Source organism: Brachypodium distachyon, chromosome 2, assembly GCF_000005505.3.
Source record: "Brachypodium distachyon strain Bd21 chromosome 2, Brachypodium_distachyon_v3.0, whole genome shotgun sequence".
Taxonomy (NCBI): Eukaryota; Viridiplantae; Streptophyta; class Magnoliopsida; order Poales; family Poaceae; genus Brachypodium; species Brachypodium distachyon.
In genome coordinates this window covers 45,079,597-45,149,204 of record NC_016132.3, presented here as the reverse complement: position 1 = coordinate 45,149,204, position 69,608 = coordinate 45,079,597, and the positions used below count along the sequence as shown (strand labels likewise).

The following is a 69,608-nucleotide window of genomic DNA, read 5'->3' as shown; positions in this document are numbered from 1 at the left end:
TGATAAGTGTCAGAAGAGTCACAGACCTCCTGTGACGGTAGTTCTTCGACACATGTTTCTACTGCAAGCGTCAGAAGAGGCAAAGACCTCCTGTGACCGTAGTTCTTTGACACATGTTTCTACTGCAAGGGACAGAAGGTTATTGCTCATCAAAAGCTTGCACCGCTAACTCTTGTCGGATGAAAATGCGTAAGCTGTTTAGGAACCTATATATATCCCCGGTCCTCTACATACGGAAATAAAATTGCCAGAGCGACTGAAAAGGAAAAAAACCCTCTCGCGATCTCTTCCTTGAATCCTTCCTTCATGGGTCGTAGTGAATACACCAACGATGGTGCTGAATCAAAGATGTCGTGGCCTAGGGACTCTGTTTCCTGCACCTCCACCATCCAGGACATAGATCATCTCCTTGAAGATGATCCTGAGTACCTCCTGTGCATTGAGAAAGGTAGGATGGTGGAGGTGACTCATGTGTCGAAGCTGCAAACCATGCTAGAGGAAGAAAAGAAGGTGAACAACAGATTGTCCGAGGAGAAGCTCCGACTAGAGTTCGATCTTGCTGCCCAGGACAAGGTGATAGAAGATCTCAAAACGGAGATACAAGAAGGGAAGAAACTGATTGAAAATCTCATAGTCCAGCTAAAAGAGCAGACCAGCTTCTGTTTGGCATGTGTTAGCATTGCATCGGTATTAGCTGCTGTTTTGATTTGTGTTTTTTCTTAGATGTAGCGTCACGTTAATTTGAATAAATTAGCAACTACGCGTCGTGCATGTAAAAAAAAAGTGAGTTCCAACAAATCTCTAATGTGCGCTAGAACAATAAGTCAGTGCGTTACGACACAAGCACGAGTCAGAGAATTCCTCATGAACAAAGTTGACGCTTTCGCAAAGCAAAGTGTCACAACAGTTAGAGTTTCTTCTAACGTTTACTAAACAAGGAAGTGTTAGCAGAAAGGAAGTGTCAGACGTGTGAAAGTTCTCTGACGCTTCTATTTGGCAAGTGTTAGAAATATCTTCTCGCCGCGGCCTCTGGATCATACATGTGACAGTCCTTATAAGGAGCGTCGGAGATAAGAATCTGCGCTGACGCATTTTAGTTTTACGTCAGTGGGGAGCTTCCAAGAGTAACGGATTTCTTAGTATTGATAGCAAAACCGTTAACTTAAAAGCTCATCTTGTGGGTTTCACGGTCTTTGTCGCACCAGTAGCACCCGGGGTACCACCGCTGCCTAACGCGTGGGTCGTTCCACGTGCTTCCCGCAAAGACAACACCCTGGGCAGCACTGCTCAAGCTGCCCGGGAAGTCACCAGCCCGGCGGGACTAGCCGGGCTGCGGGGGTTACCCTGGAAGGCGACAAGGGAATCTTGGTCAGGACGCCCCCCGGGAAGGTCACTTGCCAGCAGGCAGATCATCTGCGCCACATGGCCGCCCCGGCAGGCTACCTGTGCGCGGGACTCGTCAGGGCAAGGAGTGTGGCACAAGCAAGCATTAAATGCTTCGACAGAAGGGTGGTTCCTTATCAAGTTAGCCCACAATGAGTGGCTCTCAGTGAATCCAAAGCATGTACCACCCTAGGTATAGTGCTTTGGACCGTGCATGCATGTCTAAGGTCTAAGCTCGACACTTGTCACTCATGCATCAAGGCACCTGTGGTATCCCCTTGAGTATAAAAGGAGGAGCATCGCCAAAGGTCAAAGGGTTTGTTTCTTACTAGTTTTAGCCCAGAAATAGCAAGTAGCACTTAGCAGGAAAGGAGAGAGCGCCCGGGGACTTCCCCAGCAACTTGTAAACCCTAGTTCATTGGTTAATACAAGCGCAGAAGCAGGACGTAGGGTTTTACACCTCAGCGTGGCCCGAACCTGGGTAAAACGGTCTTCTGCATCTTTACGTTTGACATTGGCCTCGCCGGCGATCACCGGAGCGATCCCCAACGCCCACTGCCGAACCAAAAAGGGGGTGCCTCGCATCCCCGGTGTCTAAGCCCCAGGCTACGACAGTCTCACACTCACATTTTCTTAGTATAGTAACAACTTGCTGAAGGGATTGTTGCTATGGATAAATTAAAATATCCTATTTCAATTCATCTTAGTAATGACTATAGCGACTACTTGTATTGCTGTAGAATTGTGTGCCAATAACCAACGGTTGGGTAAATCGAGGTGGTGGCCTTCTAGGCACACACGAGATAGGGTTTATGAGGCGAGAGCGGATGGACCTCATCGGGATTTGTATTTGTTTTTTTCTTAAGTAAAAAAAAATAAAGTCGAACCAACTTTGTAGAAAATAATAGCAACATATATGATATCGAAGTTGTATATTATGAAACTATATTTGAAGACGGATCTAGTGATACTTCTTAGAAAGTTGGTCAAATTTTAAAAGCTTTGACTTAGGACAAAAGCAAATGTACACTTATTCGCGGACAGAGGGAGTAGTTCTTAGTCATGATTAGTTAAGGCATATTTATTTATATATTTTACCAAAATTTGAAGTTTTTGAAAAAGTGGAACTTTCCTAGATTAGATATATTTAACTATTTCTTATTCTCCGTCATTTTTTCTTCAAATTTCAGTCAATTTGGTTGAAAACTTTAGAACTTAAAGTCTCACAAACTCTAATCTGATTTTTCCCCAAATAACATATTTTAACTATTTATGAATTTCCCTTTTTTTGGAACTTCAAAATTGTGGCCATATAATTTAACCGTACATGCCATAGAGTTATCTAGTTCCCAACTTGATTTCAGGTCGGTGCATCATGAAATTATGGACTCTAATTTAATATTCAAAAAAATGTATTAGTTAATCTAATCTGGAGAGGAGATGAAATGCTGGCCTGGTCCTAACATTTTTTAGGTCGGGCCAGAAACTAATATGAGGCCCTTGACACGCAAGAAGTTTTTTTTTTTCTATTTCAATAGCAAAACCAAGACCCCGTAAATATATAACAAATAGGTTGTCTTTCAACACTGAATAGCTACCACATCACAAAATTCAAAATACTTACCATCCTGATCTTTGGCACGTCTCGCCGCCACCCCATGATCTTTCGGAGGAGTTCTGGGCCTCTATTCTCGAGGAAGTTACACCGCTGGTCCATGAACTTGGTAGCGACGTTCAGTTTCATCCATTAACTTGAAAACTCCTCAAATGACTCACTAAACTTGACGGTTTTGCTCATTTTAGTCCAAATGGCCAGATTCGGGCGAAATTCGGTCATGATGGCATGTGACGTGGATCTGGTCGTTCGAGTAGCCGCCGCCAAACCCATCGATGGAGCCATTCGTGTGGACGCCGCGTATGCCGTCCCGAAGTGAGTTCACCGGTGAGGGCAGCGTCTCCCCATTCTGGAGATTCGAGGGGCTTAAACAAAAAAGGTACATAACCAGAAAATTGTGAAAAGCCCCCCTCACACGCCGGCCAGGTCCACGACACATGCCAGCTTGGCCGAATTTCACCTGATTTTGGCCATTTGGACTAAAATGAACAAAGCTGCCAAGTTCAGTGAGTCATTTGAACAGTTTTCAAGTTAATGGATGAAACTGAACATTGCTACCAAGTTCATGGACCTGCAGTGTAATTTGCTCTCTATTCTCCTTACCATCCTAATTGGAGGATTTGGGAAGATAGGAACACCGATGTCTTCTCAAACGAAGATATCCCCCCTCATGGTTCGCTGGAATTGTTAAACCATGCCTCAAAAAAAGTTTTCAAAATACTTGTAGCCATGACAAGTATTGCAAAAAAACAATTCTGCATAATATTGCTTGAGAGGGTACACTAAGACTATGAAAGCTCATCATCTATCTACGGGCATAACCCTTGTAGTGTTACAATATTTAAAAATTGGTTAAGAAGAGGAAGAAAGCACCAGGTGTGGGCGTGTGTGTCGATCTGGAATTTTGGATGTTGATTGCTCATGGGTCAAGACTGCACTATTCCCCTTTTCTCTTGCATCGCCATCTGGCGAGGCCTCCCCCAAATTGACGAAGAAGAAAGGCTAGGTACAAAACAATAAGCAAGCCAATGCTCGTGATTCTCGTTTTCTATTAGTAATTCTTCTACTGGATCTAGCTCCAGCAGAATCTATTGTATCCACCGTTTATCACATCTAGGGATATGTTTGTTTCTGTATATGCGTTCTTTATGTAAACAAGGTTAGACAAATCTTTACAATACTAGTACTACAATGGCAACACATATGGGACGCTGGAATGAGTACAATCGATGGGGAACTGAAGAGCCGCTCAAAATTAATCCCGGCTATGACCCAAAGAATTGCAACATGGGTGTTATGCGAACACAGCCGATTGGTGAGTCCAGTCTAGTCATCCTCGTGCACCTTTTGAGTCTCCTGGTGTTGCAGTGGACGTTTTTTATAGAGAAAAGCTTCAGGTTTTGTTACTACGTTTATTCGGTTTTTTTCTGCTGCTGGTTTGGCGGGCTTTGGTCTAGCTAGTAAAAAAAATAACTCGCCCATATGTAGGGCCTTCTCCAGTCAAATGTCCTGGGCCGTTGCCCTATTATTGCCCGTGTCCGGACCGGCCCAAACGCTTTCGGCTTTGCCGGATCGAACGGACGTACGTCCATGCAAGCACGCAAGTAATTAGGCAGCCAACATATGCACGCACACATGATCGATGTATCGTGGTGCATCTGTATGTACATATCTATCTTAGGGTAGGGGTGCAACCACATTGCCTGTTCTTCCAGCAACAATGACGTTACTCCTTCCGTTTCATAATTTTTTTCTCAAATTTAACCAAAAGTGGATGTATATATTCCTAAAAAATATATACATGTAATCAGGCCCAGCCTGAGATTTCAGGGGCCCGGTGCGAAAATATGACTCTGGGCCCTTAATATAATATGATAGCAATAACTAATATATATTAATATATATATACTATGAAATTTCACCAACAAATACTAAAAATGAATCAAAAGATACATATATATTTAAAACTTTATACATATTACTTAAATTAATTTTATAAAACATTCCTTGATGCAAAGGCTATGAGTATCAATCTCATCTAACAATTTCTTACATTCTTTAAAACTTAGTGAGACTAGAAAAATTTACAAACTGAGAACTACTAATACAAAGAATAAGAGATAAAGGACGCAAGCATTGAGAGAGCACTAGGTCTAGGTAAGTTCGCTCACCTAGTCGCGTTCGCTTCGTTGTCCGGATACACCGATCAGGCGATGTAGTTGGAGTCTCCAAGACAACAATCGATCAGGTGTCCCTGTTCACGATTGGTCTTGGTCAGAGGCCCGCGCCAGCGCCCAGCTGCAGGACAAGAATCGATCAGCAGCTGCGTAGCGGCAGAGCGCGGGTGCAGCCGCACAGCGCAGGGAATTGGCGACCAATCTGGCGACGATTCACGTACGCGGTGCATCACGACGATCGATCTGGCGATGCAATACAGGAGAGGAACGAGAGAACGCTCGGGAGTATATTGTGCCTAGAACTAGGAGGCGCTCTGGATTTTGTGGCCCGGTGCGGTCGCACGGCCGGCACCCCGGACCGGGCCTGCATGTAATATTTCGATAAGAACTATGAAATAGAGGGATTACATGATGTAAAGGGGTTAGGGATAAAAAGTGTACCGGCAGGAGAGGCGGATGCGCGCGGCCATGTGCCGGTGCTGTCATATAAGCAAGAGACGTACCACCGCAATTGCGTATGACAGAACCGGAGGCTGAGGATGCGAGTAGGTCAGTTGTTGACGGCGGCTAGGTGGCAACGTGGTTGTGAGACCCCATAGGGTTTGGGAGATAGAGCAAGCCTGATCGATCTCTAGCGTCCATCATTCTGCGGTCAAAAAAATTCGATGGTAATTGTTGGATATGATTCCAAAAATCTAGTGATGGTAATTATATGGGTTCGATCACTCATTAACGGCCAGAGATGTTTTGTTTTTTGTTGTACAAAAGAGGAGCTCCCGGTAGCTCCGTCATATATATACATACAAGAGCACACGCTCATTTTTAGACAATTTGATATGTACATTGTATTACCAGAATTGCTATTTCTAAGACGACTGCAAAATGACTATTTCAAAATCGATAGTAACAACCGTGTGGTCCAATCATTGAGATTTGTGCAAGATTGATGTGAGTGCAAAAGATAAGAAAATCTTTATCAGATGTCACTCCCTCGTACTTTCTTCGTTCCTAAATACTTGTCCCACAACAAATAACAAGTATTTAGAAATGGAGAGAGTACCGTACTTTTTTCTGCAGAATATTTGGAGTATCTACATCCAGATTTCAGATTTGACCACACGGCTCTAGCTCTAGTGTAGGTGTCACATTCTGATGCTATGATTATACTAGTTACTTACTGTACTAACTAGCCCAGTGCAGTAGTGCGTGATTGTGAGTCTGAGATCGGCGTCTAACAATCCGGTATCATTGCTAGAAGCTACCTACGGCGCCAGCCAACGAACAGTAGTTCTAGTGCCGTCGCGTCAGTCTGTATATCTTGTTCTCAACCTCGAGACCCAGCAACTCGCAAGATCGGTAGCTTTTTTTTTTCTTTTCCTTTTTCCATTCCAATCTTGTCGGTTCTCACTAACATTTGATTTTACTGATGCGTCTCGATCGTGAGATGAATCGCTGGAGCTGGAGTTCTCACGACCAACCTTAGGGCCTCTTTAATTCACAGAATTGGAAAAGTAAAAGAATAAGGAAAAATAGGATTGCAATGTCATGTTCACTTGGGCCTTATATAATTTTGTTTGCATCAAAGTTTGTTTAAAATTTCTTCCAAGAGATTGGAGTGGATGTAAATTTTCCTATGTAATGTAATACTCCTTCCGTTGAAGATGTCTCAAGTTTGTCAAAATTTAAATGTATTTAGACATGATTTAATGTATAAATGCATTCAAAAGTGGAGACATCGGACGAAGAAAGTACAAATGAATCGTTAGGAAAAATTTCTATACTATTTAATCCTACGAATTAAACGACCAACATAGAAAAAAAAAGATTCTAGACCTTTAAAATTCTTATGAAAATTCTTTAAATCAAAGGAGGCCTTAACTCCTTAATTGTCTCTTTTACATACTTGGTTGATCATGCGTGTCGACGGATCTCAGGGCTGAAACTTGATGATATGAAATGTCAGCTCAAAGGACAAAATGTCGCAGGCCTATAATTGAAGGTGGCGATCGAGGTGGGTAGAGTCGGAATTCCGGCAGAGTTCCTCAAGAACGCACGTACTAGCACGAAGTAGCTAGGCGCACTGGAAGTAGCAGCCGTACATGGACGGGACCGAATCCACACGGGCCGTGTGCTATGCATATGCTGCACGACGTGGTCCGGCGAGGAGGGGCGTGGTGTCGCGAAGGAAACACGCAGAAAAAGCTGCGGGCGATTTTGTCGTCGCTCAGCATCGATCTCACGTCACATGGCTTGTGCATTCGTCTCCCGTCCGGGTCCGGCCGTCCGATTGTAAAATAGGCCGCAGCTACAGGCCCACGCTCGGTTTGACATCGTGTGGTCTCTCTCTTCTGGCCTACGATCGATCTTTCTAGCTAGCGAGGACCATGCCATGGCGTCCCACATGACCCATGTACCCTTAGCGCGCGCCCGGCCTAGCTAATCGCAAAGCGTGCAGAAGAGAGAAACCGTTCTTAAAAAAAAGAAGCTTTTTATGTGTGTTCAAGCTTCAGGGACCATTGCATGCGTGATGTCACCTTGGAGCAACCGCGGATATGACTGAATCCGCGTGAAACTATGAAAAGTACCGCATCTGCCACACGTTCACAACCGCTGAGCCGCTGATCGTGTCTGGTGTCGACACATATATATTGTGCGATCCTCTGAAAGATCGACTATGTCTTCAAGAGGGCGGTGCGAAGATTATCAAATTTTATTTCAAGTTAAAACAGATTGAAACTGGTGAAGACAAAAAGCAGTTCTTAGATTTAGCAGAGTTACGGCAAAACAGCAACTAAAAACAATTCAGAACAGATTAAACTGAAGCAAACAGTTAATGAAGACCGAAGATAAATAGGTGAGGAAAGGTATCACCCGGACACAAAGACACGATGATTTGTTTCCCGAATTTTAGATTGTTGGCACAATCCTACGTCTCTGTTAAGGGGGTTGAATCACACAAGATTCGCGGACACACAAGTCTACCCAATTCTCCTGAGTTAAGACCAAAGTCTCGTCCAGTTACTCGTGATACATTTTTCTTCGCAAAGGCGATCTTCAGGCCTTCACAGACTGGTTGAGGCAAATCACATCTTGATTGCTCTTCAACGACGCCTAGCCGTCTAGGTGCTGCCAAACACCAAGAGTAACAAGTTTTTCAACGTTCGGCTAGGAGGGAGATATCATTTTCTTCAGCTCAGCTTAACTCTAAGATTTTTCTTCACAAAATCGTTTTCGAGATCTACACCGAATGGTAGAGGGGGTCGGCCGCTTATATAGCCGGGCCGGAAAAACTAGCCGTTACCGACCGTTGGACCCCACTGAAAAATTGAGACACCACCGGTCTCCGTCTTCCACCGAAGACATTTTTCTTCAAGTGCCAACGATCATCGTAACAAATAGTTTGACTGGTTAGACCAAAAAGCAACACCACGTTTTTTCAAACATTTTTGAATTCAAACTCTTTTTGAAAACAAAGCAAGTCTTCAGTCTGAAGAAACTAATCCAGGAACATTCGAGCTCTTCTTCACACATGAAGACAACGAATCTCGAAGCATCCTAGACTCAACTTTCTTCGGAACAAAGACACACAATTTTATCCTAAGTTGAGCATGAGGAAAATGAATTCTTCCCAACCAGCTTACCGCTTGGAACCCCTCTCGATAGTACGGCTTGTCCTATACTCAAAGTGAAGACAATTCTTCACAGAAATTCTAGCAAACATTCTTAGCCTACCCGTAAGCCTTGATGCTTCAAGCCTTCTTCCTATCTTCAATTGTGAGGGATCACCAATGCCGGTTGGAACTCTTCATCCATGTGATTAAGCATCTGAAACACTCAATTTGCACATTAGTCCCTTAACCAATTTGTCATGAATCATCAAAACCCATACGGTCATGATTCGCTTTCATCCTCCATGAGACAATGTCACATGAGAGGTAGCTGCAAACATGTCCTTGTCGCCGAAGGGCATCCACAGTCTTTAGATGCAATTATGCCTCTAAGCTGGGTCCCACGGTGTGCCTCCATGCTTATCGCTTTGGGCCGCAACGCACGCCTCTATTCCGACCGATTCAGTCCACCCAAGTCATTTTTCCGCGCGACCGGAAAATTCCCCAACATCAAATCCCTAGCTTCTCCCAATTTCTTGATGAGCACACACAAATCTCACCGCGCTGCATCCTCCTCTGCCCCGATTCTCAATCCCGATTCTGAATCGAGACCAGCGAGTCTAGTCAACAGCCGTCCGATGAGATCCGCAAGTTTTGCTTGTGGAGTCGACGCCTAGCGCCGCCGGACCACAATTCTCTACGCCGGGCGGCCATGCCTTCGCGCCGACGACCAGGTCCAAACGGCGGCTCCGTCCGGCCGCCGTGGGCCGGGCGGCCATGCCTTCGCGCCGACGACTAGTTCTCTATGCCGAGCCGCACACCCCTGGTAGTGTAACTTTGCTCGATTTGATTTTGGGATCCCTTTGGTTTTTGGCAAAGATATTTGGGTCGATTTGATACTTCTGCCGGCAGTGCCTTTGTTGATTTTATAATTTTGCTCGAATTGGTTTTTGGCTTAGATAATTTGGGTCGATTTGATACTCCAGTCGGCAGTGCTGTTGATACTCCGGCCGGTAGTGCTCTTTTTTTTGCCGAGGAAGCCGCTGTACTAATCCATGTAGTTTCCTCTAGTACAGTTTTTTTGTTCATTCGATATGCGGAGCTCGATGTCAATCAGTATGGTAAATCGAACTTGTGTGCTGGGTATGCATGCCATGTTTCAGAATTATAATAGAAAGGCTGATCAAATTCAGTGACCTTTTATTACAACATCTGCTGATTAAACACATTACATGACAACTAATTCTAACATCTTAGACTAAGAACAAATACAAATGCTTTTATTAAAATTCTAATACATGCTAAAGCTGACCATGTCCAGATCTTTGCCATATATGCTCAACCAAATCAGCCTTGAGACGTCAATGTGTACCTCTATCACGAATAGCTATGTCTGTCTCCAGCACCTGTGTGAATCCATGAATTGGTCCATGGCTCAAACTATCAATTGTGTTGTCGAAGTCGCCCTGGTCATAGTCGTAGTCAAGGCGAACTTGATATGAATCTCGTTCATCCTCAACGGTCATGTTATGCAGTATAATACATGCATACATGATATCATCGATTTTTTGCCTGCCCCGAAGTTTAACAGGGCCAAGTATGATGGCGAATCGAGACTGCAGAACACCGAATGCACGTTCAACATCTTTCCTGCATGCTTCTTGTGCTCTTGCGAATAATTTGTTCTTGTCGGTCTGGGGTAAAGGAATTGTCTTCACAAACGTTGCCCACTCTGGATAAATCCCATCCGCTAGATAGTATCCTATATCATACTCCATTACCATTCACTGTAAATTGAACTGCTGGAGCCCTTCCCTGTAGTACTTGTGTGAATAAAGGAGATTGGTTGAGCACATTGATGTCGTTGTTTGAACCAGCTATACCAAAAAAAGCATGCCATATCCAAAGGTCATGAGAGGCAACAGCTTCCAACATAAGTGTTGGTACTCCAATATCACCACGAGTATACTGCCCCTTCCAAGCCACAGGACAATTTTTCCACTCCCAATGCATACAGTCAACACTCCCCAACATACCAGGGAATCCACGAGATTTATTTTCTGGAAGTAGACGTCGAGTGTCATCTTCAGTAGGTCTTCGCAGATACTCAGCACCAAAATTCACCCTAATACCTAAGAAATTTTTTGCCAGGCACTTAAGGGTTGTTGTCTCGCCAATTCTTAAACACTCATCAATCTGATCAGCAGCAACACCATATGCCAGCATCCGCATAGCTGCTGTGCATTTTTGCAATGTTGAAAAACCAATCTTCCCACATGCATCATACCGCCGACAAAAATAGGGATCCCATTCACCAAGAGTGTGCATAATATGTTCAAATAGAGGCTTTCTCATTCTGTACCTTCGGCGGAATTGCTTGGAGTTGTAGACTGGATCTTCACCGAAATAGTCAGCATACAAGCGCTCATGGCCGCTTGCTCTATCTCTATCTATGTATCTTCGGTGATTCCTTTGTGGCTGGCTTAAACTAGCTAGTAGACTCCTTTCAATATGAGCTTCAATTGCAGCTTCAATTTTGGCTTCAAATGGATCATCTTCACTACTTGAGCTCATTGAAATAGAGGACTGAGACTCTGAATCTGTAGACATATTGGCGGTTGGAGTTGTTCTTGTGTGAAACCTGATGTGGGGTGGGGGTATCCTCTATTTATAGAATTCCAACTGCTAGTTTCCGACGGCTAGTTTTCTAACAGCTAGTTTTCTAACGGCTAGTTTCTAAACTGCTAGTTCATATATTATCTTTGTATGTAGGATAAGTCTGTGTATTCCACTGATATTGAAATAAGATATATTAATTCAGAAACAAGATACATTTGTACGATACGATGCGAGATACAGAAATTTCGAAATTAAATGATACATTCCAAAAAATACTAAATGCCAAGTCCTAGTCTTTAATACTAAACAACTCCAATCCTAGTTGATCTACTATATTCTCATGTCGTAGTAATTTTGCTTCATTGAAGGATGAAGTGTCGGTCTGGAGCTTTTTCATATATGTGTCCAATTTTTTGGCCCGTGCCTTCTCCATTGTGGCAGCAGCATAATCTTTCATGGCAGATGCCTTCTCCTTTTTTGCTTCTGACTTCAGTGCCATAGCATCGTGATATAGTCGCATGGTTGGATCTGGTTGCAGGTTGCTGGAGGAGGACTTTCCCTTTGATGTTGCTTTTAGCTTTCATTTGGCTTGCTTTTGACCTTCAGGTTGAGGTTCCATTGTCTCTTCTGTTTCTTTGCTAGAACTTGTGTATGTCCCTGCCTCTGAAATCTTGGCTCTTTTGCTGCTGCAATCCTTCTCCATGTAAATTGATCTCCACTTTTGATGTTGTCTCACTGCTTCCCACCAATATTCCAAGTTGAAAGGTTTTTGCTTATTTTTGCTCTTGAAGACTGCTTTTGCTTGGTCCATGAGGCCTTTGTCATTTATACCACTAGCATATACACTCTTTTGTGTAGCATAGCACCCATTGAAGAGGGTCACCAGTTGGTTTGCCTTGCTCCAGTGGTCTCTCAATTGCTTGGATGATCTTTTCCTATCTTGTGGGGTGTTGCTTTTGTACTCTTCAGCCACCTGTTTCCAGTAGTGCTCTAATTTCTTTGAGTTGCCTTCGATTGGATCAAAAGAAGTGGCCAGCCAAGCACTAACAAGCCGAAGATTTTCTTGCTCTGTCCAGTTTCTTCTCTTGGTGACTTGTTCTTCCTGTTCTCCTGGACTGCTACCACTTGATTCTTGGACATTCACTTCTTCATGATTGTTTCCAGCAGGTGAAGCTTGCAAGTTGTTCACGCTGCGTGGATCAACTCCAGCAAATCCAGCAAATGAGGATGACGGCTGACTCATTGGAGCTCCTCCAATCACTCCATGTGAAAATGAAGGATAGCTTCCTGGACCAGAATATGGATAGTACATCTGTGGTTGAGGTGGCTGAAAATGCTGACCTTGTGGTTGGAGATGATGGAAGTATTGGCCTTGTGTGTGAGGAGGCTGAAAGTGTTGGTTGTATTGAGAGGATGAGAGTGGAACATTGCTTTGTCCTGGATCTTGTGTTGGCTAGGTAGAACTGTTCAACATGTTTGTAAAACCTGTTGAAGATGAGTTCTCCATGTATTTGGTTGGTGTAGAATATCTAGAATCAAGTTGTGTTTGTATTGTTGCTTCAGCCACCTTGGAGATGTAAAAATGAAGATCAAATGCATTTGTATATATGCAACGGCTGGTGGATGGCCTGGTATGGTAGGCTACCCAACGGTAAATTCCAACGGCCATAAAAATATTATATTTTAATGGGTGGAGGTTGCCTCTTCATTTGGAGACAGGTTTTAGATTTTTACCTTAGAGGCAGCTACTTGCAATGCTTAGAGTCAGTCTCTAAGGCTTAGAGGTGTTTATAGAGGCAGTTTTTTTAAGGACTGTGGATGCTCTAATATATCCACATGCATGCATGCATGTCACAACGCTCGGAGCTGTAATTGTCTCCAGATCACTCCCTTGACGTCTTGACCTGTGGCGCGTAACGAGGTGCAGAGAAGCAGAGAATAGGCGCAGCGTGATATGCGACGTAAATGTGTAATTGCTTGCTACGAAATTATCAGGGTTTTCTTTACTCAAAATCAGCAGTTTTCTTTTCTAGGAATCGAAAGTATCAGGTGATGAACAACGATCGTGAGGCCGGGTCTACTCCATGCGTAGCAAGAAGTTTGACGGTCACGTTGAAATTTGAATGAATAGTTATGATAAAGGAAAAAATATTGATTGTAATGAATTTTCATCTATATGGATTTTTTTTATAAAATTGACACGCGGCCACGAAAAATCGAAACACGTACACCGCTAGACCCAACGGAATATGGAATATCGTTCTAACTTCGACTAAAACAGCATTGCCTATTTGTCAGCAGCTCTCCACATGTCTTTTGTCCTTAGCAACTTTATTTACTAGCGCTTGATTAAACATTTGTGCCTTTCATAACTTCATTGCACTTCATAGACGCATAAATGAGCATCAGGGGCGGATCTGCAGCCAATGTGTCCCTGATGCATCACTTCAATATATAGAGAATTCCGTATTTATCACTCAAATTTATCTCATATGTGCAAATGTCATTTGGAATTTTCTTGTTTCAAATTTGCCACTCAAATTTTGCATGGGGTGCAAATAGGCACTACTGTTAGTTGACCGCTAGTTACCGTTAAGTAAGAGATGAAATTTTTTTTTGCCTCTACGTAGTATGTTGATTTTTGTTACAACAAAGTACTCGTTTTAGAGAACTTATATTTTCAAATTTTTAAGATGTCAGTAACAAATTATTTAGAATAAGTTTCAGCAAAAAATTGAAATGAGTAATAGTGATTTTGACATGAAAAATTGAAATACTAACTAGGGAAGCATACTACCTAGGGGCAAAATTGAAAATATAAGTTTTCTAAACTGAGTACTTTGTTTTAAAGGAAATCAACATACTACTTGGGGGCAAAAATGTCTTTTCATCTCTTACTTAACGGTCAACTAATGGTCGTGGCATATTTGTACCCCATGCAAAATTTGAGCGGCAAATTTGGAACAAGAAAATTCTGAGTGGTATTTGGGCATACGCGCAAAATTTGAGTGGCAAATACTCCCTCCGTTACTTAAAGAAGTGCATATTAGTTTTCATTAAGACAAGGCTTTGATCACAAATTACTATATTAAAGTGTGGTTTATATGTCATAAAACCACAAGTATCATGAAGTACTTTTGATAACGAATCTAACGATACTAATTTTATGTCATATATAAATACATCTTGATATAGTAACTTGTGATCAAAACTTTGTCTTAATGAAAGCTAATATGCCGTTCTTTAAAGAACGGAGGGAGTATGTAATTTTCAATGTACCATAAATTTTTCAGATTTGTAGCCACCCAAACTGAAATTACGGCCTGACCTGATGCCTTGGCCTTATTAGACTCATAATCACTATTAATTTTTTTTTCTTCCACACGGTGATGGCTGTGAATCAGGGATGCTGCACACAGCTTCGCCCCTGAATGAGTACAATCGATCGGTGCCATCGCGCACTAAGAGCCGCCCGTTGACCTCGACGAGCATGACACCTTATCTGATAAAAGAGCACCCGATTGCATAGTTAGTTATGTTCCGTAGCAACTCATCTGGGTTCAAGTTATAAACTTGACACGGGGGATTGCATTACCTATTAATCAATGAGCGTTAGTCGAGGTGTCCGCGGTGCTCAGTGGATAGGGTGTGCCGGCTCGATCTCTCAAAGGTGATTATAAGGATACGATGCGTGTGCAGGCCTTCATAAAGGTGACTTCTTCAACCTCATCTATCGAAGGTGATCATAGCGGTAGAGTGTGCCAGCTCAGTTTTTCGGAGATGCTCATACGAGATATGACGTATGTGCAGGCCTTCATAAACGAGTGTATGGACGTGTTTGCGAGTAGATGTGTTCGTAGTGTTTCTAAAAAACAACCAGATAAAACGTTTCTGATGCAAAAGTCCTCCAAAGAGGCTGTCAATCTCTTGCGACCCGAGAGTTCGTCTTTCCTCGTGCAGGGAGGCCCAAACTGCATCCTAACTTGCATCATCTTCCTCCGCCTGAGCGGCCCACCAAACCCATCAAAACTAGGGCTTTGCTGAGGGTTTAGCTGCGATCCCTCCTCTCAACGTGCATCCATGGCGGCCTGCACCTCCTCCTCCTCCCTCCTCGGCCGCCGCTTCCTCCTCCTCTCACGCCGCTTCGTGTCCTCTTCTCTCCGCCCCTTCTCCACCAATTCCTCCCCCTCTCTTGCGGGATCCGATGCAGAGCCCGACCCTGATCATGCCCCCGCGGATGAGGGTAATCAGCCCCCGAACCAGCACCGGGCCCCCAACACCACCCGCCCCCTCGAGAATGGCCTTGACCCCGGCATCTACAAGGTTGTATATATAGCACCCTTGGTTCTCTGCTCCGCTTGGGCTTGATTTGGTGGGAGCCGAAATGTGATGTGCGTTTTTTGTTTCTGGAATCGTGAAGGCTATAATGGTGGGGAAGGTGGGGCAGGAACCTATGCAGAAGCGGCTGCGGAGCGGGAAGACCGTTGTGCTGTTCTCGCTGGGCACCGGTGGCATCCGCAACAACCGCCGCCCGTTGGACAACGAGGAACCGCACCAGTACGCGGACCGCAGCTCCGTGCAGTGGCACCGCGTCTGCGTATACCCGGAAAGGCTGGGCAGCCTCACGCTGAAGAATGTCAAGATAGGGTGAGCGCCTATCTCCCATCCGTGCGACCCTAGATTTTTCTTCTGTGGGATATAACTTCGAGCTCGATGAGTCTCGAGGTAGTGAGAAGTGTCGGCTTTACTAAGATGGTTCATTTCGCCCAAAACCGTTCAGTGATTCAGCATTATAACATGGGATGGTCTGCTTGTGAAATTTGATGTAAACAGGCATCGTAAACCCACTAGTATCCATCTCAAACCGATGCATCAATTTTTCCTGTGAGAGTGTTTCAGGGATTGGTTTTAGTTGTAGCTGGAAACTAAATGTCTCTTGTCATTCCCAGATTTCAGTTTGCATATTAGTGCAGTGGCAACATGTTGAATTTAGTTTTAGCTCTATGCTGTCGCCCCTTTGTTATTCTATTTGCTTTGGTCGATTGATTTCACATACACCTCTAAATCTGCAAATTTCAGGACTGTTCTCTATTTGGAAGGTAATCTTGAGACAAAGGTGTTCTCTGATCCTATTACTGGGCTGGTTAGACGCATAAGGGAAATAGCTGTGCGTGCAAATGGTATGTTTCTGACGGTGTAGACATATCACACATTCAGCTTCTTTATTTCTTCTTGCTCTGTTAGTTTTTTTTTTCAGCCTTGTGCTTGAAGCCTTTGGTTGTTAAATATTACAGGCTAAACACCCATGGAAGTGAATACATTATTTTCCTTCAAATGTTTTATTGACAAGCGACCAGTGTTTGTCCGAAAACAGCTTGCTGCTCAATACCATGTTTTCACCTTTCTTTTCGTTTGAACCAACAGAGTTCTTGTTAGCTTTTGATAACAAAACAATGCATCGTCCAGTAGTGGGGAAAAGTTGCTACATCTTACAGGCTAAATGCGAAAATTTATTTCCCTGAAATGTTTCTTTTACAATTTTGCTTGAAGTGTAGCATATTGAATAATCATTGTTCAGTTATTCAAGAAAACAAGTAGCCCCTTCTTTTTTTCCTAAACCAGCAGACCCATCCTCTCAACTTATGTTACCTGTAAAGTTTTGGATCTATGAACTAACATGTACAAAAATCTTGGTTCACTAACTGTTTTGTAAAAGTATACTTATGAAATGTGAAAACACAATCGAACCATTTATATACTTATCTTATACATACCGTACACCATATTATCACCGCACTTGTATATGTGCACTCAAAATCATTTCCTGAGGAAATGAATAGGACACACTATTCTTTCTTGAGGCTACTTCTCCTACGTGAATACAAACAGCACATACACATAATGAAGTATGTCCCCGGAACCAGAGCTTTACTCTTATAAAAGAGGCAATTGGTGGCGGCGGTCCGTCACCTATTTGCCTCCTCTATCGTAAAAAAAAAAAGCTTACCACCTCCTAACACAACAATTAAATCTGTTAAATATTTGTTAAATAATTAAGATATGAATGGTGTTTTCCATCGAAGCTAAGATAAATCATAAAATTACTAGCACTTGTCATTAACACACAAAAGTTTTTTAATTCACAAGCAGTCTAATATGTTTTATCCGTAGCAACGCATGGGCATTTAGCTAGTTTATGTAGGAAACTGGAAACATAGATGCTTTAATTTAAATAAAGAAACAATGACCACATATAGACAATCTTTCTCTAGTACTACACAGATACATCATATGATAATATCCGGCCCTCCACAAATACCGAACTTCTATATGATCTTCTTATGTTCCTATCCCATCCTTCCAAATGAATGTTTACAATGTATACCGTTTCAGTAGACTCCATGTTGCTATTCGGAAGACATCAAGCTCAAAAAGACCTGAATCTGATGGTTATTTACTCATATCATTTTAATAAATAAAAAGGGAAATTACCGGTTGCCACAGCCTACAGAAATCACCTATTACCGTGGTACAAAACTACAAATAATTCACCAGGAATGTAAAGCCTTTGTTATCCATAGTATGATAAAAATGTAATTCTTGATAGAAAACCTAGCACTGCAGCTAGCTTACACAAAGTAGAGCCTGAAGCCACACTAAACCATGCAGCTTACTGACTATTTACTTACCTGAAGGAAAAATAATCTAGTTTCATATTGTGTGATAAAGTACTAGAAAGGGCCAAAAATATATTTTAAGAAGCACACCTTCAGTTTTAGCAATGAATTATGTTTTCCTCGAGTCTGAAGTAACAGAAATTGTGATTTTCAGCTTTGTCAGTATTTGACAACTTCTTAACATGCCTTCCCATTTCCTCCTAACATTTTTGAAAATTTTAGACCCAATGTGTACACCTGTATATGTGAGCTATATCCAAGAGTGTGCGCCTTTCCTCGATAAGAAATGAACCTGTTAAATATGTCTTAATGAAAACATGTCTCTTAATAAAAACATATCTTATAGTGTCCAATAGCATGCCACTATAATATTACACAACCTTCTCAAGACAATTTGTCACATCAAATTGGCAATTCTTCAAGCAAATGCAATCATAACCTTAGATGTTAACATATTTCTTAATCTGCAGTAAGAAACTGTTTGATCAAATGTAGAAAGGATCAAAGAGATAAATATGCAGCAAACAAGAAACATAAAAATCAGATTTCTCACCAAATGCAGCTGGTCTAGGGGTTATTGATAGGATTATCATCAGCAACTTAGGTATTGTCTAACGGAAACAGCCAACTCAATATGGATTTAGTCCCTCCTTTCCATATTATAAGGCATAGGGTTTTTGTCCTAAGTCAAACCTTTTGAAGGTTGACCAATTTCATAGGGAAAACTATCAACATCTACTATACCACAATACCAATAGATCAACCATCAAATAGACAAATATATTTATTTGATGTTATATATGTTGATACCTTTTCCTATAAATTTGGTCGAACTTTAGAAAGTTTGACACAAGACAAAAACCATATGTTAAAAGGAGGGAGTACTAGAGCTGCAAGTTTGTGACCCTCAGGGTACCCATTGACCCTCCTTAGTTCAACCAAATGAACTAAAGTTTCAAAATGACACAACTTTTTGAAAAACTAGTTCATTTGGTTGAACTAAGGAGGGTCAATGGGTACCCTGAGGGTCACAAACTTGCAGCTCTAGGCAGTACCAATTAGGGATCAGTTGGCCTGAATTTTTATGTTTTCATCTCAAGACCAAGTTTATAGGAAAAGCTATCAACATCTACAATACTAAACCAATATCAATAGATCAACCATAAAATATATTTTCATAATATATTTATTTGTATATATGTTGATACGTTTTCCTATAAATTTGGTCAAACTTTATAAAGTTGACTTAAGACAAAAACTATATACCTTATAATAAGGAGGGAGTACCAACTAGGGATCAGTTGGCATGAACTTTGATGTATCAAGTGGCATAAATCATTCCTCAGAAACGTTTTATTGAACACTGAATTTAGTTATATCCTTAGAAAAAAATGGATTGCATAACTGCTCAATGGAATCCCCAATACGGTGCGGCAGTGGCCATAAGTGAACCCCATTGTCTACAAAGAAAACAATAGCAGAAAAAAAGAGAGCAATCGAACCTGAAGAGGGACAGCTAGTGAATAGCATGGACGTACCATCTTTTCCCATTTCCTGCAGCCATCCTTGATCATGATTCCTGATAATATCAAGATAGTACTCAGCTATATGATCAACACTGTACACTGAAGCCCCCAAACCATCACATGGTATTTTCACTAATTTAATTAACACACTAAGGTACAGGGACAAACCTTTAGAGCTCCTACTGTTTTGGCAAAATGGCCACTTCCACCATCAGTGAGGACGTCTCATCAACAATTGTTAGTACAACATAGTCAACTTTGCAAAGTTCATCATTATGAGATAATATGTAGCAATGTCTTAGCATGCCAATAATTGTCACTGACTGCAGCATGCAGTGGACTAATGTTACAGGTTGCAAAGAGCGCATTCAAACCAATGTTATTTCCAAGCATTCAAACCAATTAGATTAGAGCAACACCATGCTAGTACCAGGGCAAACATCAATGGCCAGAGTCGTGGGTGCAGGGAGGGGCTTGTGTGTGACACACTATGCGCGAGGTTAGGAATCAGGGCAGCCCTTGAGAGATCGTGCGAGAAGGGCGTCCTGGCTGCAGTCCTGGGCCAGTGCTCGGCAGTGAGAGGAGTTTGAGGCACGGTGGCTCGAGGAGGGTGGTCCTGCAGCAGCGTCTTCAGGCACAGCACGGGCCTTGTTAGTGTGGATGGAGGTCCTTGCCTGCTCGAGGGCGTGCAGGAGCGGCAGTGTGGATGGAGGTCATTATCTGCGAATGTGTTGATTACGTGAGGATTGAGATCAAGGGGGTCATTATTTACAGGATTTTCTTCATTGTATACAGATCATTAAGGAGCGTTGTTTTTACGGGGTTTTTTTCGGGATTTGTTTGATCATCAATATACATATTTTATTTGGGAGCATCATTTGCGGGGGTTTTGTCGGGTTTTGTTTCATCGATGGTATACATCATTCAGCAGACATGGGATGTTAGATCGAGATGATTGATACAACATTCATCATTAAGAAACATGGGACAATAGATCAGATGGTTGAATGGTGGAGATGACATGGATCCGACATAACTTCTTTTATTATTACTGAAGATGAAGAAAAAACATTCCAAAGATACTTTAAAGCCCCATAAACTAATGCAATCAAGATTAATGGAAGATGAAGTTACTAACAAGAGCCTTCTGCATTCCACCATCGTCAACTTTGCAACCCACCATTGTCTAGTTTTAGCAGATCATCTTCAAGGTGATCACAGATTCACAGTAGCACAGTTTGGGCACTTCTTACATGCTCCGTGAGTAACCTGTATAGCAGCCATCTTCAGTTCATGAGATATCTGCTGCTTAGAATCATGTAGTGCTGCCCAATGTTTCGTATGGGCTGGCATAAAGGTGCTAGACTTACGAGGCTGTTGCAATTTGTACAGTACATGTAAGCTTTATTTCGTAAGTACTTGAAATTTATCAGTAATCTAGATGGCACACTTAAAAGACAACCTACATCAACAATTGTATGTTGTGTATGGGTTTGAACTACGTCTTCAACATTCTCACCTTAGACCACATCTCCTTCTGTGAATGCATTTATAGAAGTGGCTAACTGTAATTTGTTTTCTGGTTACCAAAACATCAAGTCCTTGCTCAAGGAGATAGGGATTTTAAGGACATCTTACAAACTGTATCTAACTATTTAGTTTTTTTGAAGCATTTTGAAAATAAAATAAAAAGGTCATGTATCCAACTAATTGCTCATTATGCCACTGTTGCATAGTCCAACGGCTCCTGGGCCCTCGGAATTTGATTCCAACCAACCGCTTTTTGGGTGAGTTATTTGTGTGGGTTTTCCACACCAAATTCACTCTCCATATATATATTTCCTTACAACTTGTGCTAGGCTCTCACCTACATGAGTTCTGCAGGGTTCTTCAGAATTCACGCATGCGATAGCTAGCTCATTTATTTGTTGGAGAACAACAATTGGTCTAGTCCACCCAAAAATCATGAAAACATAGTTAAGTACTTACAAACAAGCAGCGAGACCACATACAACTGTTCCATATCTGAACTAAGCATTGGCCCCTTCACTACCAATGGTATAATTAATGTAATGATGTCCTCATGTCCCTGTAGTCACCTTAACTGCATACACGAGCTATTGTTGTGAACTTGGTTTTCTTTATGCCCAACTTCACACACAAGAAGAAAAAAAAATGCAGGAATTATGTTCAATTGTGTTCATGATTAATTTGTTAGAAAATATGATAACTTGTTTCTTACAAACAGGTCGTCTCCTGTTTCTTGGTGAGGATGGTAACGCTCCCAAAATAGGTGAAGTCAAGGGCGTCGGGTACTTCTGAAAATGAGGTCAAACAAAATTGATTCAAGACTGAGGTATTGCAACTATTCTACACTTGATGTATTGTCAAAATCTCAGCAGTGGACCAATAATGGTATGTTGCCGCAGTTTGTTAGTTTGGACGTGCGTAATCACGTTATGTGCTAGTTAAGCTTTCAACGCCATTGTAGATGCCATGTAATTGTTGAGTAACTGAGGTAGTTTAGCTCTAGTTGATACAAGCCATGCTTTATGTAATTTATATGATTTCCTGCTTTGTTTTTTTGTCCGAGATGTTTATGATTGAATGGCTTTGATAAGCTGTACTTGTTTACCATGAAATTAAGCTAGTGCAATCCGCATCAAATTAGTTAGTACGATGCAGAATTGGAGATAAAAGCCTGTTAGTCCGGGTATCTAAAAGTTCAGTCAAGTTTTTCTTTACTTAATTCTTCCTTGTCATTAGAATAAAGAAAATCAGAAGCCTGTCTGCTCCCATGTTACATGCCAGTTTGAATGGAAGGAACGCTAACTAGTAGGTTGCGTTCCCCACATTCAAGTATGTAGCCATGTTTTTTAACCTGCACTTAATTGCTCGGCCAATTATATTGACACCCTGCTGCCTAAAGCATCCAGAGGTTCTCTTGATCACCCGACTGCATTCGTCTCCGGGGAGTCCATTGCCACCACCCGCACAGGAAAGACGTTTCAACTCTGCTGGCGGGGCCGCCCTACGTTCCAATCTCTTGATGTGATTTCGAAAAGCACAATGTCATAGCTAAAAACGTCAGCCTGCACGGTGATAGCCGCGCCGAGCAAGATAGCCCTACAGCTGATGTCTCGATCTATTCCCTCAGTCCCAATATATGAGTCATGCACGCATCTATCTAACTATTAAAATATAAATTATATGACGTAAAAAACATATCATTAGAAAATTCATTTGATTACGAATCTAATGATATTCTTTTTATGAAATATAATTTATACTTTGCTAGTTAAATTTGTAATCTTGAGATACGGACGTGCCTCGTACTAATGCATTTTTAGATCGACCTGCAACTCCTGCATCTCTGGTTTAGGTAAGCTTTCACAACTCTAAGGCAAGGACGATCTTGCAGCTCAAAGCCACTACAATTAGGCGCCGATGACGAAGTTCCACTTCAGCAAGAGCCAAACTCAAAGGTTTTCGACTAAGGAGAGCACGGGGTGCACCAGCAATCTCGTCAACTAACAAAGAGTAGGGGAATCACAAGGTTTACCTAGGTTCGGAGTCCTCGGAAGGTAATACTTCTACGTCCTGCTTGTGGTGTATTGTATTGATCGAGATTACAAGGAAGCTCTGAAGCTATGTTGCACAGATGAGATCTGACGTGTGTGTAGAGGATGCCATTCCCGATCCTCCCTCCTAGCCTTATATACCGGCGGATAGGTGTCGGGCGTGATAATCGGGAAGGTTACAATCAGATCAGTACATTCTGATATGGCAAGATTAGTTTCCTTGGATTGAGCCGCAATTTGAGGAATTCGACCTGCATATACTTGATGGGTCTTCGAGTGAACCCTGTTGGATTGTATTTGGGTACATGAAGACTGAGAACTCGAAGGTCGCCACCGACCAAAGTGCAGCAGTATTTTCGTTCACGGCCCCGAGCAATGGGCTTAGATTCACATGGTAAGCTAAGCACAGACAGCTCGTATTTGATTTCCCAGATTGGGGACACGAACCACACCGTGACACGGACCATCGCGTCTAGCTTGTCGATGGATGACGACGCAAGTTGTGCCGTACCGTCGTCCTACCTTCGACAGGGTGACAGGAACAGCTGCAAACGATGGGCTCTACTCCCAGCTACTGCAGCATTCATCAGCCATCAGGTCAGTGCTACACCCAGACACCTGCCCATTTTCTTTGCTTCTCTTTGAGTGGAAGTAGGAGGGGGTACTAGTACTACACCCACTGTAGCAGAGTGGGCGAGTGATAGCAGTGGCCAGACGCCAGAGTGGGCTTGTTGCGCTTCTGTACCCGGCCGAGCAGCATGGGATTGCTACCTTATTGGTACGGCTTGTTTGGGCCCAATCTAAACTCGGCTTTGCTTTGTTTACCCTCTCATCCGAATCAGGTGCTGTGCAGCTCTCTCTCTCAAAAAAAAAAAGAAAGATCCGATGCTGTGCAGCGTCCCTCTTGGCCTTCATGTCCATGGTCAAAACGGCAACTTTTGCTGCTTTGTTTACCGTGTGTCGTCCACCGATCCCGAGGGTTGAAAAAAACAGCGGTTTTTGTCGTCTCCTTTTCCTGGTTTCCTTCGCATATGTTCTTCTAATAGAGGCTTCAAGCAATCCCCGTCTGAGCTGCTGTCATGCTTTGTGCGCCATTGTGGGTGCAGATTAGGCTCGGCCGTACTGTGCGTATCCCTTCTCTCCGGAGGCATTTGGGCATTCAGCCACGGGGTGGCAAAATTTTCAACATCTGCGTCTGTCTGTCTTTGAAATTCCAACCCCGATTCTATTTCTTTTTGCACTCGCATTGTTTAGTCTGACCCCAGAAGGATTTTTTTTTTGGGTACATTCTCGATTAACTATTTACCTGACGAGAAATTTGCGTTCAGCCGCCCCACACGCTACTATTTCTATTTCCATCAGAAGTACCCGCCGACTAAAGTAGTTGGTGCCTTGCAGCGAAATGCAAGCAATGTATGTTAGTCAGCACTAAGGCACCAACTAAATGGATTTCGGTCGCTTAAATCTTCATGCCCAGCTGGAATTCACCTACATTGCTGGCCGGTTCATTACCCGGTTGCCATGTTTCGCGTATGGTGTCCAGAGATTTAATCCGGGGTCAAACTTAGTGACACCATTTGCAGCACTTGCTCGTAACTGACACAGCCGGGACAAAGACCTGCTTGGAGTAGGAAGAGTTGTCAGCTCTGAAAGAAGGAAGGCTCACAGCTGCAATGCAGGCAAACCAACCCAGTAGCACCGTATTCTAGTTCAAGGGGAAAAACTAGTCGGACCACACCTCCCAACCAAAACCATTGGCGACTGCACAAATTCATGTACGATTAGTTCGAGAAATCGCTATCGATGGAGACAAGAACGGATTTTTTTTTTAAGCGACGAGAATTAAGCCGTTTCGACTTTTCCCCCACTTGCATTGTATCCCCGCGATGCCGTACAGCCTGACAGTGTCTTCTTCAGAGGAGTTCGCCGCCGTTTTTACCGGAGCCTGCTTGCTGCCTTCATCTTGTCAGTTCTCTGGAACATTGTTGGTATAGTAAATCGGTAAATAAACATGTGTTGATAAAGGTAGTAGCAAGCCAGCCATTAGGCCGCAGGGCACGAGCACGCACGCCGTATCAATTTTCATTGATAAAATGCTACAGCGCTCGTTTTTCTCCTGCTGGCCGACCCTGGCCACAGTGCCATAACCTGCAGGCTTGTCTTCCATTTCCTCCTCGAGACACAACAAAACAGAAGAGAACAGAGCCAGGCTTAGAAACACGACAGAAACCAAGGAGTTTCTCAACACTCCTTCCTTCTCCTCACCCCTCTCCTGTCTGGTCGGTTCGGTGGGTTCTGCTCACCAGTTTCCCCTCACAGTACAAAACCCCGCATCCCTTCCACTCCATCATCCTCCATACATAGGCACACACAGGCAGCGCGCAGTAGGAATAAGCGAGCTTCTGCAAGAAAGAAAGAGAACATCATGAGAAACATCATGGAGAGAAGCCCCCATGAGTCCTCCTTCTCATTCTCCCGGAGGCACTTCAAGTGGCCGGTCCTCGGCAAGAGCAGCAGCCACGGCGCCACCAGCACAGCCACCGCGGAGGAAGGCTTCGTCAAGATGAGCTCGGACAAGAAGGCTGCGGAGGACGACGACGAGGAGGCGTCCATGGCTTTCTCCTCCACCTGCGCGTCCTCGTTCCACTCGGAGCACTTCGTGTCTCCCCCTCCCAGCAAGCCGCTCAAGCAGCCGCAGCAGCAGCGGGGCAAGAACAACAAGCTGGGTGGCGGCGGCCGCACGGCCGTGTCGCGCCTGCGCACGGCCCTGGCCGCGGCCATGGCCGGGCGGCGCCGGCAGGTGGGGCTCGGCGCGCGGCTGACCGGCACGCTGTACGGGCACCGGCGCGGGCACGTGCACCTGGCGTTCCAGGTGGACCCGCGCGCGTGCCCCGCGCTGCTGCTGGAGCTGACGGCTCCCACGGCGTCGCTGGTGCGGGAGATGGCCTCTGGCCTGGTCCGGATCGCGCTCGAGTGCGAGCGCTCCAAGGGCTTCCAAGCCGGCGCGGGTACTACTACGTGCGGCGGCAGGAAGCTGGTGGAGGAGACGGTGTGGCGCGCCTACTGCAACGGGAAAGGATGCGGGTACGCGGTGCGGCGGGAGTGTGGCGCCGCGGACTGGCGCGTGCTGCGGGCGCTGGAGCCCGTGTCCATGGGTGCCGGTGTCATACCGGCGTCGTGCGGCGGGGGCGAAGGGGACGTGATGTACATGCGCGCGCGGTTCGAGCGCGTCGTGGGGTCCCGCGACTCGGAGGCCTTCTACATGATGAACCCGGACAGCAGCAACAACGGCGGCGGCAGCAGCAGCAGCATCGGCCCGGAGCTCAGCGTCTACCTCCTTAGAGTTTGATCGACTATAATCCCACGTGGCACGAAAAATCTGCTGCTGTGCTATGCTAGCGTGCGTGCGTGCGTGTGTTTCCTGCATGCCTGAGACCATGAGCTAGCCGTGTTTCCTTGTGTTTCCTTGAGCAGTTGAGTAGTATGTTTATGTTATCGTTGATGTGGAATAATGTATGTGGTGTTTTAGTTTATGAAATGGAAGCGGGAAAGGATTTGGATCGTTTACTTCGGTTTGCTATTTTCTGGCGCGCGGGCATTTGTTGCTTACTACTAGCAGTTATGGTGGTTAGTGCTCCTGCAAGGTGGCAATCAATGAGATTGTGGGTACGAGAAGACAGAAGAGAGGAGCTCCACCAACTTGTGAGTGTCACGGAGTGTCCTAATGTCCGATCTGTTGATGTAGTAAATGAAATTAATGGCAAGTACTCCGTATATTGTTTTTCGCCCCTCGTTGATGTATTTGTGTGCGCCGCGTCACCGTGTGCCTATGCATTCGGGCCTTAATTTGCAACATCCGCAGATTATTTGGGGTCGTTTTACCGCTTCTGATCCATCCGAATTATTCAAAGTCTTTCCCAGTGAGCGCTTTGCAGTTGCATAGCTTACTCATGTCATGTGGCATACTCTCTTTTTCACATGTGGTACTTGCTACAAATACATACTCTCCAGTCTCCATTGAATGGCTACACAGTGCTTCTGCACGCTACCAGTACAGAAATGGCGTCGTAGCCGGGACCATTGGACGGACCATAATCCGGTATCTAGATTCTGAGCTTTTGCTCAGCAAGCACCACTAAATGGTCACCTCATTGCATGATGCTGTACTGTTTACAGCCGATGTACAGTTATTTTGCACGGGGCACAACCCTGCCTAGCTACACTCGAAACGACAGAAATGTGCACGCAACTCTGCTTCAACCCCCTCCGTTTCTAAATTCTCGTCCTGATTCTAGTACTCTATCCGTTCAACAAAGAATGTCCTCAATCTTAACTAAATTTGAATGAATGCATCTATACACTAAGTCATGTGTAGATACATGCAAATTTTAATAAACTTGAGACATTTTTTGTCGGACGAAGGAAGTACAAATCTGAACTAAAATCGTGACAAAAATATAGGAACTTGGTGAGTGCATTGTATCGTTTCTTGAGGCCAATTCAACAAGCTCACAAATGATACACGGAAAGCCTTAGGCATGAACAGTGTTGTTGTTCTAGAAAACAACAAGAGTAAAGGGTGCCAATGCTCGATGGCACAAGCGAGAGAATAGTATGTAGGGCGTGTACGCTGGCCTTATAGCGAAGGTCGTCGTACACTTAGACAAGTTGACATGTCGTTATTTTTTTAATACGTTCGGTCGATCCTGCAGGTACGACTTAGTCCGATGTTAGGAGAGACTTCGAGGGAGTCGTTAGCCAAGTGCTTGGACCGAACTCGTCTTCCCAAGTCACCTATAGCGAGAGATCTTTCGAGGCCGCCTCGGACTTGAGCCGAACTAGTCTTCTCAAGTAGCGAGGTTGGGATACTCGCGAGACTCTAACCCGATCCCTCTACTACGGTCAAGGCCGTACTAGACGACCCGGAACCTTGAAACTAGACTTCCTAAGGTGCGTCTCCGAGGTTGAGTCTAGACTAGGATCGACCCAAGCACTCGAGAACGGGTTTCTTAAGTTGCTCTAGCTCTCTCTCCTTTGATCTTATTCAAGTTGATCGTAAATGATACATGTCCTCATGGGAGTTATTTATAACTTAGGGGTCCATGACAAAAAACCATCACTACCTTTGAGGGAGAGAGAAAAGTGGGAGCAAAGTGTTAAAAGGTGCTTCTTGGTCCATAACTTTTGTATGCACTAAGTGAGAAAAGTAGATGTTTGTTCATGGTCCACCATGGATCAGAAGCCTCATCTCTACACCTTTCTTGACCCTACTCAACCTTCTCTTCACTTTTTGCCATGGCACGAGAGTGTTGAATTGTTGACTCTTTTGAACGGCGTCTAGTTGGCAAGACCATGCCTTGTCGACAAATTGACCGATGCTTGAAGTTTGTTGACTTGGTCGCTGCCACGTAGAATTATGCCCCGTCCATATAATTTTTTTATTTTATTACAACAAACAAACAGTATATGTATTTCCTTCCTTTTCTTTACGAGCCTTTGCATTCGTTTCACGAGGATTCATTCGAAAAGCGAGAGAAATAACTTTGCGTTCTAGACAGGACTACTTTTCAGCATTGGCACATGGCCTTGAAAGTCAATGCAACAAGAAGTTCTGGATTCTGATGCAACGCCAGTACTGCGTAGACAGCGTAGTGCACAGCAGTGCATCAGTACACTACATTGAAACGGACAGACGGCGAGGTGACTAGAGGTCGTCGCCTCCAAAGAGTCAAAATTTTCGCTCCACCCTAAAACCCGATGGGCCAAATCATGGCGCATGGAAGAGCTGCCCGCTTTAAGACCTGATCGTTAGTCTGGTGTGACGTGCTTGGAGGGAAGTTACTACGACACCGTACCACTCAACTCTGCTTTTCTCATGTGAGCGATTGATGTCTTCATGATGTCAGATGCGAGTAGTAAGTCCCATGCAGGATTTTGCCACAGGGGGATTCCTTTCTTCGTTTCTTGCGCCTGTGCTGCTGCCTCTATGGGGCTACGGCTCCTCCAGGCCTCACCTAGCCGTGTTTCGAACACTAAATTTTTTTTGGAAAGCGATACGCAAAAACGTACTACCTCCTGAATACACGAGAGACGCAACGCATCTCAAGATTTTAAATTTAATTAGTAAAATATAAATTATATTTCATAAAAAAAATATCATTAGATTCGTAATTAAATGAACTTTCTAATGATATATTTTTTACATATAGTTTATATTTTGATAGTTAGATTGGCGATCTTCGAACGCGTGCGTGCCTCATATATTGAGACGGAGGAAGTACATGAACAAGAGAAAGACAGAGAAAATAAATGTAAATGTTATGGAAAACACACAAAAAATGTCAGAGAGGTTAGCCAGCCGTACAGGAATGAAAGAAAGACAGAGGAATAGTGAAAACATGAAATAAATATAAATACTGATTCAATTAGGTATGAAAAATAAAATAAAAATGTAGGAGCGGTTATTTAGCAAAAAATTAAATAGCGAAACTAGCAAAAGCATAATTGCTAGCTCCTCAGAAAAATAAACGATTTTGCGCATAATGTATGGGATTCATGTGGAGAGGCAACGTGACAGTAATTTGTGCGTCCAACCCTCTTTCCAAGCAAAAAAAAACGGTCTCTTAAAAAAAATGTCTCCACATCATCGCACCCGTCGGTGCCGCCATGGGGCCCCTTCTCTGCCCTCCGCTCCAGCGGTGGGAAGCGAGTGAGACCCTAATCTGCGTTGTAGTGCGATAATTAGGTTTCTTACAATTTCGGTTAGGTTCGTAGGGCCACTATGGTGGATTTGGCGGTAGTTTAAGAAAAAGGTTTTTTCGATTAATGATTCACCTCGTTGGCAACGATCTCGTCAGCAGCACAAAAAAGGGTGGGGATTGTCTAGTCTACGCTTCTTCTGGAGTAGGGCATATGGTTATGTCTTCATGTTTAGAAGCTGATCTTCGTGTCTTGATGCTTTTTCTCTGATCGGCAAGGTTTGACCAATGTCGGCTTTGTCACGGAGCTAGAGAGGTTACGTCCAGCCTTCGACCTGTTTTTCATAACATCTTCAAATATTCTAGAATCACAGACGAGGGTGGGCTCGAAATTTTAGCTGAATTAACTTTAAGAAGGGCAACTTCAGTATATTGTAATTCAGATTCATACATCAATGCTGCAAGTTAATCAGTACAGTGTGTTAAACAAGAAGATCTTGTAGTTGTTGAGGTTTAGTTGTAACCGAGTTGTAATCAAGGATCATTTGTAGATAAGGACGAATCTCTTAACCTAGCTGTTGTAACTAACCAGATGTAAATCCCTCGGCCAGGGTTTTCAGCCTGAGATCAATAAATACCACGCGGCCTCCTACGGGAGGAGATACGCTTTCTAATTTTACATGGTATCAGAGCCATCCTCTTCCCACAATCCCGATGGCATCTAGCTCTTCTTCCTCTTCGAGTCTCAATCAGCAGGTCTCTGAGAAATTGACGCGTCAGAACTATGTGCTATGGAAAGCACAAGCTCTTCCTCCAGTCTGCGGGGCAATGCTGTTTGGCTACCTCAACGGCACCACTCCCACGCCACCAGAAAAGCTCGAGATTCAGAAGGGAGACCTGACCGAGAAGGTCCCCAATCCTGCCTACGCGCTATGGATGGCACAAGATCAGCAGGTTTTGGGATATCTCTGAATTCCATCTCAAAGGAGGTGCCCCCGCAAGTCGCTTCCATGACCACTTCTCGTCAGGTCTGGAAAGCTCTCGAGGACATGTTCTCCTCGCAGTCCAAGGCACGGGTAGTCAATATCCGCATGACGATGGCGAACCTGAAGAAAGGTTCGATGACTGTTGCTGAGTACTTCAGCAAGATGAAGGCTTATGGAGATGAACTGGCCTCCGCTGGCAAGAACCTTGACGATGACGACATGGTGTCATACCTGCTTGCAGGACTTGACATCGAGTACACCCCTTTGGTTACCTCTGTTACTACTGACCTTAGTCGTAATGGTAAGGTTTCCGTGAGTGATCTTTACTCACAAATGGTGAGCTTCGACGCAAGGATGGAGATGCTCCAAGGCGTCAACGACATCAACAACTTTCACTCCTCCGCCAATGCTGCAACGCGAGGTGGACACGGTGGCGGCGGCGGCTACAATCAGCGTGGCCGTGGCGGGCGAGATGGCCGTGGGAACGGCAATGGAGGCCGCGACCGCGGCCAACCTGGCGGAAATTAATGCCAAGGAGGAGGAGGTCGTGGATCACGAGATCGTCCTCAGTGCCAGCTGTGCGAGAAGTACGGCCACACGGTGCTAGATTGCTGGCACCGTTTTGAACAAAACTTCGTCCCCTACAGCAAGACGGCTGGCTCGACAACAACCAATTATGGTGTTGACTCGAACTGGTACATGGACAGCGGAGCAACAGACCACATCACCGGTGAGCTCGACAAGCTGACCGTGAGGGACAAGTATCACGGCAACGACAAAGTGCACACAGCATGCGGGGCAGGCATGACCATTAGCCATGTTGGTAGCACTGTTATTCCTACTCCCCATAGAGATGTCCACTTGAAAAACATTCTTCATGTTCCCAATGCCTCCAAAAGTTTGATTTCACTAAATCGTTTTATCTATGACAATGATGCTTTTGCTGAACTTCACCCCACTTTTTTCTTGGTTAAGGATCAGGCCACGAAGACAATAATTCATCGCGGTAGAAGCCGAGGAGGTCTCTATCCGTTCCTGCCACCGCCACGACATTGCCTTTCCCAAACCAAGCTAGCTTTTGGAGTTTCCAAGCCATCTCCCACAAGATGGCATCATCGATTAGGTCATCCCTCCTATGATATAGTTCAACGAGTGCTTAAAAATAATGAGTTGGCTTACTCCAGTGAGTCTTCAGTTGAGTCTGTTTGTGATTCATGCCAGAGAGCTAAGAGTCACCAGTTACCCTATCCCATATCTACTAGTGTGTCTACGTTTCCTTTAGAACTAGTTTTCTCTGATGTCTGGGGACCAGCACCATGTCTGTTGGAAACTTTACATACTATGTAAGCTTCATTGATGGTTTCAGCAAATTTTCGTGGATCTATCTTCTTAAGAGAAAATCAGATGTGTTCTCTATTTTCATGAACTTCCAAGCACTTGTTGAACGTCAATTTGATCAAAAAATTGTTTGCATGCAAATCGATTGGGGAGGCGAATATCACAAGTTGAATGAATTCTTTCAGAAAATTGGCATTGAGCATCATGTTTCCTGCCCACACACGCATCAGCAGAACGGCTCTGCTGAACGTAAACACCGACATATTGTCGAGACGGGATTAGCATTGCTAGCCCAAGCCTCCATGCCTCTAAAATACTGGGATGAAGCCTTCCTAGCAGCCACTTTTCTAATAAACCGCATGCCTACTAGAACACTTGGTTTTGATACTCCACTAAACAAATTGTTTCATCGCACTCCTGAATACAACTCCTTCAGGGTGTTCAGATGTGCGTGTTGGCCACACCTACGTCCCTACAACTCTAGAAAATTGGAGTTCAGATCCAAGCAATGTGTCTTTTTGGGCTATAGTGCACGGCACAAAGGATTTAAATGTCTTGATATATCTTCCGGAAGAGTATAGATCTCTCGTGATGTCATATTCGATGAGGCTGTGTTTCCCTTTGCCTCTCTCCGTGAAAATGCCGGCACCAAACTTCGATAGGAAATCTTCCTTTTGCCTCCACATTTAGGAAATCTGTGGACTAATGGTGCTAACCAACATGCTAATGATCATTTTAATTATCCTGATTCTCCTCATATTTTTTCGGAAGAACATGGTGCAGCAGATAACACACAGGAGGATTCCCCAAGCAATTCTGGTGCGGGCACAGCTCCCGAGCACGATTCTCCCGCCAACAACCCGCCAGCATCTACCTCGGATCGGGAGCCGCAATCTCCCTCGGATCGCGCATCCTCGGGTGACTCCTCTGCTGGCTCCACCGACTCGCCCCTCCGCACCAATGACGAACAGTCACGTGCCGAGCTTCCCGCCGCAGCCGACGCCAACGCGGGCGGCAGTCCTTCGCCTGAGCCGACAGGATCGACCTCGGCTCCCGCATCACCACCCGAACCTTCTGTGCTCCACCAACCTGAAGTCCCTGCTACACCTACTCATCGCCGAACAAGACCTCAACATGGTATTATCCAGCCTAAGAAATTATTTTCGGGTCTAATTCGGTATGGATTATCTTGCACGACCAAAGAGCCAGGAGATCTGGCCTCTGCCCTGGCAGATCCACACTGGAAAAATGCCATGGATGAAGAATATTCTGCTCTCATGCGCAATCAAACATGGCACCTTGTGTCCCCTCCACAAGGTATGAATATTATTGACTGCAAATGGGTCTATCGTGTCAAGAAATATTCAGATGGCTCCATTGATCGCTATAAAGCTAGACTTGTTGCCAAAGGTTTTAAACAACGCTACGGCATTGATTACGAGGACACATTCAGTCATGTGGTCAAGGCTGCTACTATTCGCATTGTACTTTCCATTGCTGTATCTAGAGGATGATGCCTTCGTCAATGGGATGTCAAGAACGCGTTTCTTCATGGTGTTCTGGTTGAGGAGGTCTATCTCAAGCAACCACCTGGTTATGAAGACAAGAGCAAGCCTGGGTATGTTTGCAAACTTGACAAAGCTCTCTATGGTTTGAAACAAGCCCCTCACGCCTGGTATTCTCGGCTCAGCACCCAACTCATTCGGCTTGGTTTTACTCCCTCCAAGTCAGATACCTCCCTCTTTATTTTTCAGCGGGCTAGTGTCACCATATTCTTACTCATATATATTGATGATATAATTGTCACTAGCTCATCTGAGGATGCTGTTGCCACTTTGCTTAAGGATCTCCGCAGTGAATTTCCTCTTAAAGATCTTGGCGCCCTGCATTATTTCTTGGGTATCAAAGTAAGGGGGAATCATGGTGATCTACTACTCACCCAAGAAAAATATGCGGCAGATTTATTGGCTCGGACAAACATGATGATATGCAAGCCCTGTCCAACTCCTCTATCATCCACGGAGAAGCTGTCAGCATTTAATGGTGAACCTCTCAGTAATGATGATGCCACGAGGTATCGAAGCATAGTAGGTGCCCTACAGTACCTAACTCTCACCCGGCCCGACATTGCCTTCTCTGTTAACAAGGTATGTCAATATCTTCATGCGCCAACCACTGATCACTGGACAACGGTAAAACGAATTTTGCGTTATGTCAAGGGAACAATGAGTCTCGGACTGACTTTCAAGAGATCATCCTCTATGCTGGTGAGCGGCTTCTCTGATGCAGATTGGGCCGGATGCACCGATGACAGAAAATCTACAGGTGGGTTTGCAGTATTCCTAGGAGGAAACCTGGTTTCATGGAGTGCCAGAAAGCAAGCTACCGTCTCTAGATCAAGTACAGAAGCAGAATACAAAGCTCTTGCAAATGTGACTGCAGAAATTATCTGGGTGCAGTCCATATTAAAGGAGTTGGGCATTCCTCGGTTGAGAGTTCCATGTTTATGCTGTGATAACTTGGGAGCCACATACTTATCAGCAAACCCAGTGTTTCATGCCAGAACAAAACACATAGAAATCGATTTCCACTTCGTGCGAGAAAGGGTTGCACAGAAGGCTTTGGAAATTCGTTTTATCCCTTCAGGAGATCAGCTTGCAGATGGATTCACCAAGGCGCTGCCGGTAGGATTGATGAAAAAGTTTATACACAATCTCAACCTATCTGGCTATGTTGAGATTGAGGGGGAATGTTAAACAAGAAGATCTTGTAGTTGTTGAGGTTTAGTTGTAACCGAGTTGTAATCAAGGATCTGTAGATAAGGACGAATCTCTTAACCTAGCTGTTGTAACTACCCAGATGTAAATCCCCCGGCCAGGGTTTTCAGCCTGAGATCAATAAATACCACGCGGCTTCCTACGGGAGGAGATATGCTCGTTCTCTTCTTCCCTGCTCAACTAGTGAGCACAAAACACCCAGATACATTGATGACTCATCCTGCATATATACTTGACAAAAGGTTTTGCAAAAGTGAAGGATAGGCTAGAGCCTGATGCAACCTACTCACTCCGTTCCATAATTCTTGTCGAAATTTTACGTGTATCTAGACACCTTTTAGAAATAGATAGATCTATTTTGGAACAAATTTGAGAACAATTATGCAACGGAAGGAGTAGTCGGTAAAATCGCCCATGTCTTCAGCGACGTTCCGACTGGTGGCCCAGCTGTTCTTACTTTCGATGTGGTTCGGCGGTCAAGAGACAACTAGCGAATTGGGAACCAATTTGCTGAATTAGCTATCAAGTGAGGTTTGCAGTACGGTAGCAGTTTGGCTACCAGCGACAGGGCGACGGATCCTTGGCTACTGCTGGTTTCCTTGCTTCGGTTTTCTTGTGACCTGCTTTTCGTCTGTTTAGTTAGTTTACACGTCTGTGGTCAGGAGGCCGGAGGGCGTTGCGATCTCTGTCTGTTCTCGGTGACGAGGCTCCACCGACCACCAACATTAGCTCCCCACAGGCCCACATGATTTGGAATCTTACCAGAGCTACTGCTAAACTCAATTAACAAAGAAAAACTAAAGAAACAGACACTAGCTCCCCCGACAGTAGCAGCAGTTTTCAATTCTTCCGCCAGTTCTGTCTGGCTGCGGTGCTTGGAACTTCTTACTCGCAGGCTTTCCATTGACTCGTGCCAAAGGCGCGGCGTGCCACCCCCACGCTTAACTTAAGCCCAGCTGGTAGTGAAACCTCTGTTAACTAAGCACGCAAGCAAGCGATCATGATGGCCTGCTGAGATGCGCCAAACCTGGCTCGCGCGGGTGATCATTGGATGGGGTTGCCCCCAGGACAGCGTGCGCCGTCGCCCATGAAGCCTTGCCCTGCCTGGCTCGACAGCATCTCAATCCATTCGCATCGTTGTGAGTTGCAAAGCGGCTCAAAGCTAGTACAAAATAATAATACAGACAGGACAAGGCTAATTACCCTTTTGTATGGAAAAGTTGGGCGGTTCGTTGACGCAAAACAGCGGCCGTAAGCCCGTAATCATGCAAGGAGCATCACGCTGGCTCTAGTAAGTCGTTGTTAAAGTACACTAGTAGTACAAGGTTCAGATGAGGTGGATGTCCGGACTAAACAAACCTCACGCCCAACTACAGCCTAAACACTGAGCAGGGAGTTCTGAACAATGTTCAGTTTACCTCGTCCTGTCTAAATATCTAAGCTAATATCAGGGGCCTGAACCGGCTTGTCAATGACATGATGGTGCAGGTTCAGAGGCAAAAGAAAGTTATATGATCGAGCACAAGATCTGTCCAAAACTTCATTTACCTACTTTCTCCATCCAGTATTAAATATCGCAGAAGCCTGAAAATAAACCAGTCGCCGGTCGTCCGTGGACCCTGCGTAGTCAGTTGTCACGCTTCACTTGGCGTGCCAAGGTGACCAACGGACAACGGAGGCAAACCGGCTGCTCCCCAGCCAGACTAGCAGACCGGCCGTGCAGTCGGTACACATCCATGGCCAATGAGCATAAGAAACCTCTCCGAGCGCACGGCACAGGAGGAGAAGAAAAGCACAAGACCAAGGACCGCGCACTGCGTCCTGCCCATGCCCATGCCTGTTCACCGCCCTGTCGACCAAGTCTCCAGCTACTGAGCTACTAGTACTACTACGCCTGGAAAAGAAAAAAAACTGCAACCATGGGATGGGACTGTGGGAGTCTGTAGCTTTGGTGACGGAGACGGAATGCAATGGACCCGTGATGATTATAGTATTATTATTGCCGTCACTTGTGACTTGTGTCGCGTGAGATGGGCATGATTGATGGCCAATGCGGTGGGAGCTCGGCCTTTTGCTCGAGCACGGCACTCGATAAAGGCCGGAACACCGTATGTGTACACCCGAGACGAGATCCCGTACGTGCGTACGGTAACGGTATGCGGCAGGCAGGAATCACGTGAGCTTATCATAAGAGAAATTCTGAAAAAGAATAATTTAAGTGGTAGATACAGTATATATTCGCTATCATGCAAAATTTCAGATATAAATTCATGACAAGCCATGAGATTAAAAAAAAAGACAAATCCAACGCTAATAGTAACAATGGGTCCAATTCATAGCGCAAGTTGGGTTAGCTACTTGTTCTTTTTTCTTCTCTAGAATTGTTTGAATCTGTATTCAAAATCTTGTAAGATAATGGACACGTACAAGTCATGTCTATCACAAAGAAAAAATGAAATTTCTAAAATTCCTAGATGTAGTAACCAAATACGGTTGCGCCACTAAGCCAGGGGTGGACGAGATATGTTTTTTCGAAAGAGGCTAGGAAAAGACTGTAGCGTGATCATGATTTCAAATAACGGGCTATGCTAAATAGCCATGTCTTTTCAAAAGCTAAAAAAGCTATAGCGGAGCCATGCTAGACAGCGGAATTACAAAAAGACATATGAATAATTTAATGTGTTCTTTAGAAACACAGTACAACGCACACGTTCACCAAAATTAGTCCTGCTTAAAGTTTACACGTGGTACACAAACAACATGTTCACGAATCCACCGTCACACCGAATCTTCATCATCCAAGCGGGTGCAGACATATTCATTAGTGGCCTAACCTGGCGAGAGTGCAGTGGATAGCAAACTTGGACTGGTGCGTGCGTGACAGCGCGAACGGAATCGATCCCGGTGTGTTCCTCCTTGGTTCTCCGCCCTAGCTGGAGCTGCTCCATTTGTGTTCTCATGACCTCATCGTGCTCTTATGCTAGTCGAGGTCGATGGAATCACCGAATCTTTTTCTAATATCTTCGTGGACAAACGTATCGCTTCGTTAAAAGTTGTTTACATGGAAATCAAAAGATTACCGAGAGGTGTTTATGTCGAGCGGGCCGTTGCAAACAAGACCATCCATATATAGGACCATGTATATGCTTGAAGGCTCAAATTTTGAGCTTTTCATTCCGAAGGACACAATTTTTTTTAGACGCAAACGGTTGATCCCGTGACTCGATTAGAAGAAAGAGTTGGTCTCATTTATAAGAAAAACCGGGCCTGAAAACCAATACAATGCACGGCTTATTGAAAGAAAGCCATGCGAAAAACACTAACGAAGAGCACACACAAGAAGAAGCCGAAAAAACGAGCTGCAACCACTAAGACGAAACCACTTTCGCTCCAACAACGCCAAACAGGAAACAACTCCTTGCACCATAAGACGGTAGGCAGAATTGGTCTTCTTCGACGACCGGAGCCATAAAAAGCTGCCCCGACGGGAACAACTCGCGCATCGGCAAGCCCGCATGGCACGAAGTCGCGCTCCCAAGGCAGGACACATACCAGGCCCACCGCAGCGAGCAAACTCCGCCATCAAACGAGGGCTCCAAAGGCAACACCTCCAAGCACGATACAACGTCCGAGAACGTCGCCGTTACTTGACCCAGACACCAAGTCAGAGCTTTCGCTTGAAGGCACCTCATTTGTGAAGGGGGGATGTGAGGGAGCTTCACAACGACACCCGAGCAGGCCCGCCACATCCCGGCGACGCCACTCACCGCCGCGCACCTGCGGCCACCACGCGCCTGTAGGGCCGAAGCCACCACGCCCGCACGCCCACAAGGCCGAAGCGGCCATGCCACCGCGCCGGCCGAGAACGAGAGGAGATCGCCCCGTCGACACCAACCCTGGGGCACGCTTTCCAGCAGCGGCAGTGCGAGGGGAGGTGGGCTAGGTCAGGCGGGGGCTAGGGTTTCCCCCTTGTCGCCAGAGGAGGGCGACGCAGGGTAGAGAGTTCCAATTTAGGACAGCATTGCAGCAGCCAGTACTTCGGTTAAAAGAAAAGTACAATGTTCTATCGAAAGTGGAGATAATTGGCTATGTCAAAGTTTGTTAAAACATAGGCCATATGAGGCGGCCCACAATGGATACACACATACTTAAATAGTCCGGGCTATGCACTTTTTACTTGTGTATGCATCACGGATTCATCCTTCAAAGAATAGATCATTTCATCATCTGGACTATGAAACAAGACTGACTCTCACACATGCGATCTCCAGTGCGTAAGATTTTATACCTTTCGAACCTTCTTATTGCCACCATTGTGCGCCACTAACTCATGGAATAATGGACCTCAAACATTTCGAATAGCAAAGTTCACGTCCGGTAACAGGCTATATTGCAGGCATCCAATTCTGTACCAAGCTGCACCGTGCCATCAATCACTTGCCACAATAATTCAGGACACCTTTATTCTTGCTAATCTCGGCTTTGTCTTCTGCACACTTCAGAGATCCGAGAAGAGCCCTATAAATACCTCGCGCCATCTGTTTCCAGTTCATCAAGTACACAGCAGCTTAAGCTTCCGAGCTTTCCCGAGTGCCGGAACAGAGTAGCATTATAAGAATGGCATCCGTGAAGGCCGTGAAGCCCACCGGGCCAGCAGCTCAGGCCAAGGAGCCTGCCAAGCTTAGTGCCACCAAGGAGCCTGCAAAGCTCAGTGCCACCGCGAAAAAGCCAGCAGCCGCCAAGGGCGGCATCAAGAAGGCTGAGTCGAAACCTCGGGAGCCTAAGAAGAGGGTAAATACCTGCAGCTGATGCTATATTGAGATCCTTATTACTTCCCTTGCATGCTCCTTTCCTGATGATTTAGTGTTTTTCAAATGACGGCAGGTGAAGAGCAGCAAGCCGGCAGCAGTCAAAAACTGACAACGGCAGCAAGAGAAATGGAACTTGCATAGTGATTTCCATGATGCTATGAATATATATGAATCCCATCTTTCCCTTCCTCTGTCTCCTATGATGTCATTATCCTGCCTAGACAGGCCTTGATGGTGTGCTTAACCCCATGTGATGATATTACAAATAAGATGTATAGTTGTACCATCAGCTTCATCTTTTCCTGCTTTGATGTTTCAGTACACCCTGCCTTCTCCCTTTTTAGGTTTGGTGCTTTGTTCGGGTTCCATCAGGAAATATTGTAACACAAACACTGATCGCCCACAATTCACCTGAAAAAGGAAACAGACCAATCATGTCACAAAACAATAAGAGTACATGACAGGTGATCGTTACAATCAGACACAGGCACAATAAACAAAGAGAAAAATCAGTACACAGAAGTGTCACATAATCAAAATCGTTCGCCCTGAAAGCTTATGATGTCTTAAACAGAAGAGCCAAAACTGTGCACTTGCAATACCCTGATAAATTTGATACGGTTGCAAGAATATCCTTCTACAACAATTTCTAGATTAGCTAGACAGTAGTTTTCTAGTTTTATGTTCTACATAAATTACTACAGAACCAAGTAAAATCTCAACAATGTACTGAACATGTAAAGTAACCATTACAGAATACATACATGTTTCAGATTACGGAGCATTATACATTTCAAAGAAAAGGAAAGGCTGGCACAGCACATTCAGACTGCCACCATTCTTTTCTAAATGTCTTACCGAGATAACAGAATAAGCATAAGCACTAAACAGAAATATGCAACCAAATTTCCAGACCTTGGACTAGACGGAATTCTAAGCCAGTAATACGCTAAGACAACTTAGAAAGAAAAATGCATGCAGAAGAATGCAGTGCATACAAGCGGATGGAATTTAGGTTCTAAAAGACCTACTTAGCCATGAATTTAACTATCCAGGCTCACATAAGTTCAGGAAACCATCATAATTGATACGCTTTTCTATGTTCCTTTTTGTATATTGAATAACTAATTAATACTCCCTCCGATCGATAATAAGTGTCTTAGATTTTGTGCTAACTTAGTACAAAGTTGTACTAAATCGGAGACACTTATTATGGATTGGAGGGAGTAGAAAAAAATCTGACTCAATTTTAGTGGCATCTGAGAATAAGTAATGTTTTCTCAACTGAATGAACATCAAAAGAGCTTAAGGAGAAAGACTGAGATGTGAACAGCAATTACATATCAGAAGGGACTAATTCGACGGGCCAACTGCAATTGCCACTCAAAAACCAGGCGCCTTGGAGTGGGTGCTGAAGCTATATTTCGGCGTGTTGCATCATCAGTGTGAATAACAGACAAGACATCTTCAACCAAAGGATCCTTTCCACCCCTAAGAGGATCCTACAAAACGATTCAGATGAACAAGTTAGAATAAAACTCAGGAGACTAACAAGTCAACAACTATTAAAGCTTGTAACTAAGTGAGGTGTTCTAATCCCATGGCTGAATAAATTACACGCCAGTTACCAGTCTGGACTCTCGAGAGCTAGTTCCCCACATACTAACCAAACTACGAAAGTAAGGTTTCTAGCCAAGACGTGATAAGAGTATCTAATGGCAGAGATCATGAATCATGGTGGTATAATAACATTTGTGAACAAAGTACACATTTAGGGCAAGTTTTAAGATCCATCTCGAACATAATCCTCAAGCATAGACAATACCAGTTTCCCGTCAATGTTTTGATGGTTCCCTAACATTTCAGTTAGGAACTCTTCAGAAATCTAGCTCTTTGTAGGAAACATCAGATACACCAGTTTATCAAACATACCTATAACTAAAATAAATGTTTTTCCATCAAATAACTAGTTCACAATTTACTATAATTGCTATTCAGCCAAAACTAATCCATGTGGCTTAATTCAGATGAAATAAGCAATTCATTGGTATGGCAAGACATATTATGACCCTCATGGAGTTATGGGTGCCTCACCATGAAATCCTTGAATCACAACACCACCACAAGAAAACCCTCCAGAAAAATTGAGGCAAAGCTACAGGGTATATTTGGTTTGTGACCAAAACCTACCATACCATTTTTTCATTTATGACAAAATTTTGGTCCTTGTTTGGATGCTTGACGAGTTTTTGGCATGTTAATGCCCCTTTCCCCCCTTTGGATAATTTTTCTTCTCGTCATTGGCCAAATTATATGGCTAGCCAAATTTTTGGTAAGGGAAACATAGATGCTGGCTCAAACCAAACTGGCAAACACACATTCATTTTAGTCGATTTGCTAAGTCATCAGCCATGAGTGATAAATGAATAAAATTTGTTTATTTCTCCCCCACATAAAATAATGCAGAGGACGACATATTTGGTAGTAAGGGCATGTTTGTTTTGTGTCCAAAGCCTACCCTACCAATTTTTTGGTCATGACTAAAATTAGTAGGGTAAACAGAACAAACCCATATCAGCCTGTCAATATCCGTGAAGTATCCACCAAGTTTTATCAGTAAAGTTCATAAGCCGATTTGTGAAGGAATTCCTTTTTGTCTTAAAAAAAAGGGAGTTCTTAAGTAGGCAGGACACGAATTAAGTTGCAATTTACACATCCAAGCATTATGAGATACAAATAAGCTAGAACAGTAGAAAATATGACATAGAAAATTTATTCATTGTCAGATTCACATTTGTCACCTGTAAAAAGATATCAGTATGTGTTTTGCCTTCGTACAACAGTAACCTTGCTTGAGCACCAACTTGTTGAAGGACGTCTACAAAAGTTTGACTGCCAATCAAAGAAGCAGAGTAACTGGTATCATTTTTTTTTCAAGGAGAGCATAACTGGTATCATGAAACAAGGGAACATCATGCTAGTTGAAGAAGCAAACGATCAACAAATGATCCATCCAGACAACAGATGAACCTTATGCTAGTAACTTGGCGACCAGTCCATCCAACAATCCCCTAACTTATCAGTGTTTTGACAAATGTACTATCCTCAGGAATCTAATGAAGAGTGATTTTTTTTGCTATTGTTCCTATATACAAGAAACTTCTAAATGCTAACGTTCCGCTTTCCAGTCTGTATACAGTTTAAGTTAACAAGTTAGATTTCATGTTCAAGAATTACATTGATGCTAAAAGGAGAAATGCTAAAACCCTACAACTGTATTACGGAAGACTGGGACATTTAAGTTAAACAAGTTTGACCCTGCGGGCATGTCTCCCTATCCCAACTTGGCCTATTGCTTCATGCAATCCAACTAGAATACTTTTGTAGTCCTGTCAACTCACCACTAGCCACTAGGTTCTTTAGATCAGAAGAACATGCATTCGCTTAATTAAGAAGCTAAGGGAAGCATATTTTCATAGATTGTCGATTGAAGTGCAGATAGACTTGGAGTAGAAAGGATTTCCTTTTACCACAACAGCAACGAGGCATTCAGAAATTTTGGAGGTTAGGTAGGTACAGGTAGAAATAAAAAATGTATGCACCAATAACCCTAGCTTTGTTGCAGTTTGTCCCTGATTGTCTTAAATAAAAATATGCACAAGGCATATGAACGAACCTGGCAGATGATGGTATTGAATAATCGTCAGTCCCATGCATAAGAACAATAGGAGGCAGTAAAGCTATAGTCTGAGGACTAGACTCCTTGACAACAATTTCAGGAGAATAACGTGACAACGATTCCTCTCCATCCATTATGCTGAAACAGTAATCCAACATTTTCCTTGGTGTTAGTATCAGTTTGCTTTTAAATAAATGGAACAAAGCATAGTCATATTACTACCTGAGAAATATTGAACGATAAAGACCACGCTGATGGAAATGGTCGACCAAATTATAGATGTTGTATCTGCAAAAATAATGCTGTAACTTACCAATCCATACCCAGTATCTATCAGCATAAGTCCTCAGAACGGAAAAGATAAAATAAATATTGGAGGCAAAGGTTCAATTTTAGTGTGAATCTACAAACTCCAATGATACTATCCTGAAATCAAAAACTCCATATGATAAAAGGAAAGAATGGCATCCCCTTGGTAGGTTGGAAGCAACTTGGTTGCGCATATAGCGTGAATGCTGAATAAAATTAGAGTGATGAGCATTTGAGATAATAAATCATAAAGATACATATTGGATCATAGATAGTCGTTAATCATTCTGGTTTTAAACTGGAACTGGGTGAAGCACTTTGGTAGCGTTCCAAAATCTTGGGCCAAAAACTTCTATGGTGAATACTGTCACAGAAGAAAGCACCATTAAAGCAAGAGAATGACAGGCTATAAGATGGATAATTCAAGTATTCTATAAGACATCTCAGTTTTAAGACTAGTTCTCATGTGGTACGTTCGAATTAGTTCACATCTGGGGGAAAATTTCAGTGCATAGTTTTTGAATATGCAAAAAGGCAACCAAATGTTTACCAGGTAACTTACCAAATATGCCAAATTAAATATCGTCCACAGCAAACACTCAATATGCTGAGAACAACATAATATCTGACATTTGAGCTTTAAGGAGAGTTAAAAACAACCTAAAAAGCCATCACAGCTTACAGGAGTTCTGATGCTTGTACTAGTTCACAGAGTAGTCAAAACAGTCTTTCCACATAAAGCTAATCAAGAAGGGACCTAGATCTCACCCTCCAGATAAACCGAAGTATGCTTTGATTTGTGTAACACTCCAAGAAATGGGCTGTCCACTAGACTCTTTTACTGCCTGCTCCATGAGGGCACATGCTGCAATATGTGCTCCTGCTGACTGACCCATCAAGTAGATCCTACATAATTATCATAAATCCTAGTAGGTTATTCAAAGTTATGTCGACTGAATTACTGTGCATATGTACAAAACATAGTTACGGAAGAGAAGACTAAAGAGTTCTAACAAATTAAGCATGATAATAAATAGAGTAATGTAAAGATAGTCTGTCTGATACAAGGATATGTAAGTATTTATACAACTTAAGCTAGTACAAGGGGCCTATGTTCTAAGAAGTGTTCAGTGACAATCACGCAATTAAAGTGTTCAGTGACAATCACGCAATTAAAAGCCAATGTCAACTGTCCCGAGTGACTCATCAACAATTCGTGTCAAATCTAGGCGACAATCACGGGTTAACTAAATCACACATCTTCTTAAGAAAATGCCATGAATTGGCACCCAAACTTCACCTAAGAGAAAAGTACGACCCTTCCAAAGTAACCTTTGCAGAAATGAAATGGTTGTCATCTTACTGATTAGGATCACCTCCATAACTAGCGATGTTGTTACACACAAATGAAATTCCCTGAGAAGCATCAGCAACCATGTCGCTTATTGTTCCTTGGGGAAAATTTCTGAAAATGAGTGAATACACTGTCAAGAAAATAAAGAGTGAAAATAATGATAATTGTGATAATCATTGGCACCTGTAATCAATGCAAGCAACTATGATTCCTCTCTCAGCCAACCGCCTGCCAAGAAGGGCACCCCATGCTTTGTAACTGAAAATTTTGAGCAAGGTTGTGAACAAAGGAAGTCACAGCAATGGATTACTGCAATACCTTGTTGCAAAGCTATGAACACTCACCCAATAATCCAAGCCCCACCGGTTACAAAGGCCATCACTGGACAGGGTCTAGTGTTATCTTTGGGTATATACAAATCCAACCTGCACAGCGTAATTGTCATCAAACTCAAACAAACATAGGAATATCTTGTGGGTGGGTAGGTGGGGAGGGGAGGGGGGAGTTGGTTGATGTTACCTATTTCTTGGTTGTTCTCCATAAACTATACTTCTACGAACCTGACTTGAAAAGAAATAATAATATCCAACTGCAATGAGGAAATATTGCTTTCAGAATGCCATAGGGTACTGATGATATGATACTCTAATGAAACGAGTCAACAGTGTAGATTTAATTCGAGAAGACCTCACGAGAATCAGTAATGGAAAGGAATTATTCACCCACATACTCTGTTGTGCAAAAATAGGTAACAGCACAACCCATTAAAGTGGTAACAGGTAGGCTGCAATATACCTTGCAAAAAACCTGGCATAAGTAAAATCGCATATACTGCAAGGGCAAGAAGTTGTGTCATCCATCGGTAACCTAACCTGAATAACAACAAAAATTAGAAGAGATATGAAAATATCAACAATAGTTCTATTCATCGTCACATTCTGGCAAAAAGGGTGAAAATTGTCAATGACTCTTAACCTATCAAGATAAATAAAGTTCTGAAATTTGAACAACAGTGATTGTGAGAATCCGCATAGCTTCTGACTGCCATACTTCAAGCAATACATTAACATATTCCGTTTACTTTTCAATATTTGAAGCTATATCCTCTCAACCAAACAAACATAGGGATCATCCTCAAATCTAGAACCATTCCATTATATTCCACACTATTCCTTCAACCAAACAATACCTTGGTTGGCTGCAATCGTGGGTATATTAAAAGCCTATTTATGTTTCAGTAAGAGTAACTGCGAGACATTCCCAGACTGTATCTCGTGCAAACGATTTTAACTGCGCTAGGTGCATTGTCTGGTCAGTAATAGCTATATTGTTCTAGCCAAGATGTCAAACATGGTTCTGTGGCAAGAAAATAGCATTATTATATCAACAAAATTCACAAGGCATTTAAAGGCAATCGTGCCTCATGATTGCCTCCTCGCTCCATCTTTTGTTTTTAATGTTTGGTTAAGCCATCAATAAATCATGATCAATATGGCAGTTTCGAATAAACTAAAAATGGTGTCTTAATTTTATTCTATTTTTGCTTAACAAATGATGTTTTAGACAACAAAAACGAAGCCAGCACGGCAGGGAAACACGAAAAAAATGCTAAACATTCGTGTGGTCCCAAAACTTAATTGTAGTACATCTCACGGAATCGCATCATCAAACAGCCCCTGGTGTGGCTTCGCCTTTGCAACTCAACCATCTCAACGAATAGTCGAATACCAACCATAAGGAAAAACATAGGTTCTCGGTCCCTGCAGCATCAAAACCGTCGACACCGCACGTTTTACATCGCAGCATCCGCCCTCGACTGGTTGAATCACTACCTCATCCTCAATTTCTCATGGAGGTTTGGAAACAGGGCGGAAGAGCTACTGGCAAGGAATTCCGAATTACCCGAGGTACTGGAGTAGGGTGAAGGTGAGGCGCGTCACGAGGTACGTCTCGGAGGCGGCGTGGCCAACGTCATCGCGGAACGACGACTGCCTCCTGGGGCCACCCCAGCCTTGGGGCGCCGGGGACGCGGACTGCACAGGCGACGCGCGGCGGCGGCGGCCCGCGGAGTCGCTCCGCGCGAGGAGCGCGTCCGCCTCGCGCGCGTCGCCGCCGGAGGAAGGAGGCTGCATTGAGTGGCGAAGACTCGGGACGGTTCGTCGAGGGGTGGTGGTGGTGGGGAGATTCGAATTGGTCTGTGTGCCGTGGGATGGAGCGGGCAGAAGGAGGGAAGAGGAAGGGAGGCGCGAGGCGCTGGCTAAATAGGAGGAGAAGGAGGAGGAGTGCGAGTGCGTTGCGACGAGGGACGCGTGGGGGCGGCGAGCGCAGCATGGCCAAAATCCTCGGTTGCCTCCTTGCTTCGGCATCCTTCCGGGTTCCGGCGCCGGGCTTGTGCGGATTTGGGTTGGACAGGCGCTTTCGGTGTTTTGCGTCTCGTTTTGAAAAAGCCTTGTCGGATCGTTGTTGCTTCGAGGGTAAAGTTGGATACGACTAACCGGATGGTGATTTGTTCTTCACATGAGACTTCAATTATAATAAAAAAAAGCGTCACATACTCACATGAGGCTTGCAAGTTTTACCCTCATCGTGCGTTGTGCTCACAGCGCAGAGTATACATCGCTTCCGAAAAGATGTGTGCTCAGCTCAGTGATACACGCAAGGCTGCGGTGAGCCAATCACGCAATTCTCTCCAGTGTTTCAGCAGCACAAGAAATCACACCTCAGAATCTCTTTTGTTTTTCGAAAATAAAATGATAAGTCTAATAAACTCGAAAGAGTGTACCTAATGGCTCTCGCCGATGCAAGAGTCCGTGCATGGGCTAAAATGGTTGGTGAGTTGGGCGCCGCGTGGTAGGGCCGCACCGCGCAACAAGGGTGGTGCCAAAAACTGCGTATGATTTGTGGCGCAGGGGAATCTTTGCAGGTTCTTCTAGAGCTGGCTCCTTTGTTCTGCGGTCCACGGAGACAGCCCCCCGCGCGGAGTAGCTGGCTCTGGGCTGCGGCGGAGAACCGCCGTTGCCGTCCGCGTCCGGCAACGTGGGGCCGTGATACGTGTGACAGCGCCACGCGTTACAACCGAAGTGATTTTGGGAAGTGACACAACACGGCTGGCTCGCAGCTGTCGTACTCCTCGCCGGCCGATACACCAGGGCGTGTTCCGAGGGCCGGCCAACCCAGCATGTCCTTTTATTTACTTGCTACTAGTAGTATTTTCCATACTCCGCAACATCCATGGTTTACAATTTTCGAATTACCGTGGCAGAGTTGGTCAAGTTCGGTAGTGGAGTACGTTTTGAATCTTTTGTCTACCGCCGCCCCCGTCCTCGTCCATGCCGCCCTGTCCCTGATCCACGCCCCTGTCCTCGTCGCGAGGAACCGCCCATTTCCTCGCCAAGCACGGGCCGCCTGGCACTGGCAGCACCCACGCCGCCTCGACGGGGCGCCGGCGCCGGGGCCAAGCGACGCGGGCGCCGAGGCCCCCCTACGTGGAGCTTCTGCTTGACGTACCCGCCGGCGCCGTCTTCTTCCCCGGTGCCGGCCTTCCTGTCCCTCAGCAGCTTCGCGACCATCTCCACGGCGGCGTCGGCGGCGTCGGTCATGAGCAGCCTCTCCGCGACCTCGGCCGGCGCCACCTCCACCTCACGCAGCAGCGCCTCGATCTCCGGGAAGAGCGGGTGGTGGTCGTCAACGCCGTGGTAGTTGGCCGCGAGCTCCCTGAAGGCGACGAAGCCGCAGTAGCCCATGTGGATGTGCATGTCCATCCGGCCCGGACGGAGCAGCGCCGGGTCCAGCCGGTCCTTGTGGTTCGTGGTGAAGACGAGGATCCGCTCGTGCCCGCTGCTGGACCACAGGCCGTCCACCATGTTGAGCAGTCCCGACAGAGTGACCTGCATCGGCATCGCGCGCATGTTTACGGTGAGCGACAGCTGAATGAACTGACGATGACAAGCTAAGCATCGCATCTGGTCAGTTAAATTAAAGAAGCATGAGTCGTGCCCAGCTTTACGGTCCAAAAAAGCAATGAAGTGGTAACTGCTATTGTTGGACAAACAACAGTACAGTAGTTAAGGTACAGAGTTTTGACGGTGCCTAGTGTTGAGCGAGGGATGCGAGACCGTGACCTGCTTAGATGCTGTAAAAATTGTACTCCGAAGGACTAAAGCAAATAGTTTTATACTCCACGAAGTAGTCTGATTGTGCAATGTTCTCCTAAGAAAAATGATCGCGCAATGTTCTGATCTGCAAGCACATGCGTATGCACAACGCACTGCATGTGCGCACTTGCCAGATTTTATAAAAGCTTCGGTACAGAACGTTTCTTTATGAAGTGTCTTATGATGATTGTTGGCACTTGCATCACTTGCATGACTTTATTACCTTCATGCTCATGGAAAGCTTACCTTCTTCAAGAAGCAATCCAAAAAGATTGTGCTCAAAATGAGACGCTTTACTGTTTCGCATGTCGACTAAACTGTTGTAATTAACTTGCAGTATGCGTTGGATTAGTAGTAATAACTAACCTTGTGATTCTTGGACGCAGCCGGGGCCAGGCTGCTCCCATCGGAGCCTCCATCCCCTTCTCTCCGCGGCGCCGTCGCCAGAGCGCAGTCGACATCCTCCACCAGCAATATGGACCTGTTCTTCATCCGAATCAGCAGTTTCCTCAGCTCGGTGTTGTTCCTGACGCCACCGACATCCAGGTCATACACGTCGAAATGGAGGTGGTTGGAGATCGCGGCGACCAGGCTGGACTTGCCGGTGCCGGGCGGCCCGTGGATGAGGTACCCCCTCTTCCACGCCCTCCCCGTCTGCCGGTAGTACTCCTTCCGCGTCAAGAACCTGTCCAGGTCCTCCACCACGGCCTGCCGCAGCTCGGCGTCCATGGCCACCGTGGCCAGCGTGGAGGCGTTGCGGAGCCTCACGGCGCGCCACTTGCCCCACTCGTTGCTGTAGAGCCTGGGCTGCCTCTGCCCCTGCGACATGGCCTCGACGCGCGCCATGACGGCCGGCAGGTACGCGCCGAGCACCATGTCCTTGTGCTGCGCGTCGAAGCTGAGCTTGAACGCCTCGCGCGTGCCGCCGTCCTCCCCGCGCCTGCCCTGCTGCCTGCTGAGGCGCCACGTGAGCTTGGCCCCGCCGAAGACGTCGACGACGGCCGTGCCGGGGCGGAGGGCGAGCAGGACGCGCTGGTCCGCGCCGGACCCGCGCGGCAGGCTGGCCTTCATCAGCGGCACGGACGACGGCGCCGCGGCCAGGAGCGTGGAGACGTACGCCTTGGCCGCCAGGAAGACGCGGTTGTATAGGGCGCCGTCGAATTCCTCGATGAGCACGGCGTGGCGCCGGGCGGAGGCGGGGGGCAGGAGGAGCAGCGCGCCGAGGGACGTGCCCGCCGGGAGGAAGTCGGCGACAACCCGGCGCAGCAGCATGGCCGCACCCATGACGGACGCGGCCGCCGTCACGGCGCTCTTGTACCGCTCCAGCGCTTTGTTGTTTGGGGATGCCATGGCCATGGCGGCTAAGCTTTGGCTGAGACCAACCTGTCTGTTTCGATCGATCTAGCCAAGGGTTTGAGTTGTTGGAATGCAAGGTTGGTTCCGAACTTGGGATGTGGAGTTGGTGCTTCGTCAATCGATGTGCATGACGATCGGTGTATGCAATTGTTTTCTGCAGAGTAGTTTGGCTCCAGTTTTTGCTTTAAGGAGGGGATTAGTGGGTATTGACTCATTGACTTGGTGGCTGTTTCCTCCGTCCGTTCCTTTTCGTCCAAGCGTCGTGTACAGGCGTACAGAAAAGCCTCATTGTGACCACCAGGGCGGCCAAAAGTGCCGTGGCACCTGTTCTGACTTTTATAAAGAGGCAACTAGAGTTTGCCATGTCACGCTGAACTGACGGACCATCGTGCATAGACCTATGTTTAACTTACATCAAAGAGCAAACAACAACAGCTTGCTAGGAGAGCAACGTACTACATGTCCGATTGGACACCAAAGCAACATGGCAACTCATTTTAGTTTGGTTAGAACATCTTCAATGGGACATCCATGGAACTTCTGCAGAGTTGATTTTGACTAAGGCAAAGCACGGTTGAAGTGTCAGTTACTCTTCCACTGACATCTTGAGGCTTCAGAGTCTGTGTGGAGGTTTCTGTACGTGAGATCATGAACTTCGTCCTGAATTCCCCAAGCTGGTGTCAGGTGTTGAGTGTGTGTGGAGGGTAATAGTTGTTGCCGCTGCCTAGTTTTACAAAACGAAAGAGGTCGAGACTAACTCGGTGCTTTTGTTTCTGGGTTTGTTGCTCGATGCGATCTATTTAAGTTGTATTAACAGACACATGGTTTCCTTTAATGAAACCGGAGGGGGCTGCCCTCTGTTTGCCAAAAAAATCCCAAATTTTGCTCCTAAATGTCCTATTTTTGTCCGTTTGGGAAAGCAAGTGGACATGTGTCCGTCTCATCACCCAACAACGTCCTCCAAATTTCTCTCCCCAAAGCTTGCACGGGCTGCTAGTTAACCAAACTGATTTTCTAAACTGAATCCCATTATCTGAAGTGAAGCTTAAAAAATGCACTAGTTAAAATATGCAACTTCAAATTAAGCCAAAAACTACATCATGCATTATATGTATCATACGGACTATGAAAATGTAGGCAAATTTCTCACCATTAGGTGCGACGAAAGAAAAATTAATCAAGAAGGGGAGATTCCCATATATAGTAGTAGCAGCTAAACCTGAAGAAGATGAAGGAACTACAGTAAATACGTGGATGGATTGCTTTATCAACTAGGTGATTCCCCGCACTTTGTGGCGGACAATTTCTATTTGCACATATGGACGTGATGTTAGTAAACAAATGATAATAATATGATCAAATGCAAAAACAATATCAATATCACAGGCTAAACGGATTTATCATCCATAACATATATGCCGCAAAACGTAGATTAATTTTGATGTACATAAAAACTTCGGAGAACCGAAAAGAGAAGTTTCAAAAACCTGTATATTGAACATTCTTAAAAAGATCAACATACATATCATGAAAATATGGGTAATTGGTGAATTAATTATAAAAAAGTGAAGATGAAAAGTTTTAGGAGCTAAAATGTTGAATCGTCGAATGGGCCACCAAAATGTATTGCTAGTGGGGCTGCAACATATGCTATGTATGGTGATATAGACATTTTGCATGCACATGATTTGAATTAGTAGGAACCAATTTAATGATGTGGACATTTTGCATGTTGTGCTTAGTGGAGATCAATTTGATGATGCGGACACCTTGCATGTTCAGCTTGCAAATATAAATGACTTTTAGTAGGGATGAACATTATAGAGATTATAGATAAGAACTCTACCAATCCAGCTAGCTTCATTGCTCCAGAAATCACCATGTCTCACATAAGATAGCTTCAAATTTGGCCCACGGCTTGTAAACCCCAACCTCTGATGCATATAGGTCGCAGCGGCCGTTGACGACGAGTAGGCTCCTCCCTTTCAACTCACCAAGATGGAACTTGTCCTTGCCGACCTACGCGGCGCCCGCAACTTCACACTGCACATGAAGCGTCTCATCATCGAGCTCGTCCAGGTCACGGCCGCCAAGCTCGACCCCAACCCCACGGCCGCCTTGGCTGCGGATGGAGCATGGCGGCTAGCCTGCTAGGGCACGGGGAGGCAACAGGATGCGGCCTCCGTGTGCCGTCCATGGAGGCTGCGGCTAGGGCAATGAGGCGACGGGGTAATCGAGAATACTGGACGAAGGGAGCATGCTCGCCTGGGAAAAGGAAAAAAAAAGAGGAATTGGTGTGAGCCAGGGCGGACAAAGAGCTCAACCGGACACCCATTTCTCTCCCAAATTTGGGGCAACTTTGTGGGATATGACCGGTCATCTATGACATATTGTCCGTTTGGGGTAGCCCATTGGGAGTTGATTTTTGGGACAATATGTCCTTTTGTCCTAAATAAGACATTTGGGATATCTTTAGGATAGCTCATTGGAGATGCTCTTACAGAGCGTAGTACAATAATTTTAATATGTGTCGTAACACGTTGGATATGTCTTATTTGCTTTTGTTGGCCACCTTTTTTCTTTGGTCTACATGTTATTTACTCAATTCTTACAATCCTTGTGATTTTCTATTTGTTTGTCATATTTTTTATGACAATTGTGGTATACCTAAGATTATTTAGGGCAATACTAACCACGAAACGAGCGAGCTCTTTAAATGGGTAAGGTCATTTGTATCTGTTTCTTTTCATATCTTTCTAGTGGATCACAATTGGGGTTTGCTGCTAAAAATGACATCACAAGTCCTCAATTTTGTTGAGGTTCTTCATGCCACCTTTTTCTTTTGAGATGACTTCATGCTTTCCTCGTAGAAGGCCCTTTGGAACTACCTTTCTTATACTCCCTCCGTCCCATATTAAGTGACTCAAATTGCCCAAATATGAATGTATCTATACCTAAAAGGTGTCTAGATACATGTAAGGCTTTGTTTGGATGTAGATATTGGGAAGCAAGGAATTGAATTGGGCTGGAAGTCCAATTCAACAAGGAATCTGAATTGAACCTTAATTCCAATTTCATTGGTTGCTCATTGAATTGGCTCATGGGATTCAAGGAGGGCACCAATTCCAATTCATGTTTGGATGGACAAAGTGAGGAATTGCACATGTATATTAGTATGAAGCTTTAACTTTTCTATACATCTTTCAAAATAAAAATACGCTATAACAATTATAGGAATTCTGATTCATCATCTCGGAGAGTTACATGGATCACAACCGGACTGAAAATTATACACATAAAAATGTAGAAAAAAGGAGCCTGTACCGCAATGACTTGGGGTGAAAATGACCCAAATGTATAACTTGGATGCCACTGATTATATTATAAACAAATGGAAACTGTGAAGAACAATTACACGATAGAATATAGATGCATGAAAGAGGAAATTACACTGCAGGTCCATGAACTTGGCAGCAATGTTCAGTTTCATTCATTAGCTTGGAAACTGTTCAAATGACTCACTAAACTTGGCAGCTTTGTTCATTTTAGTCCAAATGGCCAAAATCAGATGAAATTCGGCCACGCTGGCATGTGTCGTGGACCACTGGACCTGGCCGGCGTGTGAGGGGGCTTTTCACAATTTTTTGGTTATGGACCTTTTCTGTTTAACCCCCTCGAATCTCTAGAATGGGGAGACGCTGCCCTCGCCGGTGAACCCACTTCGGGCCGGCATACGTGGTGTCCATGTGAATGGCTCCGTCGATGGGTTCGGCGGCGTCTACTCGAACGGCCCGACCCACGTCACATGCCATCATGACCGAATTTTGCCCGAATCTGGCCATTTGGACTAAAATGAGTAAAGCTGTCAAGTTTAGTGAGTCATTTTAGAAGTTTTCAAGTTAATGGATGAAACTGAACATCGCTGTCAAGTTCATGGACCCGTGGTGTAATTTCCTATGCATGAAAACTGCTATTCCAACATGTGAACCACAAAACTGAACGATGATCTTCAGCAACAAAAATTGCCACCATGTTGGCCCAAGAAATCACCCATTTATATGACTAGGAAGCAATATGCTACTGAAGTACTGATCAATCAGACAGACTGACAGAGGAGCTCACAGAACAACCTGAAAAAATAACGAAATAGAACGGTAAGATCTGCCCAAGAAATTGGGGATTAGTAGTAAACTGAAAATTAGGGTTCTTGTGCTCCTCCATTGGAGGGGACTGAAAGAGGAAAGGGCTAGGAGAATCCGGCCATGGGAGGAAATAAGGAGGAGAGGTCGAAGGGGATGCGGCCAAGGCGAGAAGGGGAACTCAAGCGGCGGCGAACCTCTATGCGTAGGGAGGTTGGGGGCGAGAGGGGGATGGGGCAAGGCGCACGGCCGCACGGGTGGGTCTTCGGCCGTTGGGCTCAGGCGGCGGCGGATCTCTGCAGGGGGATGATGCGAGATGGGGCGCTCAGGCGGCGACGGAGGCTCTCCGCGGAGAGAGGTGGTGACAACGGACTTCTGCCTGCAAGGAGGAGCGGGGGTGGCGGACCTTCGACGCGAGGAAGAGGTGGCGGCGCCGGAGCTCAGCGTGCGTGCTGGGAGGAGGGCCGGTCGGAGCTCTGCGTGCGTGCTGGGACTAACCTGCGCCACCGGCAACCTCCCGCCTCCTCCCGCTGGTTTGGGTCTTTCTGTTCTCCTTTCTTTCTTTGAGGGAGGCTGAACCGGTAAGTTGCTTTGCGGGATGAGCGTGGGGCCAAATTCTGCCCAATACGGAGCGAGGGAGCTCCGAATTGACTTGTGAAGCGAGAGCGTCTCCGCGATACCGTTTGGAATCGTGGGCGAATTCTACGGGTGAATCCTATAAACATCCAAACGCTGGAATTGAAGGCTGTCTAATTCCAATTCCCAATTCCATGCCTGAATACATACATCCAGACGTAGTGTAATAGAAAGTCACTTAATATGGGACGGAGGGAGTACTTAGTTAGTGTTTTATTTCTTTTCTTTCATTTATCTATGCACAAGGTCAATGGCGATAATGTTTTGTTGGTCATTTTTCGTGGCTCATGAATACCCAGCTGTTGGTGGGTTGGTATGTTTCACTAGTCAAGACATGTATAATATCTTGTGTGATGCTTAAAATATCCAACAACTTATCATACAAATATTTTAATAGGTTGTATGTTGGTTGTCCAATGAGATGTGAGAAAATTACATGTTGTCTCCTCTCACATTAAAATATATGGTGTGACTATTTTTCAGTCGTCTGTTTTTTAAGCAAATGATTTTAAATCGCAGTCGACGTATCATGGCCGTTATATTAAGATCTGAATGTCATCTCCACACTCCAATCTCTCACATGCTGTCGTTGGATTCGGTCAATCACTCGACTGATTCCTAACTAAAAATCAGACAACTTCTCAATAGCAAAATCGTAAATGTATCATGCAAATTTGACAACACTACTCCCTCCCATTTCATATTAAACGACAAAATATTAATATTTTTTGGGTATAAATAAATCTACATTTAAACGAATTTGAGCGAGACGACAGAGGAAGTATTCTACAGATATTGAAAACTCAAGAAGCATCCTTCGGATAGATCTGGTGCGGTTGCTTTCGCTGCTCCCTGCCCGAACTTTCCCTTCCCTTCGTTTTATCCTCTCGCTTCCGGGAATCTTGCCACCACAGAAACCCCCAATTTTGCGATCTCGCCCCTGAACCGTCAATCCATAATCGCGGGGCCCCTCGGTCGCTTTCGGTGACGCGTGGGTTAGTGGGCGTTCGTCATAACGAGATAACAATCGGTCTGCATTGCAAAACAAAAATCAGAGCTGCTGTCAGAAAAAGAAAAATCAGAGCCGAGAGAGGACGGAAAGGAAAGGAGGCGATACTGAAACAAGTCAGTCAGTCTTCTCCCTCTGTCTCTGTGCTGCTGCGTGCGCCTTTGCGTCGGAGATTGCCAAGTTTAGATTCGAGGAGGAGTACTAGGGCTCTCCCTCTCCTTGCCGGGGTCGTATCGGAACCAGTGATTGTCTCCATTCCAAGCGGGCCAAGATTATTTTACGCAGGTTAGGTTTTACCCCTGCTGCTCATTACTACTAGTATCTCCCTTCGTGTTCTGCAACTTCTTGTTCTGTAGTTGAGCAGTACTTCGTTTGACTTTGCTAATTCGCAAACCCGATTTGTCTCCCCGCAATGCGCACAACCTCACCTCTTGCTGCCGCGCCCGCCACATAAGCCTGAAGGAAGCAAAAAAGTTTCAGTTTTGTTGTAAGATGAAGACGATGAGGATGTGGGAGGGGAATCTTGACCGAAATTGCAGGGTCGAGTGCTGTAATACTAAGCCGTGCCTAATTTCTCAAGGGATTGGTCAGGGACTCTCAAGATTCTCACTTCTCTGCGCTTTACTCTTCCTCTTTGGCCGGTTTTGAGCCTGTGGAGAAGGAACTTGAGATTTGTCCCTTTCTTTTGCTGAATTAATTCAGCGCAGTCTTGCCTCAGCGATATTTTTCCGAGCTAACTCTAGCTGTAGCTCGCTCGCTCTTCAAATTGTCCAGTACAAAACCGCAGCCGCTGAAATTGAATGTTTTCCAATTTGATTTCATTCGTTGAAAATGTGTCCTATAGATAGTCCAGCTAACTAGCTCTGCATGGGAGTTGGGTGTGACTTTTTTTTTTTGCGGGGGGGAGTTGGGTGTGACTGACTGACTGTACATCCTTGCAACATATTGTTGAAGCAAACATATTGTCATTTTGTGAAATCAAACATTTCAGCAAGAGAGTAGAATTTCTGTTTTTGCTCTGTTAGTGCCTGTTTGAGTGATTCTGATACGTGCCATTTTGACTATGTGACTTCTGTCAGTGTGCTAGTTAGAACATTGTATATACTATTATGAAAAATGTAAATGGAAATGAATGGATTAAAATATGGCAATATGAAACAGTGAGCAGGGTCAATTAATTAAAGTTTTATAGTAGCGTTTTAGTATTAGTTTTAGGACTATGTGACTGTAAATCAGTGTATCACACATTTTCTCTACGAAACTTAGGATGAACCTTTACGGCAACATTTTCTGTATATCTAGTTTCTTTCAATCAAGTCAAGTCATTGATATCCAATGTTATTTTACACAAACCTCCTTACTTTTTAAACATGCTATTGATGTTAAAGCTGTGATGTTGATTGGCTTAATATAATTTTTCTATCTCCTTTCCCCGGTCTATTTTTATTTGGATATGCATACCGTGGTTCTATGAGGCCTTAGGTTTGTTTCTTATGCCGAGTTTGGTTATAGGATCCTGATTTTGTTTTTGAAGGAATGTCATCAGCCAGCTCTTCTCAGCTCCCAGCGCCATCGGAGGGGGAATCTACAACAGCTAATGATAATGCAAGACCTCATGATCCAGGTGATAATAAGCATATTGTTGTGTCTCTCTACAGTGGACACCTTATTTGTATTTTGTAGCCTTTCTCATCTGACAATTTGATCTCCATGAATTTCATAGGGACTGATTCTGCTGGACCAGCAAGAAGCAGACTTTCATTGCAGTTGGATAAGCGGTCGTTACATTTTTCTGTTAATGCTTGGGTAAATGTCTGAACATAGATTTTTTGTCAGCAATTACTGTATCACATGGTATTTTTCTGTAGTTGAAACAAATCCTTTCTGAAGATCTTAGTATTGTCTCAATTGATGCATGTGTTGGAGTGCCAGATCCATCTCAATTTGCTTCTCCACCAGATAACAATGTTTAAGCATAGTTGAACAGAGTGTCAAACAGCAGCTAAGTTGTGGAAGTGATATCAATCAGATGAACTGCTAGTCCAAGGATATTTTAATTTAGCCAACCCTGCAAGCTGGCATTCATGAGAATACTTTCATCTAAACCCCTCTTTTTCCTAATGGAGTTTAGTTTCAAAATTCCTCATAAATAAATGGATGGTCAGTATTAATTGATCATATTATATTACAACAGTAAGCAAGCAATGAGGCAGTTTTTTCTTTGTTGATATCTGCGAAATAATTTAGCTAATAAATAGTCGCTTATCTTTATCATACATGTTTTTCTTTTTCCAACAGGTTCTTATTGTTGCGTTGATTGGCATCCTTCCACTGGCAACCCAGCAACTGCAATACAAGGGATATCGTTTGTCACTTCTTGGCACAACCTGTACCACAGGTTATGCTTTATTTGCTCTTTATGGGGTCGGTAACATGAAACTGAGAACTGTAATTGCTATTTTACTATTAGCACTTAGACATCTTGCAGAAATTAATTACCATTTCCCCTTCCTGTCAGCTACCCGGAGCAGGAAACACACAGGCTGTTCAGGTCTGGTGTCACCATGTAACTTCATCGAAGGATTTTATACCATTCATGTACTGCCTTATGTTTGTTACGTCTAAACTACACTTTAAGCGTAAGCATATGAAGTATTTATCTTCATTTATTTATCTTCTGTATGAAATTCCGTGTTACTACCCAGTACCCATACATCTCATTTTCTGTATGCATGATGAGATACACTTTTCTGGCAGTTGTTTTGGTACCGGTAATTTGTTGGGCACTCGAACATGTGGCCAGATTTCTACGGCGCCATTTTACTAATTCCTCTCTGTACAGGTAAATAAACTTGACAGATTTGTAGCAACAAAATGTCTTGCTGACTATGCATATCAATGCATGCTATTCATCATTTACGTTGCTGTCTGCTTCTTTTGTTGTTACTTCCATCTATCTGGGTTTGCAACCTAAATGTGTCATAATGGTGCTCTCCATGGCCTTTCCATGGTACTACGAACAGAACAGTTGAGAAAACCCTAATCCATGCATATAAAACATAAAACAGAAATGATCGTGAGGTTTTTGGGTCCAGTGATCCAGTCTCCCTCATAAACTGGATACGTTCTTTTTCTGCTTAATGAATAGCCAGAACTCCTGATGGTTACCTGAAAAAGGAACATAAATGATTTATTCGTATGAAAATTTGCATGGTAACAAGCTGATAAAAACAGAGTGATCATTTTCTGTGAACTGAATGCTCCTAACGGCTTGCAATATTTTTATTGTTGAACATGATGGTACATGATTATAACAATTTTGTTGTTAATTTGCAGGGCATACTTGGAGCCACTTTGTACATGGGTTGAGACAAACACAACTGCAGTAAACTTTCTGTGTGCAAATGCAGAGATTTTGTTGGGCTTTCTTTTGATCTTATCCCTGTTCTCGTCAGTAGATCCTAGCCTTGTTAATTTCTCATTTCCCCTCCTCCACTTAATTCCAAGTTCTTACTGTTTTTTTACTTGTGCAGGAAAAAACGTAATGCTATGCAAACATTCATGTACTGGCAGGTTAGTTTATAATAAACATTGATTTGCTTCTCCTAATGATCTACTTCTTGTTTACTATAAACTGAAATGTTGACTTTCTCACATATTACACCATGGTCTGTAAAATCACAATAGTAGTGTTCAATCCTCGTCATGGCTGACCCCGATTGACGTATAAGTTTTGACCATAACAAGTGCTCACTGAATTTGACAACAAACTAGAAACGTACTCCCTCCGTCTCATATTAAGTGACTCAAATTTGCCCAAATATGGATGTATCTATACTCAAAAAGCATCTAGATACATGTAATATTTCGTCACTTAATATGGGACAGAGGGAGTATCACTTAATTTTGTAGCTCATTCCTAAAGACCTGCATAACACCAATATTGGTATAGACGTGGTAGCTTGCTATGATACTGCTATACTGGCCTGGACCTCAAGAGGGGCAGTGGCGCCATGGCCGCAGCTATGCCTCAGGCTCAGGGAGGACCCAAAGGAAGGAGATTCTGGATTAGATTGGTTTATTTCTTGTTTGGTTATTCCTCATGTGCAAGTCCTTCTATACAGGAGAGACGGATTACATGAAATCCTAACAACAGGAAACTATTGGATCAATGGGCCATTCCATTCTTCTTTATTGAAAGCAGGACAACCCTGTCCTTTTGAGGTTCTTGAAACGAAGGAAAATATTCAATCAATTGTTAATTGAGAGGCAACAACAACAACTAAGCCTTTTGTCCCAAGCAAGTTGGGGTAGGCTCAATTGTTAATTGAGAGGAAATAACTAAAATAGAACAGCTCTACCTTGTGCTAAGGCATGTCTCCTGTTGCCTATGCTCCTGGAGCCTGGGCTTTGAGCAGCTCATGTATGGGTGCATGCATGACAAATATAATCTCCAATGGCTTGATGGCTCTCAGTAATCTCAAGAGAGCAGCAAAGCAAATGCTCCAATGGCTGCACCAAGCCACCAACTGAGTAAACGCTACTATATTCCATTTTCATTTAGAAAAGGATCTAGGCAACGATCGTTTCTTCTTCTATTGTGTTGAGCTCAGTTGCCGGGTTGGTCCTACAATAAGGACATGCCTTTTGTTCTGCAAGTTGTAAAGCTAGGAATTAGTAACCCCAGCATCTTAGGATGCAAAACTCCTGCTTGTTAATAAAGCTAGACAATGTTTTTTGGTCTAAATAATTGTTGCTTCTGCATGGCTAACCTGGTACTGTCAGCTACCTTTTAGAATATATATATCCCTCCTAATATAAGAAGTACTCCCTCCGTCCCGTAGTTCTTGTCGAAATATTACATGTATCTAGACGCTTTTTAGGAATAGATACATCCATTTTTGGGCAAATTTGAGACAAGAATTATGGGACGGAGGGAGTACGAGTTAAGGTTTGACAGAAACCATCTTTGCTATTAATTTAATCTAATTGCTCAAGAATTAAGTTGAATATCTAAAAATTATGCATATTGCACATTTAATTCCTTAACAACCCCATATGACTAACCTATACTACAACACAACCCATTTTTATATTATGAAGAATTGCAGAACCTATCTCTTATTCCTTAGTCATGACACCATGATTACTAACCTTATTCGCATCCACATACGATGTATTGTTATGACATATTGTAACGGTTTATCTAGCTAATATTATTAAACATAATACTAAGTTCAAAAATAGTCCGAAGGGAAGGAGAGTTTGAAATCTGCTGGCAGTATATTTTGGGAGAACTATTTTATATGCTGGAGAACGCGCGTTTGCCGTGCACATTTGCTAGTTTCAAGAAGCATTGTAGTGTTTGTTTGCTTAGTCCAAGTCGCACATTTGCACATGCACATTTGCTAGTTTCAAGAAGCATCAGTGTTTGTTTGCTTAGTCCAAGTAACACTTGTTTGTTTAAGGACAACTATGAATTTGCGTGATCTGTTGCTTTTATCTGTGACTATCGACGTTATTACTACTATGTATCAATAGAGACAACGTCTCAGCATATTCCAATCTCACTCTGGTTATCTGGCATTGCAGTTGCTGAAGCTCATGTATCACTCTCCTTTCACTGCTGGTTACCACAGAGCTATCTGGCTTAAAATTGGCCGAACAGTTAACCCCTACATCCACAGTTACACCCCTTTTCTTCATGACCCAATAAACGCTGGCATAAGATGGTGGTTCAGGTAGGATGGTTATGGCTCCAACACCATTTAAAGGAATATAAATGTTTTTGGTGATGTTTTACAGTTTAACCCAACGATAATCTTTGTTTAGCAAGGGGAGCTTTTGTGAGTGACCTGTTATAACTCCTTTTTTGTGACATTGAGCTGATGATAATTTTTAGTTAGTGATCAGGAACTCCTGGAACTTTGCCCGTGATTGTAGAACTTAGTCAAGATCTCAGGCTGTGATCTGTTTGCCATGAAGTGAAAATTGGGAAGTGATTTCTATTGTTTAACCGAATCCTGTGTTCACCTCTTGTGGAATCCCTTTTGGTTTTTGAAGAAGAGAGTACAACATACAACCCTCCAATTTCTATTATAAGAAATGAAGTAAGACATAGTTCAATCGGAAAAACGAGTACAGGCTAGCAGAAGTTGGAAGCTTGGATAGAGACTCTCATGGCCAAGCCCATCCTGAAGGTCTCATCTGACTACAGGAAACAGGATAAGTTCCAGAAAGCAACTCATTTTAACTCTTTCTCCGAGAGATGCGAAAGATAAGATTTATTTTCTGACATGTTTGAAGTTATGGTAGAAATGAGACTCATACTTGGGCCTGTAGGCTTGGAACTTTGTGGAACCCAAAATTTACCTGGCCAACAAATCTGGACAGCTACTGACATAGAAGTTGATCAACATCGAGGTACTAATTCCGAAATCAGAAGCACAATTAATTACTTGCCGTCATAGCCTCATAGGCAACCACAATGTTTAGACTGTTCGAACAGTCCAAACTTTGCCGTGCAAGAAGAGGTCTAAATGTGTAGATTTGCAATTTTGATGCACGTTATAGATGCTCTTAGGATTCATCAACCCCGCAAGAGTTGATTATTCTTGGGGTGTTTTCATCATCTATAAAACAAAAAAAGGGGTCAGAATTCTCTCTTTCAACACTTCAATATTTGTTTTTACTGGATAAGAATTCCATGTCGCTGTTTGAGATGTTGAAAGCTTCACGTGTTTCAGTAGAAAGCTGATTTGTTCTTGGGGGAAAGCTTGATTTGAAGAAACTGGAAGCTCATGCGGTCCAGCAGAAAGTTTGAATATATTGTGGGAAGCTTGGTTATGAAGAAAATGAATCTTCAGTAGGTTGGTCGAAAGTTTATCATGTTCTTGTAGAAAGTTTTGTGTTACGAAGTTAGAAGCTTACTAAATTTGTTGAAATGTGTCGCCTGATCAAAATGCAGCAGGTGGCGCTAATGTTACTGTGAGCGTGAGGGAAGAAGCTTCCAGGGGTTTATCTAGAAGATAGGCCGCACTATCCTTAAATTAGCAACCCCAAAAGGGTAACTGTAATGACTAACGATTGCTATCTAACAATGTGTGAGACCAGCAAGAGAGTCAAAAACACATTTCTCTAACGACTAGTGAAGATTGAAGATTAAGAATCTTCTGCTAATGCTTTAAAAAAATCTTCTGCTAATTGTGCATTTCCGTTGCAACTTAATCATCATGATTGATGATTCCTTGCCTAACTTTCGCAGCATCAAATATCAAACAAAAAATTAGAGTGACATGGCAGAGAGCTGCAAGAGAGATCACCCTTAGACTGAAGGGCGTTAATCCTCTTTATTGCGCCAGTGAACAAAAGGCATGTCTTCCCTGGATCCCTTACCAGTATACATAATAATGTTCAGAACGTACTATTCTCAGTAAAAATTTCAGCCCACTGAGCTCTCTAACCAAACCTAGATCGAAGAGTTTTCGTCAATGCTCTGCCCGTTATTGCCTGCCAACCTTTGGTATCTGCGGCAATAGGTTAAGATTGCCTTGAAGTTGACTTGAATCTGGAGGTCTGCGATTCATCACACCAGCCATGTCAGGAAATTTCAGTAGAAGCTGTGTAAAGAAATCAAACATGAAGCGCCCGTACTACTGTCCGCATCCCTTGGTTCTCCTCGAATTCACTTCAGCAGCCCAGCTCTTGCCAATCTCTGTTTGGAACTTCCCTGTAATAGCATGTTTAAAAAGTATTATTTAACAAAAGGAGAACCTACATTTTTGTGTGCCTTCAATGGCAATTGCAACAATGATTAATCACACTACCAGCAGTTGAGAGAAAGAACTCATCTAGCACTTTGCCATGCTCTGCAAATTTTCAAGATGGAGAGTCAGCATAAATGGATTAGCACATCACATATGTACAGGAGAGAAAGATGGCAACATATGCAGGTAGGAAAGTAAGAATGATTCATTGCATGGTGCCGGTGCCTGAAGCAAAAAAAAAGGTAGCATGAAGCAAGTAGTTTGATGTTATTAGCAACCAATTCCAAAGTATGAGCTTTCCAAAACCAGGTATATATTAGTTTTGCTAGGCATTACTATTAGCAGTAGCAGAGGATTACAAAAGGTGTAGTGAGAACATGATGATTTTGATGCATGTTATTCCTCATGCAGGTCGTTTCAGACTAAAGAGCCAATTTACACTAGGCATCATACAGGACAACTATTTGAAATGACTAAGCAGTTCATTGTTTGTATGCATGAAAATCAAATACAACAAAAGGTTAATACCTTTCTCATATTCCAATGCTTGAAGGATCATTTCCACCTGAAACAAAAATAAATACGGAACAGGTGAAATCCACTGAACCAAACAGTACATAGGAAAAAGAAATGTAGAACAGAGTAAACCATAATAAGACATATGAACAATACATTGCATGAAACACCGTTTATGCAACAATAATATTAATATCTATGAACTTATATGCTTCAAAGTCTTAGAACTTGGCATATCTCTAAGAAATCCAAGAGGTAAGATTGTGCACTCCTTAGGACCTACTGAACGATTTAAGCTGTGACTCAGCCAATAGGCTATTCATCATAAAGAACAAAATCTTTGTATACTTATTTCAATGTCAATGCAAGCTCAGAGAAAAAACACAATGAATAACCAGTTTATATATAAGTGTTTGTGTAAGAAGTAGTAACAAGTTCATGAGTAGTGCATTCTCCACCAAACTTGAAAATATTTTGTATTGTGTCCAAACTAAGAAAACTTGTATCAATAAAAAATGATAACCCTGATATATACTAGAAATTAGACAACATGCAAGTCAAATCAAATCAATATACATTAGAAAAAGTGGAAAGATGTTCAAAGTAACATCATGCTTACTTTATCAAAATCCTTTACAAGATTGGCTTCAACAGAAGAGTTATTTTCGTATTCTTCCCACAGCGCCTTAATCTCCTCAGCTAAAAAATAGCAAATTGCAGTGATGGTAACAAATTGTTATTGAACATTCCTTAATGAACAGAAATTCCATGTCCACAATGGAGAAATACCTGTTGGTCCACCACCAAGAACTTCACACATTTCATCTAGAGCTTCTTGTTCACGCCTACTTTTTTCTGCTTTAGGTATGCCGTCAGACGGAGTGATGTCGCCAACAATAGCTGTTAATAAAATAAAGTGGGTATTGTCAAATAGTGCTTGGATGAAAACTGAGATGCTAAGAAAAGAGTGGATACAGAGCCCGACATGACAACAATACAGAGCCGACAGGATCCAGCACACATAACCAATAAGTGCACATAGCAGGCATCTAGGTAAAAACATCCGTAAGTAATAGTACGTTTTTTGGCCTACCTTCAGCAATGTCATGAACGATGGCTATTTTGATACACCTGTTTCAAGAAAAATGTGCGGTTCATTATTGATGGGAAGGAAGCCTAAAATTGATACTCTTCCAATGTGAATCTTAAAAGGAAATAACTGAGAAAAATAGGCACTTTGTACGATGAGAGAAGCTAACCTTTCTCGATTTACAGCAGGTAGGTCATCAGCTATCAAAGCCATCAGGGCCATACGATACATGTGGTCAGCAATAGATTCGGGACCTTTTATGCTATGATTTATCCACCCTTTCCTTTTAGTGGTCTGTGGCATAGAACAAGAACGAGGGAACAATGCAATAAGCGTCAGAATCATGTGATATGATAGGCATGAAGTCATGAAAACTCAAACCAAATCCATGTTCATACACCACATAATGAAGTTGTTAGCTGGGCGCCCATACTTGAGACTTTTCAATGATCCACCGTTTCAACATATCCATTCTCTATAGCGAAATTGTATATCTTTGCACTCCTTCGCATCGCATGGGACGTATTAAATGGAGATCAACTACGAGCGAGCATCCGCGTTGTGTACCTTGAGGCTATGGCAGAGGGTGAGGAAATCTATGGCCGAGGAGGCCGACGAAGCCGGGGAGGGCGCCGGCGAGGGTGGCGAAGCCGCCGCGGCGTCTGCCGGTGCCGGCGGACGCCTGGGCACGGGCGATCCGCCGGTTCCAGGACTCCCGGAGACGGCGCAGAGCCCAGGCGCGAGGCGTCGCGGCGCGCGCTCGACAGGGAGGATACGCGGCGGCGAGCGGCGGAGGAGACCGCGCGCGGGAGGGGCGGGCAGCCGCGAGCTCACGGCCATCGGAGGGAGAGCGGAACGACGCTCGGAGCCGTTGGGTTGTCGCTTGTGGTGGGGAGCGGAAGGCTAGGGATCAATGAGAGAGGCGCAGCGGCGGCGGCGGCTTTGCCTTGCCTTCCTCTTCCTCTTCTGCTGGTGTGTCCTTTCCTCGCCTCTCCCTGCTTCTGTGGAACAGGGCAGGCGGGGTTTGTGGGTAGGTGCGCAACAACAGACGTGGAATCGAACGCCCATCGTCTCGTACGTGCCGCACCCCTCGTGATCATCCAGCCGTCCGTATTAGACAAATCGTTCGCTCTCCACACCAGCCATTTGCCTCGACAAATTTTGGCCGTTCATCTAAAAAAATACTCCCTCGTCCGAAAATAAGCGAGGCTGGCTTCAACATTGAGGCCGGGGGGCAGCGTCCCTCTAACTTCAACTGCCGACACCTTTTGTACCCTAAAATAACAAGCAATTCTACCTAGACTGCCGCATCGAAGGCACCGTGGATTTCATCTTCCGCATTGCGACGACTGTCTTCCAAAGGTGTGAAATCGTCGGCGGGCTGTCCCTCACGGGCAAAGTAACATGATGGCAAAGGATGCAAACGGTTGTGTGTTACAATTCTGCAATGTCATCTCGTCCAACGACGTCGCCGGCGTTGACACCTACCTCGGCCGTCCGTGGAGGCCACAGGCGCGAATGGTATTTATGGAATGTGACATGTCCATGATTGTAACTCCCAAGGGATTGTTCAAGTGGAACGACAACCCGATGTCAATAAGCTTTTCTAGGGCGAATATAGGATGCGTTCTTTTTGGCTTCTAAACTCGGCTTCTGGAGAAGCTGTCCTCCCCCAGCTTTCTGGAGAAGCCGCATCCTAAATTTAGCTACACTTCCGAAGTAGCTTAGATCAAGCTAGTTTGGAAGCCTAATCAAATTTAGGTGTCGGTTTTTCCAAAAATTTGGGGAAGGGAAACTTCTCAGAGAAGCTGGTCCAGGAAACCGAAAAGAACTGGACCATAAAAATGTTGGGCCTGGGTCGGACACGAAGGAGTGGGGAGGCGTCCATCTGGTCGCAAAAGCAGTAGAGGCCGAGCAGTTCACCGTTCGACGCTTCATCCAAAGCGATGAGTGACTGCCTGCCAGCTACGGTAGTGGATTACACCCGGGCCTCTGATCAATCGGTTCAAGTTTCGAGCTAGCTACTTCATGTGATATTGGATCGATATATTGATTTCTCCTCACCCATTTTGTAAATTAGTGTGTATTTACTTGGGCCGATCATGCGGATATAGTGGTGGTGTTGGACGGCCATGGCAACCACTCCTCAATCAGCGATGGTCTCACATATGTTTCTCGGCGCAGCAACACAAGCTACACCATGTAGGTGAAGAAGGACGTCTACGAGGAGAAAGCCGATCGGGGTGACCGACGACATATGGAACCTCACTGTCGGAGACGGCATCGACGCCACGGTGATCTTAGGAAGCAAAAGGAATGCCGACGGCATGGGAAAGGACAAGACGTCGATGGTGGTAGAGCTTACACGAAGCTTTGGTGCAAAAATATACTCCCTCCGTCTCGTATTAAGTGACTTTTTATTACATGTATCTACACACTTATTAGGTATAGATACATCCATATTATGGGACGGAGTGAGTAGTTTTCAGTTTCTAGGGAGGCCAAATGCTCTAAATTTTCTCAAGCCTAATTACTAACTCCGCCCCTCTAAAAAAAAAAACAACGCTCCGCCGTTTGGAGATCACGGTGACAGTAATTGATGACGCCCAAGCTAGTTCTACCCTCACTAACTTGAAGATATACATCAAGCAAAGAATCTGAACCAATGTCAGCCAAACTAATCATGTTGAGGGCCTCAACTGCAGCAGGCGTGTTTCCAAAACTAGATAGTACCTCACGCGTTGCTGCGGAATTTTGTACTGAATTATAACAAAGCAAATATATTGTAAAATGCTAAAAATAATTCATAGAAATATATGTTTATTTATTGGAAACTACTATCTGAAATTTGCTATTTTTTGTCACCAGGAACGATGGCAGTGGCATGTCTTTTTCCATTTTTTGATGTACTGAATTGTGAAGAATGGCGGATCAGATGGAAGCATGCTCGTGATGTCTGGCTATGTCTTGTGCCTGAAGTGACCAGCATAAAGATCTTTAAGATAACTTGAAGTAATTGGTATGTTATAGGACTGGACATAATCTGCAGAGAAGAGAGTAATTGTTGATTGCACTTGCAGGTTTTGGTATTAGGTTGACGAATATAGATATCAAATATTTCCAGAGACACAAATATCATACTCCTTCCGTCCAATGTCTGACCAAATTTGAATGCATCTATACACTAAGTCATGTCTAGATACATCCAAATTTTGACAAACTTGAGACATCTTTTGTTGGACGGAGGGAGTACGAAGGATTTGACATGGTACGAAAGCAAGCTGAAACTGAGAAGAAAGTGCAGAGGTTTTATTCACTTGGATAGATGCATACATGTGGACAACCATGATACAGTATTAGTAAGAAATCTGCAAGTGATCGATATGGTGACCAAGTAATCTTTATATTTACTATTCCGTAAGCCTCAGTTTGTACGTCCCTGATTAACACACTTTTTCGTATGTCGTCCGCTTCACATCCTGCGTCCAGAAAAACCGTCCAGGCGAGTACCCAAGGTAAGTTTCACAAATTAAGCTCATAGAAAAGTAAGTTTCACAAATTAAACCCATAGCAAAATAAGTTTCACAAATTAAAAAAATAATGCGTAATTTATATTTGAGAAAATTAACCCATATGCAATGTAAATTTCACAAATTAAGGTAAGTTCCACGGTTTGTTAATTAGGTTTTGGAAAAAAAAATCGATGGGTCAATGGACATGCGTAATCTATATTTGAGACATGAATCATTGAAATATTTGTGTCTCCGTTGCAGCGCACCGGTACTTAGCTAGTTTTATTCAAGC

General features: G+C 44.1%; 7 protein-coding genes and 2 pseudogenes across 9 annotated transcripts; 4 read left to right on the top strand and 5 right to left on the bottom strand.

Annotated features, from left to right (window-relative positions):
- Positions 1 to 9,796: 9,796 nt before the first annotated feature.
- On the bottom strand, positions 9,797 to 11,408 carry LOC104582825 (annotated as a pseudogene).
- A 574-nt stretch (positions 11,409 to 11,982) lies between these two features.
- On the bottom strand, positions 11,983 to 12,714 carry LOC104583307 (glutathione S-transferase T3). The gene has a single exon (XM_010235170.1). The coding sequence runs from the start codon at positions 12,712 to 12,714 to the stop codon at positions 11,983 to 11,985; it is 732 nt and encodes a 243-aa protein (XP_010233472.1).
- Positions 12,715 to 15,369: 2,655 nt separating this feature from the next.
- LOC100825922 (single-stranded DNA-binding protein, mitochondrial) lies at positions 15,370 to 22,272 on the top strand. Its single transcript, XM_003569390.4, has 4 exons — positions 15,370 to 15,725; positions 15,823 to 16,049; positions 16,482 to 16,582; positions 21,854 to 22,272. The coding sequence occupies exons 1-4, from the start codon at positions 15,483 to 15,485 to the stop codon at positions 21,925 to 21,927; spliced, it is 645 nt and encodes a 214-aa protein (XP_003569438.1). The 5' UTR covers positions 15,370 to 15,482; the 3' UTR covers positions 21,928 to 22,272.
- A 2,972-nt stretch (positions 22,273 to 25,244) lies between these two features.
- On the top strand, positions 25,245 to 26,753 carry LOC100825607 (protein MIZU-KUSSEI 1). The gene has a single exon (XM_003569389.4). The coding sequence runs from the start codon at positions 25,612 to 25,614 to the stop codon at positions 26,533 to 26,535; it is 924 nt and encodes a 307-aa protein (XP_003569437.1). The 5' UTR covers positions 25,245 to 25,611; the 3' UTR covers positions 26,536 to 26,753.
- A 4,318-nt stretch (positions 26,754 to 31,071) lies between these two features.
- On the top strand, positions 31,072 to 31,219 carry LOC112271259 (annotated as a pseudogene).
- An 8,651-nt stretch (positions 31,220 to 39,870) lies between these two features.
- LOC100835212 (probable isoprenylcysteine alpha-carbonyl methylesterase ICMEL2) lies at positions 39,871 to 47,842 on the bottom strand. 2 transcript variants are annotated; one of them, XM_024459605.1, is made up of 12 exons: positions 47,698 to 47,842; positions 45,934 to 46,010; positions 45,658 to 45,727; positions 45,483 to 45,563; positions 45,322 to 45,396; positions 45,148 to 45,249; positions 44,553 to 44,690; positions 43,698 to 43,763; positions 43,473 to 43,613; positions 42,598 to 42,688; positions 41,137 to 41,298; positions 39,871 to 40,207 (listed from the first exon to the last, which is right to left on the bottom strand). In XM_024459605.1, the coding sequence occupies exons 1-11, from the start codon at positions 47,721 to 47,723 to the stop codon at positions 41,140 to 41,142; spliced, it is 1,026 nt and encodes a 341-aa protein (XP_024315373.1). In that variant the 5' UTR covers positions 47,724 to 47,842; the 3' UTR covers positions 39,871 to 40,207; positions 41,137 to 41,139. The 2 variants fall into 2 exon arrangements, with proteins under 2 accessions (XP_024315373.1, XP_003566932.2); XM_003566884.4 differs by lacking the exon at positions 47,698 to 47,842 and adding an exon at positions 47,041 to 47,602.
- A 420-nt stretch (positions 47,843 to 48,262) lies between these two features.
- LOC100824692 (AAA-ATPase At3g50940) lies at positions 48,263 to 50,948 on the bottom strand. Its single transcript, XM_003569386.4, has 2 exons — positions 49,659 to 50,948; positions 48,263 to 49,025 (listed from the first exon to the last, which is right to left on the bottom strand). Exons 1-2 carry the CDS (start codon positions 50,646 to 50,648, stop codon positions 48,444 to 48,446), a joined length of 1,572 nt encoding a protein of 523 aa, XP_003569434.1. The 5' UTR covers positions 50,649 to 50,948; the 3' UTR covers positions 48,263 to 48,443.
- A 5,511-nt stretch (positions 50,949 to 56,459) lies between these two features.
- LOC100824192 lies at positions 56,460 to 62,453 on the top strand. 2 transcript variants are annotated; one of them, XM_003569384.4, is made up of 9 exons: positions 56,460 to 56,717; positions 57,967 to 58,056; positions 58,156 to 58,238; positions 58,731 to 58,856; positions 58,951 to 59,071; positions 59,190 to 59,274; positions 59,769 to 59,882; positions 59,966 to 60,005; positions 62,025 to 62,453. In XM_003569384.4, exons 2-9 carry the CDS (start codon positions 57,969 to 57,971, stop codon positions 62,175 to 62,177), a joined length of 810 nt encoding a protein of 269 aa, XP_003569432.1. In that variant the 5' UTR covers positions 56,460 to 56,717; positions 57,967 to 57,968; the 3' UTR covers positions 62,178 to 62,453. The 2 variants fall into 2 exon arrangements, with proteins under 2 accessions (XP_003569432.1, XP_010232074.1); XM_010233772.3 differs by having other exon boundaries at positions 56,579 to 56,717; positions 57,945 to 58,056.
- A 1,286-nt stretch (positions 62,454 to 63,739) lies between these two features.
- On the bottom strand, positions 63,740 to 66,644 carry LOC100823883 (HD domain-containing protein 2). Its single transcript, XM_010233771.3, has 9 exons — positions 66,372 to 66,644; positions 65,974 to 66,098; positions 65,808 to 65,845; positions 65,504 to 65,614; positions 65,334 to 65,413; positions 64,727 to 64,763; positions 64,259 to 64,300; positions 64,086 to 64,161; positions 63,740 to 64,007 (listed from the first exon to the last, which is right to left on the bottom strand). Coding segments are annotated over exons 1-9 (783 nt in total). The 3' UTR covers positions 63,740 to 64,006.
- Positions 66,645 to 69,608: the final 2,964 nt, after the last annotated feature.

Bases quoted from the DNA above. Each gene is read 5' to 3' on its own strand.
- LOC100825922 (XM_003569390.4), top strand. From the start codon at position 15,483: ATGGCGGCCTGCACCTCCTCCTCCTCCCTCCTCGGCCGCCGCTTCCTC. The intron at 15,726-15,822 runs GTTGTATATATA...GGAATCGTGAAG, and splicing joins TTGACCCCGGCATCTACAAG to GCTATAATGGTGGGGAAGGT. The intron at 16,583-21,853 runs GTATGTTTCTGA...TCTTACAAACAG, and splicing joins AATAGCTGTGCGTGCAAATG to GTCGTCTCCTGTTTCTTGGT.
- LOC100835212 (XM_003566884.4), bottom strand. From the start codon at position 47,504: ATGCCGAAGCAAGGAGGCAACCGAGGATTTTGGCCATGCTGCGCTCGC. The intron at 44,691-45,147 runs GTAAGATGACAA...ATAATTATGTAG, and splicing joins TATGGAGGTGATCCTAATCA to GATCTACTTGATGGGTCAGT. The intron at 43,614-43,697 runs GTAGTAATATGA...TTACTGTTTCAG, and splicing joins TATCGTTCAATATTTCTCAG to CATAATGGATGGAGAGGAAT.
- LOC100825607 (XM_003569389.4), top strand. From the start codon at position 25,612: ATGAGAAACATCATGGAGAGAAGCCCCCATGAGTCCTCCTTCTCATTC.
- LOC104583307 (XM_010235170.1), bottom strand. From the start codon at position 12,714: ATGTACTATCCATATTCTGGTCCAGGAAGCTATCCTTCATTTTCACAT.
- LOC100824692 (XM_003569386.4), bottom strand. From the start codon at position 50,648: ATGGCCATGGCATCCCCAAACAACAAAGCGCTGGAGCGGTACAAGAGC. The intron at 49,026-49,658 runs GTTAGTTATTAC...ATGCCGATGCAG, and splicing joins CTGCGTCCAAGAATCACAAG to GTCACTCTGTCGGGACTGCT.
- LOC100824192 (XM_003569384.4), top strand. From the start codon at position 57,969: ATGTCATCAGCCAGCTCTTCTCAGCTCCCAGCGCCATCGGAGGGGGAA. The intron at 58,239-58,730 runs GTAAATGTCTGA...TTTTTCCAACAG, and splicing joins ATTTTTCTGTTAATGCTTGG to GTTCTTATTGTTGCGTTGAT. The intron at 60,006-62,024 runs GTTAGTTTATAA...CTGGCATTGCAG, and splicing joins AAACATTCATGTACTGGCAG to TTGCTGAAGCTCATGTATCA.
- LOC100823883 (XM_010233771.3), bottom strand. From the start codon at position 66,644: ATGGCCGTGAGCTCGCGGCTGCCCGCCCCTCCCGCGCGCGGTCTCCTC. The intron at 65,615-65,807 runs GTAGGCCAAAAA...TTTTATTAACAG, and splicing joins CGTTCATGACATTGCTGAAG to CTATTGTTGGCGACATCACT. The intron at 65,414-65,503 runs GTATTTCTCCAT...GCTATTTTTTAG, and splicing joins TCTTGGTGGTGGACCAACAG to CTGAGGAGATTAAGGCGCTG.